Source organism: Colossoma macropomum, unplaced genomic scaffold (assembly GCF_904425465.1).
Source record: "Colossoma macropomum unplaced genomic scaffold, Colossoma_macropomum, whole genome shotgun sequence".
NCBI classification, from domain to species: Eukaryota; Metazoa; Chordata; class Actinopteri; order Characiformes; family Serrasalmidae; genus Colossoma; species Colossoma macropomum.
The window spans coordinates 193,659-265,747 of record NW_023496046.1 but is presented as its reverse complement, the minus strand read 5'-3'; the positions used below and the strand labels follow the sequence as shown (position 1 = coordinate 265,747).

At 41.0% G+C, this 72,089-nt stretch overlaps 6 protein-coding genes and 1 pseudogene across 6 annotated transcripts; 1 reads left to right on the top strand and 6 right to left on the bottom strand.

Annotated features, from left to right (window-relative positions):
• Nucleotides 1-5,916: 5,916 nt before the first annotated feature.
• On the bottom strand, nucleotides 5,917-6,897 carry LOC118804431 (putative gustatory receptor clone PTE01). Its single transcript, XM_036564939.1, has one exon. It carries the CDS (start codon nucleotides 6,895-6,897, stop codon nucleotides 5,917-5,919), a length of 981 nt encoding a protein of 326 aa, XP_036420832.1.
• A 7,432-nt stretch (nucleotides 6,898-14,329) lies between these two features.
• LOC118804430 (putative gustatory receptor clone PTE01) lies at nucleotides 14,330-15,304 on the bottom strand. The gene has a single exon (XM_036564938.1). The coding sequence runs from the start codon at nucleotides 15,302-15,304 to the stop codon at nucleotides 14,330-14,332; it is 975 nt and encodes a 324-aa protein (XP_036420831.1).
• A 7,169-nt stretch (nucleotides 15,305-22,473) lies between these two features.
• Nucleotides 22,474-23,418, bottom strand: LOC118804437 (olfactory receptor 52K2-like). Its single transcript, XM_036564946.1, has one exon. It carries the CDS (start codon nucleotides 23,416-23,418, stop codon nucleotides 22,474-22,476), a length of 945 nt encoding a protein of 314 aa, XP_036420839.1.
• Nucleotides 23,419-27,403: 3,985 nt separating this feature from the next.
• Nucleotides 27,404-28,486, bottom strand: LOC118804439 (putative gustatory receptor clone PTE01). The gene has a single exon (XM_036564949.1). It carries the CDS (start codon nucleotides 28,484-28,486, stop codon nucleotides 27,506-27,508), a length of 981 nt encoding a protein of 326 aa, XP_036420842.1. The 3' UTR covers nucleotides 27,404-27,505.
• Nucleotides 28,487-31,648: 3,162 nt separating this feature from the next.
• On the top strand, nucleotides 31,649-37,492 carry LOC118804428 (annotated as a pseudogene).
• Nucleotides 37,493-58,453: 20,961 nt separating this feature from the next.
• Nucleotides 58,454-59,434, bottom strand: LOC118804427 (olfactory receptor 52K2-like). Its single transcript, XM_036564937.1, has one exon. It carries the CDS (start codon nucleotides 59,432-59,434, stop codon nucleotides 58,454-58,456), a length of 981 nt encoding a protein of 326 aa, XP_036420830.1.
• An 8,964-nt stretch (nucleotides 59,435-68,398) lies between these two features.
• Nucleotides 68,399-69,379, bottom strand: LOC118804426 (putative gustatory receptor clone PTE01). Its single transcript, XM_036564936.1, has one exon. The coding sequence runs from the start codon at nucleotides 69,377-69,379 to the stop codon at nucleotides 68,399-68,401; it is 981 nt and encodes a 326-aa protein (XP_036420829.1).
• Between the last annotated feature and the right edge of the window lie 2,710 nt (nucleotides 69,380-72,089).

Genomic DNA, 72,089 nt, shown 5'->3' with positions numbered 1-72,089 from the left:
AATATGAAAATGTATGTCACAACACATCGTGCCTTCCAGTTGGACTGTGTGTCACATAACTGCAGTTTCTGAGTGTCCTTGCTTTTTACATCCTTGTTGATGTCACATTATATTATGACTTTCAGAGAGTGACTAATTACATGTCTTTCAGCTTTTCAGTGCACCCATCAGTGTCCCATGTGTATGTCAGAGTCAAAATCATTGATGCAGTTTTGATCAATGGTGATGCATGGTAAAGAGAGTAAATCAATGTGAGATGGTTGATGCAGTTTTGATCAATGGTGGTGCATTGTAAAGAGAGTAAATCAATGTGAGATGGTTTTTATTCCAATTGAATAAAACTGTCCCTTACATGTCTTTACAAGTGAAATGGAATAAGATCATTACACTAGATAAAATGAGTAAAATATTAGATAACAAGACTAAGAGGAAGAAACCTTGAGAGGAACCAAGACTGAAAAGGGTAACCTATCCTCCTCTGGTCGACACCGGATAGCAAACAATGTTAGTATAAAATATTAGAATACAAAACCGGGAAAAACAGGTGGAGCAATGGTTAATTAGGTAGTTTCCGTTTATGCAGCAGCAGCAGCATCAGGAGTGTCAGATCATGCAGGTGAGGTTTGCACAGCTTTGTAGAGCATGAAACTCCATGATGGTCAAAACGGTGCAGATCAGCCAACAGAGATGGAGCTCTGGTGACTCTAGCAGCTCTGGTGGCTCCCAGGTAGCGACTCAGGCAAAACGTTGCTCACGGGCTCAAATAAAGGCAGAGAGAGAGAGAGAGAGAGAGAGAGAGAGAAATCGATTAACAGGACAGGTCTGTTTATGGAGAGATGTTAGAGAGTAGTAGTGCAAACAACTGATATTAGCAAAATGCTTGTGCAAACAGGTAAGTTTGGAGTCTAATTTTAAATGTAAAGAGTGTGTCTGAGTCCTGAACAGAGGTCGGGAGATGATTCCACAATTTTGGAGCTACGTAGGAAAATGCTTGACCACCTGCTGTGGTTTTTCTAATTCTAGAAACTGTCAGCAAGCCGTTATTTTGTGAGCGGAGCTTACGTGTGGGTTCATATGACTGAATTAATTCACTAAGTTACTGCAGGGCCAGACCATTTAGTGATTCATATGTTAAGAGATCTTATACTCTACACGAAATTTAACAGGTAGCCAGTGTAAGGACAATAGGATTGGAGATATGGTCAAACTTTTTTGGTCCTTGTAAGGACTCTAGCAGCTGCATTCTGGACCTGTTGGAGCTTATTTAGTAACATATTGGAGCATCCAGCTAAAATGGTGTTACAGTAGTCCAGTGTTACGTCCCAGTCTAGGTCAGGCTGTAACAATATGAAGAGAGTGAGAATTGAATGTGATGTGGGAGAGGAAACGAAGCACCAGACGTAACTATTAAGTTCAAGACTGTATTATGTGACTTGTTAGAAGAATACAAACAACGTCAGGAATGGCCCAGGCCAAAACAACAAACAACCCCACACTAATTTTACAACACAACTACCTACCCTACATACAAATAAAAATAAATAAAAGACAGTATACTAACCTACCTCCCTGACTAACCATACACACAGACAAACCGGTTCCCAAACAAAACGGCAGCCACTCCCTACAGCCAGTTCACATTGACTATTTACAAATATAGACAAGATATATACAGTTATTAGGGTCAGGCTAAATTATAGTGAAATAAAAGAGTCAATAGCAAGCAAAACAGGCAAGAGTTACAAAGTGTACACAAAATAAGCAGCAGTACACTGAGGAAGTCTCCTTGTGACTAAGCCATCCGGGCCTTTTTTAAGCAGGTGAGAGGAGATGAAACCATGGAATGGAATGGATCAGCAGGGTCCAGAAGCGGAAAGGGTGAAGTTACGGGATGGAATCTGGAATGAATACAAAAACACACAAGACCAGGCAAACACACAAGGCATAACACCAGCCTGAAGGTTATAAAAGCATGCACCAGTTTTTCTGCATCGTTTAGGGCTCGAATATTGCATAGTTTAGTGATGTTACGCAAGTGAAAGGATGCGGTTCTAACAATGTTGCAAATGTGTATATATAGAGAGACTGGATGCCTACATTTTTTACAGTAGTGATGGACTGTGTGGCCATCTAAATTTAGTACAAATTTGGAGAGTTCAGATCTCTCTTCTTTGGGTCCAAGTAGTAGGTCTTCAGTTTTGTTAGGATTAAGAAAAAGGACATTATCGGTCATCCAGCTTTTGAGATGTTTGACACATTCTTCAAGGTCATTTAGTTTCAGAGCCTCATTTTGTTTAGCAGATGTAAAGTTGTAAAGTTGAGTGTCGTCTGCATAGCAGTGAAAACTAATGCAGAACCTGCAAATTATGTTACCAAGAGGTTGCATGTACAGAAAGAGAAGCAGCAGCCTGAGCACTGATCCTTGGGGGACACCATATTGTATTAACGTACGATCCGAGTGTTTATTGTTAACATTGACAAATAATGGTCAGTCAGATAGGATCGGAACCAGGACTAAGCCTGTCCTTTAATAGCAACCAGATTTTCCAGCCTATCAAGGAGGATCTTGTGGTCAATAGTATGAAAAGTAATTTATATGACTGAGATCTAGAAGAATTAGTATGGAAATATGGCTACTATCGAGAGACACAAGGAGATCATTTACTACTCTAGTTAATGCTGTTTCAGTACTGTAAAAGGATCTAAAGCCAGACTGAAACATCTCATGGAGAGAGTTTTCTTGTAGGTAGGTGCACAGTTCATGTGAAACCACTTTTTCCAAGATCTTGGCAATGAAGGGGAGATTGGAAATTGGTCCATAGTTGGTGAGTTAATTTGGATCAAGATCTCACTTTTTAATTAGGGGTTTAATGGCTGCAAGTTTTAATGATTTTGGTACATATCCCAGGCTGAGGGATTAACAACAAAGAAGACAATCTGTTTGAGCAGTTTTGTAGGTACTGGGTCAAGAATGCATGTTGATGATTTGGATGAGCTAATCAGAGTGACTAATTCATTTGGTTGGATAGGGCTAAAAGACAGCAATTAGGCTTTTGGGCTGGCAGGGCAGCCATCATGTTGTGATATTAGAACTATAGGCAAATTTTGGATTTGTAATCTAATGTTTTCTATTTTATCATTGAAGAATCTGATAAAATCATTGCTGCTGTATGTTGTTTGAATATCGTCTTCCAAATGTTTAATGTTACCAGTTAGTTTGGATATAGTTGTGAACAGGATCTTAGGCAGTAATAGTTCACTTATGGTGATAGTGAGATGGTACGCAAACATTATAATCCAAAATGACTTCATGCATAATTAAATAATGATCAGAAATGCATTCATTCAGAGACAGTTACTAAGTTTTTTTTTATCCAGATAAATCCCAGAGATAGCACTAAAGGTATGGTTGCAGCAGTGTGTAGGCCCTATCACATTTTGAGTCTGGCCCATAGCATCAAGAAATGCTTCAAAAGCTATTTTTAAAGGATCTTGAGTATTTTTAAAATGAATGTTAAAATCTCCTACTATGAGAGCCTTATCCGCAGCGACAGCTATACTAGTAAGAAACTCTGCAAACTCTTTAAGAAACTCAGAGTAACGGCCCGGGGGACGATAGATTGTAGATAATACAAAGTTATTCAATTTAATAACTGGCAACTCTAAGACTCAGGACTTCAAAGGAGTTTGCTTCATGGCCTGTAATTTGAGTGTTTAGGAGTGTGTTTATGGGAATTTTTGATCATTCTTCCAGAAGTGCATTTGTGAGGTCAGACTCTGATGTTGGACGAGAAGTCCTGGCCTTGCAGTGTCCGCTCTAATTCATCCCAAAGGTTTTCTGTCAGGTTGAGGTCAGGACTCAGGACTGTCAGGACTGTGCAGGGCAGTCAAGTTCTTCCACACCAAACTTGTTCATTCATGTCTTTATGGACCTTGCTTTGTGCACTGGTGTGCAGTCATGTTGGAACAGGAAGGGGCCATCCCCAAACTGTTCCCACAAAGTTGGGAGCATGAAATTGTCCAAAATCTCTTGGTCTGCTGAAGCATTAAGAGTTCCTTTCACTGGAACTAAGGGGCCAAGCCCAACTCCTGAAAAACAACCCCACACCATAACCCCCCCTCCACCAAACTTTACACTTGGCACAATGCAGTCAGACAAGTACCGTTCTCCTGGTAACCGCCAAACCCAGACTAGTCCATCGGATTGCCAGGCGGAGAAGTGTGATTGGTCACTCCAGAGAACACGCCTCCACTGCTCTAGAGTCCAGTGGCGGCCCTTTACACCACTGCATTCGGCGCTGTGCATTGCGCTTGGTGATGTAAGGCTTGGATGCAGCTGCTCGGCCATGGAAACGCATTCCATGAAGCTCTCTACGCTGTTCTTGAGCTAAGCTGAAGGCCACATGAAGTTTGGAGGTCTGTAGCGATTAACTGCAGAAAGTTGGCAATCTCCATGCACTATGCGCCTCAGCACCCGCTGACCCCGTTCTGTCATTTTACGTGGCCTACCACTTCATGGCTGAGTTGCTGTCGTTCCCAATCGGAACAAGATTGTTACACTAGATTAAATAAGTAAAACACTAGATAACAAGTAATAATGTTCAGAAACAAGTTACATTATATATTTTTAAACTAATCTTGTAACTAGAAATATTTTGTATTGACTAAATTTGTCAAGTTTTGCAATGCTGAAAGCCATTAAACCCTTTGGTTTGACTCATTTTACTGGCAGTATTTTCAGATTGCTTTTATGCTTTTTAGATTAACACTCCAATAATTAACATTTAACATTTTTTTGTTTGTTTGGCAGGGAAGCTTTGGAAATAGACTACACTATTGCATTACCATCTAAAAGTCACTGTGCTGTGATGATTTCATTTACAAGGCCATGTACAAAATCAGCTTACCATCTGATGTCCACTGTGTCATAACAGTTTGTTTCATCAATGAAAACATGGGCTAAGATTAATATATAACCTTGCATTTTCTGAAAGTGTAGAGTCGCCCACATTCAAAAATATGAAATCACACTCTTGGTGGTTATAATAACTTCTCTTTTGTTACCATTATTCAACAAATTCATGTAGCTGTGTGAAACTGATTCAGCCATGTTGTTTCAATGGAAGACAGTTGCTGGCAATGACAGAGTCAACAGTTTTACTCTGAATATAATGCAATACATGAAAGTGAAGAATCCAATTAATTTGCACAGAACCACTTCACAACATTTTAAGTGAATTTTACCTTTTTTGAGAGCAAATACTTTTCTATTCCTATCACATCAACCTCAGAGAAAAAAATCATCCAATAAATGTAATTTTGTTTTTGGTTGTATTTGAAACTTTGTTTATTCAGTAATAATGCATTATAGGTAAAGAAGAATACAAGACACTCATGAAATCAACAAAAAAAATGTTGATTACATTTTTCTTTTTTGATCATTTAAATTCCTCAAAATAATAATAGTGTCAGGTTGGACCTAGAGCAAGTTGTTGTAAAGTTCCAAAAGTTAAAATGTTATTCCTTGAGAAAACAGAAACAAAACAACACTCGTGAATTTGTCTACTGCATTTTTTATTTTACCACTGCATTTTTCCAAATAATTCCATGGCCCAGAAAAAAAAAACAAATTTTTTGAAGTTTTGCAAAAAGAACAATATCACAATCTTTAATAAAAATTAAATGCATAATTTAGATACCTTTGATTTGGCGCTGGTGTGAATTTTGAAGATTATGGGTGATATTTAAAAGAATTTGGTTTTACAAACACCAGTGAACATGAGATAAGCTGCAACATTACAAAGCGTGTAATTTCTTATTTTCATTGGTTCGAGATCATAAAATTACATTCTTGGCTAAAGACAAACTGAAGAACCAGAGACTCACTATGAATTAACAGCAGCCAATTTCAATTTCTTATTGCAGTTGTGTTTTCACTCCACTGAATTTATTTTTCTGTTTAGTTGGGGAAACCTTCTTATGGAAAAAGAAAATAGAATTCTGTCGAATTTCTTTTGTTTTCAATCCATATATTAGAGGATTAATTATAGGAGGAAATATCATCACAGAAGCACCTAAGGCCCTTCGTAAGTTTGGGGATGCTGTCTCAATTCTGTGAGCTATCAAGGCAAAGAGTGTGGTGAATTCAAAACAAAAGAAAACAATTAAATGTGTACCACAGGTCTGAATTGCCTTGCTTTTGGCATCAGACTGTCTTTTAACGACGACAGTGATTAAGATTTGGATGTATGTGAACACCACTATCAGCAGAGGCAGACCTTGGAAAAAAGCTGTTACAAACAGTCCATAGTAGTTATTTAACTTTGTGTCCTCACATACCAGCTTCATCAAAGATGGATTATTGCAGAAAATGTCCACTATTTGTGTCCTACAAATCTCTTTGCGGTAGTTCAGTGCAAGTAGTAAACCAATCAAAGTAAAATCTAATATCCAGATTATTATAATTATTTTCAGTAAGTTGTTTGGAGACATCAAGGTATTATATTTCAATGGACAACAAATGGCAACGTATCTGTCATAAGCCATAGCACTGAGAATGAGAAATGATCCAGTTCCATACAGATGAATCAGTAAAGCTTGCAAGAAACAAGCAGAGTAAGTGATTGATCTACTCTGTGATAGTAAACTAGACACCAGCTGAGGGAAAAAGGCTGAGGCACCCATCATATCATTAATTGGCAAGTTAAACAGCAGAACATACATAGGCTTATGGAGTTTCCTGTTCAGAGCAATTGTTAGCAACACAGTCATATTTAAAAACAAAATTGTGCAATAAGTGAGAGTTCCAAATATGAATGCTGGAAAAATATTAGATGGTAGTATTTCCAGTGATTCCATCATCAAAGATGTTGTATATATGGAAAAGTTAAAATCCATTATGTTTATGTTTTGTTAGATAAAATGGTGGGGAAGAAAAGAATAAGTTACTCAGAAAAAGACTGACTCCCATACAGTTTCATAGTTTGGTTGATCGCTTAAGTAGTAACAAGATTGCTTACCCAGAAAAAACCCACATGCCAAAATCTCTTAAAAATAATTAGCTAAAATGAAGAATATGTAAGATCACAAAGTTTAACAGTGTATTTGAGGAAAGTCTCACATGTCCCTCTGTTCAGCTGTGTAAGTATGCAGGAACTAAGCCTTGCATGGTATTTTTATACACTTAATGTTACACCCAAGTCCTTTCCAAATCCCAGCTGATCACTTTTCAGTTCTTTGGCTCTGTGGTAGGAGCACATCTGAGGCTGTTAAATTCCATTCCATAAAATTTTGTTGTTGAAAGACAGAATCAAGAAAAGCTTTTTTCTCTTTTCACTATGCTTGGTAGGCCTTGTGAGACACTAGCAGTGCACCTTGTATTTAACCTCAACCCAAAATCTAATCCTAATGCTCACTATGGTCCTAATCCTTAACCTAACCTTAACCTCAACCCAAAACCCAAAACCTGATCCATAACAATCACCCTGGCCCTAATCCTAAACCTAACCTTAACTTCAACCCAAATCCCAAAACCTGATCCCCTACCATCACCCTGGCCCTAATCCTAACCATAACTTTACCCAAAACCTAATCCAGTTAAGCTCCAAACCCAAGGTGGAAAACAAATCTGAGCCGAATAACACTCAGTTATTTTAAGCCTGTGTGGACAGGCTTAAAAGACATTACTGGCTTCAACCTACGGAGCCCTAATCTAGCAGATGGTAAGTGCCAATGGGCGAATAAATTAAATCAATTCTTTGTACAGTTTGACAAAGGTTACCCTCCAGCTCCATTGTCTCTGTCTCCTACACAGTTTAACATACCTGCACAACAATGCCACAGGCCGTATGTAGCCTTCCCATCCTCCACCACAACCATTCAAACCTATGACCACCAGCAATCACTGTCTGTAACATTCGCAACATAAGTGATAGTGTATTCGCTGCTGATGAGGTGAAGAAGGAATTGAAAAAACTCAAACAGAGCAAAGCAGCAGGGCCTGATGGTATTGAATCTAGGGTGCGGAGTAACTGTGTGGAATTCTTCAGCACATCTTTCATCTCTGCTGCCGCTTGAATAGAATACTTGCTATGTGGAAAACATCTTGTGTGGTTCCTGTCCCCAAGTAAAGGCAACCGATAGCACTAAATGAATATCGACCTGTTGCACTGACATCACACTCAATAAACCAGTTGTCACTTTTTGGGGTAGATCGTTAGTGGAGAGCCACACGCGCTGCCCTGGACAAAAGGAGGGGCCCACATGATGTATACTGTCCACTGCCTTCTTTGGTCATGCTGCAGCTTTTTGTAATGCAGCACAGGCCTTTTGCCATGACTGCAGACACAGCAAAAGAACCTGGAGAACCTGGGCCCTAACAAAGGACAGGATGTACAACTGTCCAGAGGGTCCACCCCCGGGTCAGGCTTGGTTTTTAATGGCCTCTTGGTTGGTGTCTTCTATTTCCCAGCATAACGGAGTGACAATTCGATTTTGAGTGGAGTAAGTCATTTGGCTTGCTGAATATAGACCAAATAGGTCCATCTAGACCAGAAAAAGAGGCACTGGGCCAACTTCATCGCCAGCAACTCATGATACCCAACAGTTGCATCAAGTGGGAGTGAGGCAGAGGGAGTAGAATGCACAGGGATGTAATTTGTGGTCATCCTCCTGAGCATGGAAGATGGATTTCTCCAGCTTGAATATAGGTGTATAGGTGATTCTCCAGCAAAAGCTGGAGTACCTGATGGACATGAACTACATGTTCATCTACAGAACAACTATAGATGAGAATATCATCTAGGTAGATGAACATATAGTGATTCAAGGTCTCTCTGAGGACCTCATTAATAAGATGCTGGAAGACCATGGGGGCATTCATGAGCCTGAACAGCATTATGAGGTACTCATAATGACCAGATGGTGTAATAAACACGGTCTTCCACTCATCTCCCTGGCATATCCTAATGAGGTCATAGGCACTGCGCAGGTCCAGTTCCTCAAAAGCTGAGGTCTTCAAAGGTAAGGGGTAGTGTTCTTTAAGGGTTATCTTATTGAGACCCCTGTAGTCAATGCAGGGACGAAGGCCCCCATTCTTCTTCCCTACAAAGACAAACCCCGCCCCAGCGGGTGACGTGGATGGTCAAATGAACCCCAGTGCTAGGGCCTCCTTGATGTACTTTTTTCATGGTGGTCTTTTTCACAGTCTTAAAAAGGGAGAACCCAGGAGAAGACTGATGGCACAGGCAAATGACTGGTGCAGTGGTAAGATCTGTGCCTTTCCCTTACTCAAAACCTCTGTCAGGTTGTAATGTGCAGCAGGGACTCTAGACAAATCAGGGCTGAGTGGAAGTGTTTCGCACTGACTGGTGGGTGCTGTTGGATTTACAATGCATGAGCCCTGGCACTGAGGTCCCCAACCTGCCACAGACCTGGTTACACAATCCAGGCGAGGATTGTTCCATTGCAGCCAGGGTAATCCCAACACCAGCTGCAACTTGGGAGCCTGGATGAGCAGTAAGGAAATCTGTTCAGTATGTACACGTATCCGCAGTGTGACAGGCCTTTACCTGCCTTGAGCCAAGCGGACAGACATCAATGGCTGAAATGGATACAGCCATATCCAGGTTGACGAAGGGCAGGTTGAGGGTCTTAGCCAGGGTGACATCAATGAGCCTCTTCCCAAATTCCCCCATGAGAGGGTGCCTGTCAGGAAGAGCCCAGGTGCATTGGAGGACTGATCTGGGGCCATCACAGGCCCCCCTCCCTGCAACGGACCCTGGCTTTTCTTTCAAGCTCAGGGCAACCTGAACTGAGCTGACCAGCCCGCCCACAGTATAGGCACCTGCCCTCCCGCATACAGGCATCACACTCCTGACGAGAGAGGTGGGTGAGCCCCAGCTGCATAGGCTGGTCAGTTGACTCGAGAGGCACCGGGGTGATCGGAGATGGAGTTGTGACCTGTGAGCATCCAGGCTCCCATTCCCTACTACGCTCCCACCATTGGTTCTCTAACTTAAGAGCCTGCTCTATGAACTTTTCCAGTGAGTCCGGTGCATCGTGGGTCACCATCTCATCCTTGATCCAGCTGTTGAGGCTCTGATGGAAGGCAGCCATTAATACATCAGCATTCCAACTGCTGTCTGCCACCAGAATGCAGAACTCGATGGAATAATCCGCCACAGAATGTTTACCCTATTTTATCCAGGAGAGACAAGAACAAACTACATCTCCGCAGACTGAGCGATTGAGGGCATAGTGCATTGCAGCCATAACCTGCACTGAAGAGGAGCATGTGGTTACATCATTCTCCCACACAGGAGCAGCCCAAGCTAAGGCTTGGCCTGTAAGTAGTGAGATGATGTATGCTACCTTAGAACGTTCTGTGGGGAACCTAGAGGGCTGCTGCTCAAATGCCAGTGTGCATTGCAGGAGGAACCCCCTACAATGCCCAGGGTACCTTTCCGGAGGGGGCTCTGCTCTGGGGGCTTTTACATTACTTGGAGGGATCTCAGGAGAAGGATCGACTGCAGGTGGGGTCAGAGGGTTCTGTAGATCAGGCTTCAATAAATGCACTTGGCAGACCCTGCAGTTGAGCTAGAATCTGCTGCAGGGCCTGTTCATGATGATCAATAGCCAAGTCCTGATTGGTTAGCGCACTTCTCAGCTGCTCAGCTTATTATTATTATTATTTTTTGTGTGTGTGGGTGTGTTTTATACTTACTCTGGGGGTTTTAACTCGAGAAGGACTTAAGTCAATAATTCGAGAAAGTAAGAGATATCCAAGGATTACTGGCTTGGCCAAGAGACACACGCATGAGTTCGAGAATGAGTACAGGACAGCATGTGAGCCCCCCCTAAATAGGGTGCCCACAGCCGTTGCCACTCAGCCCTAATTACACCTTCATGGTGCCTTGTCTCCCTCTAGCAGCTGGAGGTGGCCTAGCACAAGACTGGGACATTGCACTTGTATGCTTAATGTAAATATGCTAATAGATATACTTAAATTTCCATTCTATTATATTAAACTGTAATTTATGTTTATTTTTATTTCTGCCAATTATATATCTACTTTTATTTGTCTGTAATATATGTAAGTTTATAAGTTAATAAACAATTATGTCTTGCTACTGTAACATTAAAAGTTTTATCTATCTATCTAGCTATCTATCTAGCTATTTCTGTGTTAATGTTGTCACAATTCTGATATTTCCAACGCCGATACAACAGTTTGAAAGCTCTAAGTTTCTATACCAAAAATGGATAGGGGTTAAGAGCACTGTTTTTTTTTATTTTATTTCCATTATTAATATTATTATTATTATTAGTAGTAGTAGAAGTAGTAGCAGTAGCAGCAGTAGTATATATATATATATATATATATATATATATATATATATATATATATATTAACACAACCAAACTTGTAACAAATAAATATGCCTACAAAAATTTAAAAGTAACTTTTATTTGTTGTCTAGCATAAAAGCATCTCCCTGTAACATGATTGTGTTAAGATTTAGAAAGTTTTATAGTGTATGTCCAGCCTTAGATGTAATGATACATCTGTGCATCTGCCATGTTTGCCACATTGTCTGCTGTCCTCAGTTGTAAACATATACTGAGAGAACGTATTGAGATGAGTTCTCCTGATTCAGTCGGCCACAACTTCCTAATTACTGAACTGATTTTCACCAAATTTGTTTTGCAACAATTGTCAGTGAAGTAATATTTAGATTTATATGTACATAATTATCTGATGCTTACAGACAGTGATGGGATCTCTCTTGAGCAAATATTAGTGCGTTACAGAAAATGACTGTGAAGCTGCAAGCAGATTCCTTTATTTTGGCAATCTGCTTACACTTGTTAATGGAGTCCCAAAAATGAATGCATACGAATCTAGGTTGCCCTGACTGTTCTCGGTTTCATAGCTATGAACATGTTGGTTTGCATTTAAGATTCATGCTTTTGAAATTGTTGACATGCCTTGCTGAACCCAACATTTATGTATGTAAATCTATGCTTACTACCATTTACCAAATATTTACATTTCATTGTGGGAAGTTCAGTTCAGTTTACTAGCCATAATAATTAATCAGGTGTATGATTCCACGATGCATTCACAAGTCAAGCCAAGTTTATCAGTGTAACATCCATTCCCTCTTTCTCCTGGCCTTTGTGTGTTTGCCTTTTTCTTGGTTTCCCAGTGTTGTGCGTTTTTGTTTATCTGCCATGTGCTTTTGTTTTCTTTTGACATGTGCCTTTGTTGTCATGTTGGCTCCTCCCCTGTCCTGCCCTGCCCTGTCTTCAACTGTTCTTTGTCTCCCTGCCCCTCCCTTTTATTGGTCTCAGGTGTTTCTCGTTTTCTGTTTTTCTGTATTTATATCCCTGTGTTTGCTCAGTCCCGGGGTCTTGCATTGTGTCTATATACCCTGTTGTGGTCTCTTGTGTAGTTCTGGTTTACTTTGTTCATGGATTTATCTGTTCCACTCACCTCTGGCGTTGTGTTTTTGGACTTGCCCCAATGCCTCCTACATTACAATTATCATCTCCTCCATCCAAAAAGATTCAGAGCCAGTTTGGAGGGGCCTGTCCAGTTCCTGTTTATCCATTATTGTTGCAAAACACACGAGTGGGCTTTTAACACAAGCACAACATACATTTATGTATGTATGTATTTATTTATTTATTTATTTATTGTTGTTGCTTCGGAGTTCAGTAGAAGACAACACAAGGCAAGTTTATTTATACAGTACCTTTCAAACACTGCAGTCATTGAAAGTGCTTTAGAAATGAGAAAACACAATGATAATTCAAATTAAACTTTAAAAGATGTAAGAGAATAAAACAATGATTAAAACAATAGATTGTAACGAAAAAATTAAACATTAAAATAAAAAATTAAACTAAAAAAAAGTATTTATTTAAAAATAAAAATAAAGAGCTGTTTTAGGACAGAATTGCAGTAGAGCTAACAGTGTTTTAAACTGTGCTGAACCTCTGCTCAAATAGGGATGTTTTCAGCCCAGATTTATCTAGTGTCAGAACTCCTATAAGGGTCTTTGTCAACTGGTTGCATTTAAACACAGCAGAGTAGCTAAATGCTATTTCTCCATGTTTAGTCAGGCAGGACTAACTGACTAGTTTCTAATGAGCTGAGGGTTTGCTGTAGCATATCAGATAAATAAACTTGTCCCTCAGACCAATCTGATGACCTGAAGTAAGGTTCAAATGCTGCGCTCTGAAATTAGATACAATGGAAGGTGCAAACACCATTTGGCATCAAGTCACAACGTTCTGTTTCTTGCATCTGAGCATGGTGCTATGACTGCATTAAACCAAACCCAGAATGGACCACAAAAAAATGTAGCGGGTGATACCTTGAAGTATACACTTCAGAAAAAATCAGCAGTCAACAGACAAATGCCATGTCAGATAATGTTAATAGTCTAGTTATATCATATATAACTTATTTCACCTTTTAGCAACAATGAGTTTGTGAAGTATTCATTAACTAATACCAAACAAACAGATTATGAACGTTTTATTCCATTAAATGTATATGGGTAGAGTGTAAAATAAGCTTGAAATTGATGGTTATTGGCACTTTTCAGTGATGCTTCTATAGTAGAGCTATACTTGTGCTGTTTATTATGAGGCATAGTTCAACAAGTGTCTTGGAATTGGTAAATTATGCATTCTTAACATATAAAGAGTACGCGATTTAAAGGCCCCTCAAAACATGGCCTGTCTGCAAATGCATACTCCGTATACCCAGACTCCGTATACCCAGACTCCGTATACCCAGACTCTTTGTCAAGAAACCAAGACCTTTTCTATTAGCTGTATTGTATCTGACAATATGAAAATATAATATAGATAATCATGTAGAGATTAGTAGTTCAAGATTAAAATGACCTGTCTGGATGACATGCCTCCGAAATGCATATATGAAAATGCCTGAATAGAACACCTTCATTTGTTTCTGTTTGATGCATGTATAATGCAGAATTCAAAAGGGTTTTTTTTGGTAATTTTGGTTAGAAAAAAAAATAAATAAATATATATTTAATATGTTTGTACAACTCACAAAGCAAATCAAAAACAAAAAAACAGCCTTTAAGGCTCCTCATAAATTCATTTGCTCTTGACAAGTCCTTATAAACAGTAACCATCCACAGACAAAATAAAAAGATAAACTGCAAAATTACAAAACATGCTACTAATTATTTTTCTTGGTTCCAGGACAGAAAATCTCACTCTTGGACAAAGGCAATTTGAAGAATTAAAGGTTTCCTATGAAGTAACAGTGGCCCAAATCCATTTCTTATTGCAGCCGTCTTTTCCTGAGTTTGTTGTTCTGCTTTGTTGGCATGCACTTCTTACGGAAAAGGAAAATAAGATTCTGTCGAATTTCTTTTGTTTTCAGGCCGTATATTAATGGATTAATTATAGGAGGAAATATCAACACAGAAGCACCTAAGGCCCTTCGTAGGTTTTGGGGTGCTGACTCAAATCTATGGGCAATCAAGGTAAAAAGTGTATTGAACTCCAAGAATAAGAAAACAATTAGGTGAGTACCACAGGTCTGAATCGCTTTACTTTTGGTATCAGACTGTCTTGTAACCACAACAGTGATTAAGATTTGGATGTATGTGAACACCACTATCAGCAGAGGCAGACCTTGGATAAAAGCTATTCCAAAAAGTCCATAGTAGTTATTTAACTTTGTGTCCTCACATACCAGCTTCATCAAAGATGGATTATTGCAGAAAATGTCCACTATTTTTGTGCTACAAATCTCTTTGCGGTAGTTCAGTGCAAATGCTAAACCAATCAAAGTAAAATCTAAGGCCCACATTATTATAATTATTTTCAGTAAGTTATTTGGAGACATCAAAGCGTTATATTTCAATGGACAGCAAATGGCAACGTATCTGTCATAAGCCATAGCACTGAGAATGAGAAATGCTCCAGCTCCATACAGATGAATCAGTAAAGCTTGCACAAAACAAGCAGAGTAAGTGATGGATCTATTCTGTGACAGAATACTAGACACCAGCTGAGGGAAAAAGGCTGTGGCACCCATCATATCATTAAGTGGCAAGTTAAACAACAGAATATACATAGGCTTATGAAGTTTCCGATTCAGAGCAATTGTTAGCAATATAGTCATATTAAAAACCAAAATGGCACAATATGTGAGAGTTCCAAATATGAATGCTGGAAAAATATTAGATGGAGGTATGTCCAGTGATTCCATAAACAAAGATGTTGTATATATGGAGAAATTAGAATCCATTATGTACTTTGTTTTGTTTTAAATCTTTAACGACCTAAAATAAGGGGAAGAACAGAGTAAGTTAGGCAGAAAGAAAAACATTTCCCAAACAGTTTAATTATTTGGAGATGTTTTAAGTTGTAAGAAGATTGCTTACCCAGCAGGAAACTCTCCAATGTTCAATCGCTGTAAATATGCATCAGTTTAGGATCGTATGCCATTTTTATACACATGACACTAGAGGCAAGTCCTTTCCAAATCCCAAATGATTACTCTGTCAGTATCATGAGTTTGGGGAAATACAAAACCCATCCATACCATTCTGTACCATGAAAAAAACAAAAATAAATAAATAAAAAAATTCTCCTTCCACTGTTCATAGGAAATTAGGGCATTTGGGAAACCAGCAGTGCACCTTGTTCACGTTTCATAATTGAAGCATGTCATCTGTGCGGTCCAAACTTGGTTACCTTGGTTACTCAGAGGCTCAAGAAAAGGCGCAAGAGCGGCAAGTGGAGATGGAGCTGAAATTAGCACTGCACAAGATGGAACTAGAGGTGGAGTGAGAAATATGGCTATGGGAGCTGGATCTAGAAGCAATTAAGATCACTTCCGAGGCTGCTTTCAAACCAGCGTCCTCTCCCCCAGTTCCTCCAGTAAGGCCTGTCCCTATGCCTCGTTCTGCTCCCTCTGTTACAGCCATTACTGCTTCTGCTGCATTCGATGTAAGTAAACATATTGTGTTAGTCCCACCCTTTAGAGAGGCTGAGGTGGGCACTTATTTTGGTGTTTTTGAACGAATCGCTATTGCTTTGAACTGGCCTAAGGATGTCTGGGCTCTTCTTCTCCAGTGTAAGCTCATTGGTAAAGCACAAGAGGCTTGCTCCTCCTTGTCTTTAGTATGGTGGTTAAAGGCAAAGGTTAAAAAACCTTAAGAAAACTCCAGTCTCTGTGGAGGCGTGGGTTCGCATCCCACTGCTGCCACCATAATGTGACGATGCTTCGCCGAACCCCGTGAGGAGACACAAAGTCACCGGGTAGGTTGCGACAGAATGGTATGTGGGATGAAGTTGCAGGTTAAAGATGGGACGACTCTCAGCAGTTCTTTTCAAATGGTGAATGATTTATTTACAGACGCACAAAATATACAAAAGAAAACCTGTGCAAACCGAAACAAATAGTAGTTATAATATTAACCTGACTTGATGGCAGTACAGGTAAGTATATTTAGTCCTAGGTCGCAAGGCCACAGAACACTTCTAACTTGCTCTACTCGCATTTTCCTCAGCTGCCTCTTATAGGCCCCTGCCTCAAATGAGCTAATCCATTCCACTCCACAGCAGTGTTGCTGTCCTCTAAGAGTGGGTTAAAACAAAGGTAAATAAAACCATAATCAAATGTCATAAGGCCTTAATATATTATATTACTGGTAAAAGATGTTTCATTACAGTGCGCATTGACCTGTCTCACTTTGTTTTCTGGGACCTAGGTTGGAGACATCACCCCTCCTATGAGCTGGCCATGGGCCCTCCGGCACACTCATGAGTGAGCTCTGACTGCTCTCCCTTTTGCTGCCTCTGCTAGGGAACAGACAACAGGTGAGTATTACAGGTAGGTATTCAGGTAAGCATTACACACACACACATACACAGTCTCTAGTGATGAGCAATGCGTTTGCCTCATCACACCTGTTCAAAACCTTTTGTGATACTGGAGCTACTCAGTCCTTTATTCTAGCTGGAGTTTAACCCTTCTCAGACCAGTCATACTGTGGCACTCATACAATTTGTCAAGGAATAGCCATGTGCTTTGTTAAGGTTCCTCTACACTATGTTTCACTGTGCTCTGGTTTAGCTACTGGGTTGTTTACAGTTGTGGTTTGTGAGTGTTTGCCTGTGGAAGGCATTCAGTTCATGGGTAGCTGGAGGTAAGGTTTTACCAGTCTTAGAAGTGTTGGACAGGGTTATTAAGTCCTCTTTGCCAGATGAACTGTTCAGTGAGTACCCCACAGTTTTCCCTGCCTGTGTTGTCATACAAGCTAAAGCCTGTCTTTTGGAAGATGTGGTTGATTTATCTGACACATTTCTTGCTAGCGATAGTATACTGGCCCTTGATACTGTGAGTCCTCCCATAGCTCATTCTCCAGAACATGTCCAGGATACAAACCCTGCCAATACTGTTATTTGCAGACACCATGTACTGCAGGTACCTTATGATCACCCTAGGTCAGGGCATTTGTGCATTACTAAGACATACTCTTGTGTCTTGAAACATTTCTTTTGGCCTGCTCTTAGAAAGGATGTTTTACAGTTTTGTCTATCCTGCCATACATGCCCAATCAGGTTATTCCTCCAGCCCCTCTTCATCCTATTCCCATAACAGGAGAACGTTTTAAATGTGTGCTAGTTGACTGTGTCGATCCTCTGCCCAAAATGAAGTCTGGTAATCAGTATTTGTTGACAATGATGTGTGCAGCTACTTGCCTTCCAGAAGCTATTCCCCACATAAAATCACTCCTCCTGTTGTAGTTAAAGCTCTCATCAAATTCATTCCTAATTTTGGTTTGCCTAAGTCTATACAGGCAGATCAAGGTACTAAATTTCTGTTCAAGTATTTTTTTTGTACAAGTGATTAAAACTTTGAACATAGCTCACCAAGTTTCTAGTCTCTATCACCCAGAGTCTCAAGGAGCCTTTGAGAGATTTCACCAGTCTTTCAAGTCTTTGCTTCGAAAGTACTGCTTAGACACAGGAAAAGATTGGGCTAAAGGTGTGCCCCTTGTATTTTTTGCTGTACACAAAGCTGTGCAAGAACCCCTAGGATACAGTACTACTCAGTTAGTCTTTGGACATTCTGGTCAGGGTCCTTTAGAAATTATTAAAGATGAGTTCTTAGCTGTAGGTGATAAAGAACATTATGTTTTAGATTATGTTAGAAAGTTTTGTGAAAGTTTGCCTCAAAAGCATGTTTATGACAAGAAGGCAGTCTAGGAAATTGGAGTGTGGGGGTCCGGTAATGGTTTTACTTCCTGCTCCTGGCTCAGCTGTGTCAGCCAAATTTTCAGGTCCTTATGTTATAAAGGAAAAGCTTAGTGACACTGATTATGTCATTTGCACACCAGACTGTAAACGTAAGACACGTGTGTCACATTAACATGTTGAAGGCCTACCGTACTCGTGTAGACCCTGCAGCCTCCAAGGTGACTTCTAAGAATGACGCTGTTTCTGTATTGACTGTTTCAGATATTAGTAACCAATCTGTTAATGATCCAGTTGCAGTAGTGTTAGGAAATGTTCCACACACTTCAAGTAAGCTTACAAATTCTGACATACTTTCCAACCTGTCTCCTCTTTTAGGCCACTTACCTGACCACCAAAATATGGATATTTAAAGTGTAATTCATGAGTTTTCCTCTATTTTCCAAGATGTCCCTTCTCAGACCAATGTTTTACAGCATGACATACAAGTTACTACGTCCACTCCCATTAAACAGCATGCCTACCGTGTTAATGAAGCTAAAAGAGCAGCTATAAAAAAGAGGTTGAGTATCTCCTAGACAATGGCTTAGCCAAGCCTAGTTGTAGCCCATGGAGCTCGCCCTGTTTACTGGTTCCAAAACCTGATGGCTTTTGTCTGTGTACTGATTATAGATGTGTTAATGCTGTTACAGTCCCTGATTCATATCCTATGGCCAGGATGGGAGATTGCATAGACAATGTTGGCTCAGCTCGTTTTGTCTCTAAATTAGACTTGCTTAAGGGTTACTGGCAAGTGCTGTTGACTCCTTGTGCATCAGAGATTTCAGCTTTTGTCACTTTTCAGTATATTGTTATGGCTTTTGGGTTCAAGAATGCTCCTGCTACTTTCCAGAGACTAGTAAATACTGTGTTATCTGGCATGCCAAATTGTTCAGCTGATCTAGGCGATCTTGTCATTTATACCATGGACTGGCACATTTGAATATGTTAAGAACAGTTTTTGAAAGACTAGTTTGCTCAAGCTACAGTAACTTGGCAAACAAATGGGATATGGACAAGTGCGCCCAGTAAATGCTAAGGTTGCTGCCATTTTAGATTTTCCTACTCCTTCAACTCATTGTGAGTTGCTCAGGTTTCTTGGTATGGCTGGGTATTATTGTAGTTTTTGTAAAAACTTCTTTACTGTCATCTCATCTCTTACTACTTTGCTCAGCCCATCCAAATCCGTTATTTGGACCTCTGATTGTCAGCATGCTTTTGACAGTGTGAAAGCTGCACCTGATTTTTCTAAACCCTTTAAACTTGAGGTTGATGCTGTAAGAGCTGGTGCTGTCTTGTTACAAGAAGACAGATCTGGAATTGATCACCCTGTATGCTATTTTCCAACAAAAATTCAACAAGCAACAGATAATTTATTCTATTATAGAGCAAGAAGCTCTGGCTCTTTTGTGGGCCCTACAGTTTTTTGAAGTTGAAGTTGGCTCCAGTTCTTTGCCTGTGGTTGTATGCACGGACTATAATGTTTTGCCACTGGCTTGCTCACCTGGAGGATTTACATTTTATGTTGAAACTTTGTCCTAAATGTATTTCTGTGAAGCTGCTTTGTGACTACATCAGTTGTAAAAAGCGCTATACAAATAAATTTGACTTGACTTGACTTGACTTGACTTTTGTTGTTTTTATCTCGTATGTACAACCAAAACCAACGTCTCATGAGGTGTCCCTTCATTGTACAAAGCTACAATTTAGAAATCAGACACAAGAAAGTTTGGAAAATGGTTTTGTGCTTTCACATGCATAGAGAGAAAAGTTGTAAAATTACGCAAACAGGTTTGCTCTTTGGGGTGGGCGTGTTACGTGTCAACATGCCTGCATGTTTCTTTCTTTTCTCCCCTCTGCCTGTGTGCTCTCTCTCCCTCTCTGTCTCTCTATAGGTGGAGTGAGCTGTCAGTCATCGTCCCGCATGTTGTCAGCCAGCCAATCAAGCACTCTTGCAGCAAAAAGGGGCAGAACCTCCCATTCAAGAGTGGCATGGACAAGCTGTGTGTCAGGCTACCTGCTCACTCGTTAGCCATTCGCACTAGAGGGCGTCAGTGCCCTCTGTGCCCTGTATTTTTGAGAAGGTTAGCCTAGTGTAGTTAGTTAGTTTTGCTTCCTGCAATGGTAGTTAGGTTAGACCTCAACAACAATACAGCTTACGGTAGTGTTTGTTTTATTTTGTTCATTTATTTGTCACCGTCCATGGTGATGTACTTTCTGATGTACGATTAGCTCAGCCCAAGTACTACTGTTTATGGACAAACATAAACAAGCAGAATGTATACGTCAGATAGAGCTGTCAATGAACTCACCCATATCTGTCAATCATCTTCTTACCACACCCTTTTAAATATCGTCAAATAACTTAGGAAAAAGAAATTTATCGTAAAAATACTGGGGTATCCATCATCCAGGTTTTGAATCTGAAATTGTCATGAATCAGCCCATGATCACCCAATATGTCAATATTTTAAATAAGATTGGGCTGAATATATTTCCATGTAGAGAAATTACAAGCCATTATTAGATCATAGATAAGGAACATGATTTGTGTAGATCTGATGTTTTTAATTTTTTTGGGCCAACTGGAACTAGTGCTCATAGACAGTGGTCTTTGGAAGTGTTCCTGAGCCCATGCAGTGATTTCCACTACAGAATCTGTGTCTGTTTTTAATGCAGTGCCGCCTGAGGTCCCAAAGATCTTGGCTGGCCAATACTGGTTTTTAGTCTTGTCCCTTACATACAGAGATTTCTCCGGATTGATTAAATCTTTAATGATATTATGTACTGTAGATGATAAAATCCCCAAGTTCTTTGCTATTTTACGTTAAGAAACATTAATCTTGAATTGTTGTACTATTTGCCCACACAGTCTTTCACAGAGACTCAGCCTCTCTGTGATGCTTTTTTTTTCAAATCAGTGATGTTACTGACCTGTTGCCAAATAGCCTTGTGTTTTATTTTATTTTATTTTATTTTTTAGCGTTACACAACTTTACCAGTCTTTTGTTGCCCGACTTTTTTGAAATGTGTTGCTGCCATCAAATTCAAAACAGGCATACATTTTTCAAAAAAATAACAAAATGTCTCGATTTTAACTTCTGATGTGTTGTCCTTGTACTATTTTCAAATAAATATAGAGTTTTAATGATTTGCATATCATTGCATTTTGTTTTTGTTTTCATTTACATTTTGCATAGTGTCCCATATTTTGGGGAAATTGGGTTGTGTGTATATATATATATATATATATATATATATATATATATATATATATATATATATATAGAGAGAGAGAGAGAGAGAGAGAGAGAAACCTTTTAACTTCATACTTTGAAACTATGATACTATGAGGTGCTAATCTAGTGCAGAGGTTGGTAGAGTAGCCTAAGCCCATTTTCAAACAAAAGTATTTATACTTGGATAAATTAATGAGTAAAAGAGCCTTCTCAAAAACAACTTGAGTTGAAGTACACAAGTATCGGGTCAAAAGTACTGAATAACTTATTGAACTGCAGTGGAACATACAACGCTAAAACTGTGAAGTCAGGGATTGACCAATCTCAAGGCAATACAGATGAAACACAAGGAAATGAAACACAATAAAAGAAAACAGTAACTGAACATGATTGGCTAAATGTAACTAAGTAAAAAGAAGACTACTTTACTCACTAATATACTTGAATAGAAGGAAACGTATTAGCACTTGAAAATACTCAGAGAAGTAGAAATCAATCAAGGTTTTACTTAAGTACATGTGCTTGAGTAAATGTTCCAGTTGTTACCACCTCTGAGCTACTAGTTGCTACCACCTCTGAGCCAATGTGAATGTCTCATAACAAGTATGACAAATTAATTGATGTTAACATTTTTTTTATTCCATTAAATCTATGTGAGTAGAGTGCAAAATGAGTTGAGCTTGATGTTTATTCACACACAGCTACGATTTATGGGTGCCTCAAAACACAGACTTGTGTGCACATGTATACACTGCGTACCCAGACCCTGCACCACTGTTAATGAGCGAAGACATCTGTCTTTGGCATGAAAGCACAGGCCTTTTCCATAAGTTAATTTATACATAATCACATAATAAGTAACAGTAAGTGATTACAATTGTAAGTCACTCTGGATCAGCAGATCGTCCAAATGCATAAATAAAATATTTACATTTTATTTTACAGTTGGAAAAGCTTTCTTACAGAAAAAGAAAACAATACTCTGTCTAATTTCCTTTATTTTCAGACCATATATTAGAGGGTTAATTATAGGAGGAAATATCAACACAGAAACACCTAAGGCCCTTCTCATGTTTGGGGATGCTGTTTCAATTCTGTGAGCTATCAAGGTAAAAAGTGTATTGAACTCCAAGAATAAGAAAACAATTAGGTGTGTACCACAGGTCTGAATCGCTTTACTTTTGGCATCAGACTGTCTTTTTACCACAACTGTGATTAAGATTTGGATGTATGTGAACACCACTATCAGCAGAGACAGACCTTGGACAAAAACTATTGTAAACAGTCCATAGTAGTTATTTACCTTCGTATCTCCACATACCAGCTTCATCAAAGATGGATTATTGCAGAAAATGTCCACTATTTTTGTACTACAAATCTCTTTGTGGGAGTACAGTGCAAATACTAAACCAACCACAGTAAAATCTAAAGTCCATATGATAATAATTATTTTAAGCAAGTTGTTTGGAGACATCAAAGTGTTATATTTCAATGGACAGCAAATGGCAATGTATCTGTCATAAGCCATAGCACTAAGAATGAGAAATGAACCAGATCCATACAGATGAATCAGTAAAGCTTGTACAAAACATGCAGAGTAAGTGATGGATCTATTCTGTGACAGAATACTAGCTATCAACTGAGGGAAAAAGGCTGTGGCACCCATCATATCATTAAGTGGCAAGTTAAACAGCAGAATATACATAGGTTTATGAAGTTTCCGATTCAGAGCAATTGTTAGCCATACAGTCATATTGAAAACCAAAATGGCACAATATGTGAGAGTTCCAAATATGAATGCTGGAAAAATGTTAGATTGAGGTATTTCCAGTGGTTCCATTGTCAAAGATGTTGTATATATGGAGAAATTAGAATCCATTATGTACTTTGTTTTGTTCCAAGTCTTGGGCCTATAGACCTAAATGGTGTAAAAAAAGAATACTTTCTGCAGAAAAAATACACATTAATAAGTTGGAGAGCTCTTTAGTACTAAGAAAATTATTTACTCACGAAAGGCCTACATGCCGAAAGCTCGGATCATATTCATTAGCTATAAATGTAGAATCTTTAAGCATAACGGATTTAGCACTGTATGTGAGGAAACTCTCAGATGTCCGCTGTGTCAACATGCAGCAAATTAGCCTTGCATGACATTTTATACACTCAGCATTAGAGGCAAGTCCTTTTTAAATCCCAAATGATCACCTTCAGTACCATGGGGTACGGCAAAACCAGCCTGAGTCTGTTAAATTCCATGCCATGAAAATTGCCTTCTACTACATTCAAGGTATCGTATGGCCCGGGGGACACCAACAGTTCACCTGGTTCAGGATGCATAATTAGAGGCATGATCTTAAAGCAGATGTCCACAGTACATACTTCTATAATCTAAGAATAATAGCTTGTCTGCTCTGTAGTCGATGTAGTTACTGACTAATAAGCCTTTGTATGTCATCAGCCTAGAATTTTAAGGCATTAACATCGAATTTGATCCAATATTTTTGTAGATAATACAGCTGCACAGTGCATATTCCCAGTATAGTTGAGTTATTTAAAAAAATCCAGTTTACACAAAAAATTATTTAAATGTTTTAATTTATAAACAAAAATATATCTATATCAAACATCTGGGCTGTTTCCTTTCATAGAAAAAACTTCATATAATATATAAAATCCCAATAACTCCAGACAACAGCGAAAACCTACATTCTGTACTACAGAGTTAAGTGGTTAAGTGAATTCAATAATCCTCTCTGTAATTTTTTGTTGCCTTGAAACTATTCGTAAGTGTTTGGTCATGTTATAAGCAGCTCTGCCACCACATGAAAAACTGCCATACTGTGCAAGTGCATGAACTTCTGAAAACACACCTCACTGGCACAAGTTGTAGAAAATGTCAGTGTCAGACAGAGTGGTCAGCAACATTGGAGCCCCACAGGGAACTGTCCTCTCTCCCTTCCTCTTCACCTTCTACACCTCGGACCTCAGCTACTGCACAGAGAACTGCCACCTTCAGAAGTTTTCTGATGACTCTGCAATAGTTGGATGTGTCAGCAGGGGTGATGAGGATGAGTACAGCGCGACGGTGAAGGACTTTGTCACATGGTGCGAGCTGAACCATCTACAGCTCAACGTGACAAAGACAAAGGAACTGGTGGTGGACCTGAGGAAGGACAAGGCACCAGTGACCCCTGTGTCCATCAGTGGGGTCAGTGTGGACACTGTGGAGGACTACAAATATCTGGGAGTGCACATTGACAATAAACTGGACTGGGCTAAGAACACAGATGCCCTCTACAGGAAGGGCCAAAGTCGTCTCTATTTTCTGAGGCATGTGAGGTCCTTCAACATCTGCCAGACTATGCTCAGGATCTTCTATGAGTCTGTGGTGGCGAGTGCTATCCTCTATGCTGTTGCATGCTGGGGAAGCAGGCTGAGGGCGGCAGACGCCAACAGACGCAACAAATTGATCCGCAAGGCCGGTGATGTTGTGGGTGTGGAGCTGGACTCGCTGATGGCAGTGTCGGAGAGGAGTATGCTGTCTAAGCTGCAGGCCATTATGGACAATGGCTCCCACCCACTCTATGACACAGTGATGAGTCATAGGAGCACATTCAGTGCAAGACTCATTCTACCAAAATGCACCACAGAGCGCCACAGGAAGTCATTCTTACCTGTGGCCATCAAACTCTATAACTCCTCCCTCAATGTGTGACACTATGGTTCATCTGTGCAATATTCAATACCAAATTGTACTGTTGTGTACAATAATTCAGAGGTGCAATAATTTGCACTGCTTTTCACAGTATGTTTCACATTTATTTATTATCACAGCCACTGTCTTTTTACTGTATTTGTAAGAATTTAAAGGTGTACATATTGCAAATTTCTCTCGTTTTAAATGATTTGTTTTAAATTATTAGAGTGTTTATTCTTTTACATTAATGGTTGCAACTGTAACAACTGCAATTTCCCTCTGGGATCAATAAAGTATTCTGATTCTGATTCTGATTGATGGCACATGTGCGACAGTGGTGTAAATAGAGTGTAGTGGGATAAAATAATATTCAGAACCGGGTGCGAGTTGGGCTCAAAATACCCAATACCTGATCCATTAAAATATGCCCGGTTGGGCCCTGATACTCCAGGTCAGATGCCATGAGGCCAGTTGTGAAAACTTAAGGTTAAACCAGCATGAGCTCAAGCCTCCCAGTGGCTTATCTGTCCTTAGTTCAGATAGGCCCAACCTAAGCCTATTTGGGAAATGAGCATGTACCACTACCATTTAGCGCTTGTTAAAAAAGCTTTTTCGAAAAGTTCTTTAAACCTTCTTTGTCTTAACTGTAAAAATGCACCAGCAAAAGAAAATAACAGCAAAGACAGTACAGTGCCGGTATCATTTCTACACCTGAAAATCCCATGACCAGACACCAGAACCCCCTGTCCTGCAAATACTGAGTCAATTCTAAAATTATTGCTAGTTTCACTTCTTTTCAGTCCATCACTACTTATCCTTTAAAATAGTGCTTGGTGAAATGTTATCAGTATCTACTTATTGCAGTTGTGAGCTGTTATTCCTAATTTGCTAATTTGTACCTTTTTACCTTTTTGTTTTAAAAACAAACAAAAAACTGTTTTGATTTTGTGTTTTTGAATCCAGTATTTGGAGTATCTGGTAAAGTGTTTTTCACTGTGGGTTGCAAGTCGATGTAAGTAGAAGCATGCTGAAATAAACAGAGCCACTGTCAAACCAAAACCTGTCACAAGATGGCAGACAGCCTCATGCAGGCACAGGTTAATGTCATTATCTAAACATTTTAGAGAGAAAAAGTGATTTGTTTTTTGGATGCATGATGAATGTTTTTTATTTTTATTTTTTCACATTGTATTTCTTATGAGACAGTCAGTATTCAGAGCTTTTATTAGGCATGGAATTCTGGTCCAAACCCAAACACAGCCTAATCATTTTCTGTCCAAACTCCACCCAACTCGACTTACAGCATCAAGTTTTGAGTGCAAATCTGACCCAACCCGAACTCCATCATCCAGGATTTGAATCTGAAAATGTCCTAAAACAGCACATCATCACTGAAACCCACACAGACACAGGAAGAACATGCAAACTCAGAAGGGACCCTGGTTGCCTTGCCGGGAATTGAACTTAGGCCCTTCTTACTGAGAGTTGACAGCACTACCCACTGCACCACCATGCCACCGCCAAATGTATAATAAAACCTTTTTAATTATTCACCACAAAGTCTGGTCAGAAGAAAAATCACAGGAGTGACCTTAGCGTCACAAGTCACATTTCCTAAATAGTAACGCCTTAGTAAACTGTTTCAGTATCAATCATCAACAACAACAAAAAGACTCTAGTCTCTCAATGTTACAATAGATATATCAATAATCTAAAATATCAGTATTAAATCTTGTTGATCAGTCCTTTATGGATAGTTTTTGGACTCGGCCCCCTTTAATTTGAGTCATAAACAGTCACAAGGCAAGCCAGTGTCATTATGATATACACTGTGCTCATTAAAGTGCTGAGAGCATTTTTGAAATTGACTTCACCTAATCTGCAGGTGAAAATTAAGAACTAATACAAATGCTCACATCCATAAATATACATACATAAATGCTGCATTGTCTGTTGTTCTGTGTCAGGGATTCAAATGTAAATACAAAGACTATGTCTAAATATGAAGTTTAATATGTGTGTGCTGTAAAAAAAAAGATCATGAAGTGACAAGCAGATTCACAATATAGATACGAATATTTTATATTGCTTATAGTTTAATTATAGTTCACATCTAGTTAAGAAACACTGTATATGTTTTTAATTAAATAATTTATTTTGGATTTTTCACCGCGACCCAGAAGGATAAGCGGTTTAGATGATGGATGGATGGATTTTGGATTTTTTATAAACATCAGTTTAACTGGCAGCAAACATAATAACAATTTTCTTACTGTAGTTGTCTTTTCAATCCACTGAGTTTGTTTTTCTGTTTAGTTAGGAAGACCTTCTTACAGAAAAAGAAAATAAAATTCTGTCGAATTTCCTTTGTTTTCAATCCATATATAAGAGGATTAATTATAGGAGGAAATATCATCACAGAAGCACCAAAGGCCTTTCGTAAGTTTGGGGATGCTGTCTCAAATCTGTGAGCTATCAAAGCAAAAACTATGTTGAACTCCAAGCATAAGAAAACAATTAGGTGTGTACCACAGGTCTGAATTGCTTTACCTTTGGCATCAGACTGTCTTTTAGCAACAACTGTGATTAAGATTTGGATGTATGTGAATATCACTATCGGCAGAGACAAACCTTGCATAAAAGCTATTGTAAACAGTCCATAGTAGTTATTTAACTTTGTGTCCCCACAGATGAGCTTCATTAAAGATGGATTGTTGCAGAAAATGTCCACTATTTTTGTGCTGCAAATCTCTTTGCAGTAGTTCAGCGCAAGTGCAAATCCAATCATAGTGAAATCTAAAGTCCACATTATTATAATTATTGACATCAAGTTGTTTGGAGACATAAAAGTGTTATATTTCAATGGACAGCAAATGGCAATGTATCTGTCATAAGCCATAGCACTGAGAATGAGAAGTGACCCAGTTCCATACAGATGTGTTAGTAAGGCTTGCACAAAACAAGCAGAGTAAGTGATGGATCTATTCTGTGACAGTATACTAGACACCAGCTGAGGGAAAAAGGTTGAGGCACCCATCATATCATTAAGTGACATATTAAACAACAGAATATACATAGGCTTATGAAGTTTCTGATTCAGAACATTTGTTAACAATACAGTCATATTGAAAACCAAAATGGTGCAATAGGTGAGAGTTCCAAATATGAATGCTGGAAACATATTAGATGGAGGAATGTCCAGTGATTCCATAGTCAAAGATGTGGTATATATGGAGAAATTAGAATCCATGTTGTTCCATGTTCTTTAAAACCCTAAATGGGGAGAGGAAAAGAATAAACTCTGCAGAAAAAAGACTGGTTCCCATGCAGTTTCATAATTAGGACATCTCTTCAGTAGTAAGAATACTGCTTCCCCAGGAAAGGCTAAATGCCTAAATCAATGATCATATCAATATTATCAGCTAAAAATGGAGAATTTTGGAAAATGTGTAAACATGCAACGGTTTAGCCTTGCATGACATTTTATACACTCAGCATTGGAGGCAGGTCCTTTCCAAATTCCAACTGATCACAGCTCAGTACCATGGCTCTGGAGGTGGATCCTGCTCTGTGCACACCTACTACCACAATGAGGATTGTAGTTACATTAAGTAAAAGAACATGTCATAAGCCATGCAGAATTTAATTATTATCGAGCCAAGTGAGCATTCACAAAATTGTATGGTTTAGCCTTCTTCAGAGTTGCTGATGTCAAGCTGTCAAATAGTCTTGATCAGTTTTTCAACCCTCTATGCAAACACCTTGTTACGGTTTGTGGGGGCATTGCTATATCGGCACTACCCAACATGACTACACCCCTTTGCCTACACAGACATCAGTTCCCCACACACACACACATCTCATCTCCATACAGCGAAGGCTCAAGGAGCAGACCCCACCAGATAACCAGTCACAACCTAATGGACCCTCACAGAACCCCTTTTTGGGCACACAGTCTAAGTGCATTCCTTAGCAGTCATTAAGATTTATAAGGTCTTTCCAGAGACTAAATCTTAAAAAGTTTAATTTCTCGTGCTTTCTGGCAAATTATTGGCACACGGCAAAGTGACATGTCAATCTTTGATCAAATCAAATGAACTGACTCTCTTTTCTTAATCTACCTTTAAAAATTAAGTCTCTGTCTCTGTTAAAGTATCAGTATGTAATCTAAAACATTGTTAGGAATGTTATAGTGTAGTTGAAAACTAACTTTGGATTACTTTTTTTTCTTTTTTTCTTTTTTAGAAATCTCATTTCCTTTTCTTAGTAATCATTTCTTACTCATTTCTTTTAGAAGTAGAATTGTTAGAGGTTTCAAGTACCTTCATGTAACCAGAACACTTAGATATAGTTTTTAAGCTTAATAGCTTCTTTCCTTAGTTACTATTGAAACAGTAATGTTGTATATGAAATTGATTGCTTTTAATGTTCTTTTACTTGATGTAACTGCAGTCAGAATCTACAAATGTGAAATCGCCTTATGGAATTTGAGCAGACACACAAAGAGATTGCATATTTACCGGAAATTAAGCGCAAAAACTCTTTTTCCCCACCTTAGCTCTGCCCACATTTTTTTTCTTATAACCAGGAGAGAGAGAGAGAGAGAGAGAGAGAGAGAGAGAAGGAACAAACAAACAAACAAACATGTGTTCAAGACACATTTTTTGTCTCCTTATTTTTATATCTGCAGATTTCAACTCAAAGTTTATTTTTGTTATGTGTTTCAGTTCATTGTATCTTTGCTAAGTTTGTTTTCTCCTCACCTGTTTCGATTGACTATTGAAACTGTCCTACCAGTCCTTTTTGATGAGGTCCCATTGTCAACAGTAAGTAGTAAAATTATTAATTAGGTAAACATTTTGATGGACCATAGTCAAGTTGTTCATTATAGCAAAATGCACACACTACCATACCACTACAAAGTCTCTATTACTGTTTGCTGAGAATGGTCCACCACCGGGCGCTAACTTGCCTGCTTGTGCGGTGGTGTTAACCTCATTCCTTCACCATAGGAAGAGGCTCGAAGCTAACACGGTTTGGCTGTCTCCAAACAGCAGACCTGCTCACTACGTCGTCTCCAAACAAGTAGCGAGCTAATCAGTTTGCTAGCCAACCTTCGGCTAGCATTGTTGGCTACACCCACCTAGCTTAAAGTTTTGCAAAAAACTTCCCCCTTGGTAACTCGCAATGGCAGAAGCGCCCACGGATGCTTCTAGCTCCAAGGTGGAGGAGAAACCTCCTCCGCGAATGTGCCCATGCAGCAGTGAGATTTCAGGCATGGACACTCACACCAGATGTGCCGCGTGCCTCGGGCTGCAACATGACCAAGCGGCATTAACCTCACCCAACTTCTGTGAGCATTGTGCACGCCTCTCCCTCAAGAGTCTCCGGTGCAGGCTAGCGCGCCAAGCTAGCCTGTCTGACCGAGACCCGCTGTTGGGAACTACACCATGTTCAGTGACCGCAGGTGCGGAGGACTCCGAGGCGCCTGCCAGCGCGAGCTGGGGCGATCAGCTTGATGAAGCTGAGCCACTAATGGATGACTTCAGTGGCCTCACAGCCTTACAGTGGATCTCCGCGGTCGTGGACAGTGAGTCTGACTCTCTGGGCGAGTCTGAGGGGCTTTTTTCTGAGGAAGAGGACTGCAATGAGTCCACTTTCATCCTGTCAGCCCAGGCTACCCAACCGGATGCTGCGAGAGCAGACGGCAGCAACGCTGACTCACCGCCCCTCAGCGTGGGTCTGCAGGACATGTGCAAATGCGCAGCAGAGCAGTTGGGCATCCCGTGGCCCAGCATCCTGGCAGAGACTACCAGCTCCTGTTATGAAGGGAAATGGCTACCCAGAGCCAAGTGAACAGCGAGACAACTCCTGCCAGTGTCCCCGAATGCAAGGAGGAAGTAACTCGCTCCTGGAATAAACCATTCTCTTCCAAAAACCCCATTCAGGGAGGGTGGATATGGAAGGAAGTGGCCTCTCCCACCTGCCTTCAGTCGAGTCCATAGTGGCCTTCCACCAGCACCCAGGGCAGAAAACCATGACTGGTGCCAGCCCTACTTTCCCCTCCAAATCTGATGGCTTCCAGTCCTCCATGACTGAAAAGTCATATCAGTCGGTTGCTACAGCCGTCAGAGCCCTCAAGGCCTCATCCATGCTCATGGCATACCAGGCTGAGCTGCAGGAGGAGATGACTGCCAAACCAGACTCAAGCCGCTGGGATGAGATCTGCGTTGTGACTGACCTCTGCCTTCGACTACACAGATGTGCTGTCCAAGCCTCTGGCAGAGCAAAGGGTATCATGGTGGCACAGGAGAGGGCCCGGTAGCTCAACATTTCTAGCCACAAGGAGAAGGTTCAGCTTCTGGATGTTCCAGTGGACTCCAAGGGCCTGTTTGGCTCTGCTGTTGCTGCCATGCAACAGCGCTGCAAAGAGAAGAAAAGGGAAGGCAAAGCTTTGCAGATTTGTCTCCCCAGGAAGACACACATGACCCCATCTGCTGCTCCTCGCCAGACCTTTGTACAGGCAGTGGCCCGCCCACCTCCTGCCTTCAGGATCCCTAATCGCTCCATGACACAAACAGGACCTCCTGCACAGCCCAAGTCCCTCGATGCAAGACCTGCTTGGTCCAAGAACCCCCCTCCTCCTACCTCGTCGCAGAGGAGTCAGCCAACCCAGGCCTCCACTCAGGGTGGGAAGAAAAAGTGCCATGCTACCTAGTGCACAGCCGTGGGAAGGGAGCAACCAGGATGGCCAGACGCTGGTTTCTTCATCCCCCCAAGAGTTGCAGTTCAGGCATGCAGAGCCCCAGTTGGTGCTCAGTTCATACAGCACAGCAAAGAAAATGAGAAACAGTGTTAAGGTGGCTGTTCCTTTAATGCCACCAAGTTTTAAAAGCACACACCAGTGTTCTTTAATAAAAGTGTTCCCTACAGCGCATCCAGGCTTGCAGCCGAGGGCGCTATCACAAATGTTACAGACACATGCAGTGTTAAAACACAGTGCTCATACCATGTTGCAAAACATTCCAGACACAGTGTTAAACAAAAATATGGCTGCCCACAAAAAAGGTCACATAAGCACCTGGATGGTGCAGACCTGTCAAGTGTCTCACGCCGGGGCACAGCTCCCGCTTACACCAGCAGATGGTGCACATGCGCCCAGTGGAGCGCCCCTTAATGCCACTCGCTGTAAAGAGAGAGGCATAGCACATACGTGACCTCTAAACGGGCGTGGAGAACAATAGACAAGGGGTACAGACTCCAATTTACCATCGCTCCACAGCAATTCAGGGGAATACTGTTCTCAAAAGCTCTGGGAGAATCAGCTTGTGTTCTTCAAGAGGAAAGGAGCAATAAGAATTGTGCTTCCCGAAGAGAGCATGTGCGGCTTCTACTCGAGGTACTTTCTGGTCCCAAAAAAGGGAGGGGGTTTAAGACCAATTCTGGATCTGTGTGCTCTCAGGCACCTCAGAAAGTTCAAGTTCAGGATGCTGACACACACAGCCCTTTTGCGTTTTGAGGTGGTTGGTTCACCTCAGTCGATCTACAGGACGGCTATTTTCACATCCCTATATACCCCCCTCTGAGATTCGCTTTTCAGGGCATGACTTACGAACATCTTGTTCTTCCGTTCAGACTTTCACTGAGCCCCCGGGTGTTTGTGAAATGTACAAACAAAAAGGTTGCACCGCTCGGGAGGAAGGGCAATCGTCTGGCCACATATATAGACGACTGGCTCTTAGCTGCCCAGTCAGAGCAGGACTGCTCACGGAGCATCTGAGTGCACTGGGCTTTCGGGTGAATATGGCCAAGAGCGTTTTAACTCCCACTCAGGGCACGACTATCTTTGGAGAGGGTGAGAGTTTTTCTGACATGTCTAGCCCACTTTCAGAGGGGGAATTACATCACTTTCAGGCTATGTCTCAGATTTCTGGAATTAATGCATCGGTTTTAGTCGCTGTGCAGTTCGGCCGCCTGTACATAAGAGAGTTTCAACGTTGGGTGGCCTCCCTCGGACTGAACCAGTTATGTAAGGGCAACCGCCGAGTTTTGGTTTCAGTAGACTGCGCGTTGGCGCTGCGCCAGTGGAGACAGCCGGCCTTTCTGACAAGGGGAGTTCTGATGGGCACCATCCTGGCCAGGAAGGTGGTCACATTGGATGCATCCCTCTCGGGTTGGGGGGCCACCCATGAGGGCAGATCAGTGAATGGAGTGTGGGACCCACACTTACGGTTGGCCCACATAAATTACCTGGAGCTACTGGCAGTTTTCCTGGCTCTCAAACTATTCCTCCTTTATCTGGCCGGCCATCATGTTCTTGTCCGAATGGACAATACTACAGTGGTGCCTTACATAAACCGACAGGGAGGCCTGCGATCTTGGCAGTTGCACATGTTGGCACGTAGACTGATTGTGTGTAGTGGAGTGCACTTTCTGTCTCTGAAAGCCACTCGCGTACCCGGTGTTTTGAATCGGGGGGAGGATCTGCTGTCGAGGGGCAATCCTCACTACGGGGAATGGCAGCTACACAGAGACGTAGTGTATCAGATCTGGGACCGCTTCGGGAAAGCTTCCATGGATCTATTCGCCACAAGAGAAAATGCTCAGTGCCCGCCGTTCTTCTCTCTGAATGGAAAATGGAATAATCCACTTAATTTTATAACTGCTAGTTATTTTTATTTGAGTTTAAAAATAAATACATAAAATAAAACTTCTTCTCTTAAAAGAATCATTTCACATTTGGTCAAAGACAAATCTTATGAAAAGTAAATAGCAGTTTCCAAAAATTACAATTCTTTATTAAAGTTGTTTTTTCAACTCAGTACCTGTCATTGTTTGTTTTGTATGGGAGACTTTCTTATGGCAAAAAAAGGTTCTGTCGAATTTCTTTTGTTTTCAGTCCATATATTAGAGGATTAATTATTGGGGGAAATATCAGCGTAGAAACACCAATGGCCTTTCGTAAGTTTGGGGGTGCTGCCTCAAATCTGTAAGCTATCAAACCAAAGAGTCCGGTCAACTGAAAGCATAAGAAAACAATTAGGTGAGTACCACAGGTCTGAATTGCTTTACCTTTGGCATCAGACTGTCTTTTAACCACAACTGTGATTAAGATTTGGATGTATGTGAATATCACTATCAGCAGAGACAGACCTGAAAAAAAAACTATTGTAAAAAGCCCATAGTAGTTGTTTAACTTTGTGTCCCCACACATCAGCTTCATCAAAGATGGATTGTTGCAGGAAAAACTGGCCTAGAATATTATAATTTCATTTTAAAATGATAACTCAATATGTTGAGTCTGAATATGATTGGTTTTGCTATATATTATGACATTGGTTAAATTGGCAAAGTTGTGCAACTTGGAATTTTGTATTTACTCGGTTGTACAAAGGCCCCATTTACATATGACTTGAGTGATCTGAGCATAAGTGGACAGTGCTAAGGTCAGAGTCTACTGTGTCAGTGTGGTTACTGAAAAAGATTTTTTATCTCAACAAACGTTCTTGATTATATGATTATCAATAATTCCTAATTTTAAAATTAAAAAAGCAAAAAGGAAAACTCAGGAACAGCTTTGGCTTCACAAGACACACCTAGTAAATAGCAACACTTCAGTAAACTGTTTCAGTATCAATCATCAACAAAAAGATTAGATACTCTCAAGGTTACAATAGCTATGTTAATGATATAGAATGTCAATATTAAATATTATTGACCAGTGACATAATAAGTCATTCCAGGCCTGTATGCAAAGCCTTTGGACCAGCCCCCCTTAATCTGAGACACAAATAATCACAAGGAAACTGTAGAAATCACAGAATATTCAGAATTCGTATTTTTATTTTTTTTTGTGTTAGCCCATGAAGAAGAGTACATACTTACCAAGAAGTCCCACATCCAACACAGCCTCACTTTGCTCCCTTTAGTGCTAAGAGTCCTTTTGCAATTGACTTCAACAACTACTCAGTAGGTGGAGGCTCACCACCATCTCCTGTTAAATTACCTAAACCTTGTATCAAGATGGTGCAAACTTCACTGAAAGTATAAATACAATGAGTAAGCATAGATCCTTTTATCAGACACACAAATCCACAGCTGATGTTTTTATTTATTTTTTTTATTTGCTTTGGAGGTTTGTAGAAAACAACATTGTCTACTTTGTCAGGGTGTTGGATGTTTCTGCGACAGATGCATCAAATGCTGCTCTCATACATTCGAAACAAATGAAGGTTCACATGCTGCTATGGCATCAACACAGCTTTCTGTTTCTCACACCAGAGCATTTATTGTTCTGGTCATTTTGCTGTAATTTCATTAAATTAAACCCCAGAAAGAGAGTACAAAAACTGACATAGCTCAAAATACACTGATAAAAGCAGTCGGTCAAAATTCGAAGCGGACAAATCATCTATCCTTTAGCAACAGTGAATGTGAAGAGTTAGTTAACTGATACCAAACTGATGTCGTAAGTTTTCTTCAACTAGAGTAGAGTAGAGTGTAAAATGAGCTTAAGCTTGATGTTTATTGGTATTTTTTGTGTGTCGCTTCAGTGGTACAGCTGTTCTTTGTGCTATTTACTATGTGGCATGGTGCATCTGAACTGCAAATTATGCATTGACAATGTAAAAAGAAGAGGTGATTTACAGGCCCTTCAAAACACAGGCCTGTATGCAAGTGCATACCTTACATACCCAGACACTGTTATTCCATCTGCCAAATACTATATTATGAATGTTTAAGGTGTTAAGAAAGTCTACAGAGGCACAGCTTAGTTTAATTTCTATTGTATTATAATGGTTTGTTTTGTCAAATTTGTTCAAATTTCTATTTAAAATAATAAATCAACGTGCAGAGTCCTCAGCTTAGCTTTGCTATACACCATTACATAAAGTGCTGTTAATATAATTGAGTTGGGCCAACTTGTATGGTTTTAGTATTTAGTGAGTTGTATTAAAAGACCATGTTTCCACTTTCATATGCCTTGAGTAATCTGATTGTACGTTGGTAGTGATAAATACAGGTATATGCAGACTCCAATGTGTCTTGGAGATGCATTATGATCTGATCATTCCACTTTGTTTATTTTTCAGTTTATTTAGACATTGCATGAGCAGTCTGGGCTATCTAAAGATTTCTAACAGCCTCTACATGCACTAAGAATAAGCACTCAACAAATGTAAAGTCCTTTCTCCAGCTATGAAATCTGTTCACAAGTGGTCTAGAGATGCATTTGTGGCACATAAAAATGCCGGGTGTAAACGGTACACCGATCAGACTTAACATTATGACCACCTCCTTGTTTCTACGCTCACTGTCCATTTTATCAGCTCCAATTACTATATAGTTGCCCTTTGTAGTTCTACAATTACAGACTGTAGTCCATCTGTTTCTCTGCATATTTTATTACCCCCTTTTACCCTGTTCTTCAGTGGTCATGACCCCCGTGGACCCTCACAGAGCAGGTATTTAGGCGGTGGATCATTCTCAGCACTGCAGTAACACTGATGTGGTGGTGGTGTGTTAGTGTGTGCTGCACTGGTCTGAGTGGATCAGACACAGCAGTGCTGCTGTTGTTTTTAAACACCTCAGTGCTCTCGTTTTCCAGCACTCACAAAAACCTCACGGGCGCTCAACAGAAACACCAAAGCTATCATAATAACAGTCCTGTGCAACTCCACTGTTAAATGTAAGTTTATTTAATTCAATAGAACTTTATTATTTTAAAAATCTCAATGTCAAAATATCTATGCATTTATACTACTACTACTACTACCCCTCTACAAAAGACTACACGAAGGGCTGCTGTTTGCCACAGCCTTAAGTAGAGGAGTCCACATGTGTGTCAGGTTGGGCCTAAGCAGCCCGAGTGCTTCTAGGAATTGGAGTTCCCTGAAGTTATGGCACTTCGCTGCCCTCTGCTGGTGGCCGGCAGCGCGGGCTGGGCACCTTGCCGTTGTCGCTGTCTGCTGGTGGCCAGCTGCTCAGGCTGGACCCTTACAGTACCCCCCCTCCTAGAGACGGCCCCAGAAGTCCCCAGCTCAGCAGCATGCACCCACTGGAACTCCCTAATGAATTCCGGGTCCAAGATATGGTGTGCCAGAACCCAAGACCGCTCCTCAGACCCGTAGCCCTCCCAGTCTACCAGGTACTGGACGCTACCCCGCACACGGCGGGAGCCAGGAGGCGACAAGCAACAAGACGCGGTGCTGGGAGCCGAGTCCCACAAAGGAACGGCCTGAGGCATGACACGTGAAATGTAGGGTTGATCCGCTTAGATGGCGGAAGGCATAGCCGGTAGGTTACTGGGTTCATATGCAGGTCAACCTTAAAGGGCCCCACATATCTAAGTGCCAGCTTCTTAGACTCCACGTGGAGTGGGAGATCCTTGGCTGAGAGCCAGACCTGCTGGCCCAGCCGGAAGGTTGGGGCCCGGTGCCTCTTACGGTCTGCCACCTGCTTTCTGGCCTCAGTGGAGGGAAGCACAGGCTTTCCACCATGCCCTCTGCAACTCTGCAGCAAGGACCCCAACTTTGCGCTCCTCTTCAGTGAACATGGGTGGATGAAACTCAAACTGGAATTCAAAGGGTGACATGCCCAGAGACGAATGCTGGAGTGTGTTATGGGCATATTCTGCCCAGTGTAGATACTCCGCCAAAGACGAGGGGCTGCTGGAGGTCAAGCACCGCAGAGTCCGGACAAGGTCTTGATTGACCCTCTCAGTCTGGCCGTTGGTCTCTGGCTGGAAGCCAGAGAAGAGACTCACAGAGGCTCCCATGAGCAGGCAGAGGGCCTTCCAAAAATGGCTAGCGAACTGGGGACCCTGGTCAGATACCAGATCATTAGGCATCCTGTGAATCCTGACTATGTGCTGTAATAAAAGCTCCACTGTCTCCTTGGCAGATGGAAGCTTGGGCAGTGCCAAAACCTGTTGCCCTTGGAGGGGGGTAGGCCTGTGACAAAATCCAGAGAGACGTGAGACCATGGACACACAGGGATTGGCAGCGGGTGGAGGAGACTTTGGGGCTGTGACCTGGGTGCCTTGCAGTGTGCACATGTCTCACAAGATGCAATAAAGGCATGGATGTCTCTCTCTCTATACTAAGCCACCAAAATCACCTGCGCAAAAAGTCCAGGGTCCTAGTCATCCCTGGATGACCTGAAAATGGGGAGGCATGCCCCCATAGCAGCACCCATTGCCACACAGCTGCAGGCACGTACAGCTTACCAGGGGGACTGCCTCCAGGATCTGGCTGCCGTAGGGCCTTCCTGATGGCGGTCTCTAGCTTCCAACGGAGTGGGGTCAAGATCTGAGGAGCGGAAATAATGGGTTCTGGGAAGGGGTCAGGCCCCAGAGGCGCCCACTGTCTGGACAGGGTATCTGGCTTGATGTTCTTAGAGCCTGGCCTATAAGACAGCAGGAAATCAAAGTAGCTAAAGAACAGCACCCATCTGGCTTGGCGAGGGTTAAGCTGCTTTGCCTGTTGGATATAGGCCAGGCTCTTGTGGTCAGTCCAGACCACAAAGGGATGTTTAGACCCCTCAAGCCAGTGCCTCCATTCCTCCAAGGTGAGCTTTATGGCCAGAAGCTTCCTGTCTCTGACATCATAGTTGTGTTCACCTGGGGTAAGACGGTGGGAGAACCGGGAGGGATGTTAACCATGCCTTGATCTCCTCGAAAGCCTTTTGGGCTTTGATGGTCCATCAAAAGGGCCCTGGGGTCTTCTGGGTAAGGGCGGTGAGGGGAGCCACCATGGAACTGAAGTTCCTCACAAAGCATCGGAAGAAGTTGCCAAACCCCAGGAAATGTTGGACTAACCGGAGGGAGGTAGGACAGGGCCAGTCCACCAGTCCATCTGATCTTGGCCGGGTCCATGTGGAGGGTGCCGTTGGACACCACGAAGCCATAGAGACATGGAACACTGACTTCTCCAGCTTAACGTATAGGCTGTTCTCCAGCAATAGCTGCAGGATCCACCTGACATGCCCGACATGTTCCTCGAGGGACTGACTGTAAATGCGTATGTCGTCAAGGTAGACATACACATAATGACCCAGGGCCTCTCTGAGGACTTCATTAATGAAGCACTGGAAGACTGCCGGGGTGTTCATTAGCCTGAAGGGCATTGTCCGGTACTCATAATGCCCAGTGGGGGTGATGAACGTCGTCTTCCATTCGTCCCCCTGCCTAATGTGGATGAGGTTGTAAGCACTGCATTAGTCCAGCTTAGTGAATATTGCGGCTTGCTGCAGTGTCTCAAATTCATCCATTGCAGCACGTTCAGGGGGCAAGAGCGCAAACAACCAGCCGCGGGGTGGTGTGGTGGCTGGGAGCAGCACAGTGCTCTCACTGTGGGGGTCCACTCGTAAAACAGGGGCAGGAGCAGCAGCAGCACTGGCAGGCTGAACCCCCTCAGTCTGTGCCCTGACCAGAAGGGTCAGCTGCTGCATCATGTCCTGTAACAGCTGCTCATGCTGGCCAATAGTGGCACCCTGACTTTGCAGGGCAGTTTTGATGGGTTCCAACTCTGCTGGATCCATGGTGGTCACACCTTTCTGTTACGGGATGGCAGGGAGGTGGACCCCAGTGCAAAAATGAAAACCTGTGAGAAAGGGTGTTAAATAAATTTATTGAGATAATGGGATGTGAATTGGACAATTGTGCAGGTTGGGATAGAAGTGACCCAGAGCCAGGCTCAAACCACCGAAGCAGGTAAAAAAAATACGGCAACAAAGAAACAAAATGCTGAAAGCAGCGTGCTCAAACAAAGGCTGAACTAGAAACGTGAAATAAAAGATAATGAGAAAAACAAAAGTCTCTTCTACTGTAATTATGAAGGGAAGGCAGACTTTGTTTTTACTTGTTTGCTCTTAGAGCAAACACCTTTTGTATGGATTGGAACCGTTTGTAGCCCTCTTCTTCTTTTTTTTTAATTAATTTTGGGGCAATTACTCTCTTCTGTTTCTTCCACCCCTCTTTTCTTTTCCTTTCTTTTTCTTTTCTTTCTTTTCGTTTAAATACCCACCTGGACTGCATACCATACTGGTCACCCCTCTACAAAGGTGTGACAAAAGGCTGCTGTTTGCTATAGCCTTAAGTAGAGGAGTCCACAGGTGTGGAAGGTTGGGCCTAAGCAGCTCGAGGGCTTCTGGGAATTGGAGTTCCCTGAATTTATGGCACTTCACCGCCGTCGCCACTGGTATGCGGTACGCTCCAGCTCAATCAAGGGAGGTGGGTGGCCACGTGGGAACCCGGACCAATTTTCCGACCTCCATGTGGTGGCACTGGTCTTGGAAATGTCTGTGCTCCCCACATCGCCAACAGACCTGCCCAGGCTTCACCCCAGCTCTTGTGGGCTCAGCAGTTGCCCCCTGTGCAGAGAGAGAAGGTAGACCAAGAGCAGCTGCAGGGGGGTTGCGGGAGGTAGAAAGGGGCGGGGGTTGCGGGGAGGGTGAGAGCTGGGAAAGGGTTTGGGAGCTAGAGCTCCCTTCTTTCTACGAGCGGGAATAGGGAGAGAGAGAGAAGAAGAGAGAGATATTGGCTGGGTGGGGGTTCCTACCCCTAATACACCAACATGTGCGCCTCTCAGCTATGTGGCCTCGACAAGCGATTCCGGTTGGTGGCACTGGACCCAAGCTGCCGTCTCCTCGGGTAAGCGGGCGATGAACTGCTCCAGCACCACCAAGTCAAGCACCTCCTCGGAATTGCGTTCTTCTGACAAGAGCCACCTCCTGCAGGAATCTCGGAGTTGCTGCGCCAGCACAAAGGGCCAGTCAAACTCTCAGAGTGTCAGTGTGCAGAACCACTGACGGTGTTGCTCCGGAGTTTGACCAACCCTCTTGAGGATGGCCTTTTTCAGCTCGTCGTACTCCAGCTGCGCTCTGTGAGCAGGGGCAGCAGTCGGATGGCCCAGTCCTTTTTCGGCCACCCCCAGTCTTACACCGTTCTCTCGAGGAGCTCCACGAATGCTTCTGGGTCGTCTTGCAGAGTCATCTTCGAGATGGAGATGGTAGCTGGAGCTGGAGTACTGGTGGCTGACAACAAACTCCGGAGAAGCTTCCTGTCCGCCTCTTGGCTCTGACCCAGGGCCTCGAAGTGGGCCTGGTTTTCCTGTTGGACGTCCAGGAAAGCTTGGTGTTGTGTCTGCTGCAGGAAGGAGAGTGTTTTAACTATCTCTCCAAGCGGTGAGGACTCCATGGCAATGTTCGTCCGATACTCCTGGGTTTCGGCCTTAACAATGGGTGGAGGAAAGACGCCGGGGCAGGTGTGAAGATGGAGAGCTTTCTTTTATTATTATTTATACACAACGCAAAACACTCAGCTTTTCAGCTCACAAAGTAAGACAAGACACTTGCTGGGACTTTTCAGTCCTTTCTTTTCTTTTTTTTCTTTCTGGTTTAGTTCAGCTCAGTTCAGCTCAGTTCCGTTCAGTTCAGCTCTCACACCTTCAGTTGATTCAGCTAGACCAGCTTCTCCAATCTGCATTTGACGCTTGACCACGCCCTCTTCCCCACAGTAAGGTATGTTTTTTCCTTCTCCTGCAGACCATTTTGGAAATACAAGGTTTTGTTCCAACAGCAGCGAAAAAAAAGCCTGAATTCATTAGCCATGGACTCTTACTTCCAACACAGCCTTACCAATGTGCTACATTTCTGAAATTGACTTCAACAACTATTCATCAGGTGAAAAGATCAGAACTGGCATAGACACTCACTAACAGAAATATACAGACTAAAGCTGGGCCTACACTACATGCTTTTTTGCCCGATTTTACCGCCAATTTGCCAAATTTTCACAATCTGAAGCAATTTTCAAGGTTGAAAGCTTAATCAGAAGTGACAGCATGGATGTTATGGTAGTGTGAGAGGAGAAATGAGTGAATCTTTAGCCCTCCGATAAAGACTGTACCATAGACCAGGCAATTTGTGTGCCAGAACGGTGATTCTTATTAGTGAAGTCTGAAATCAGATAATCTGGAGCCTATGGGGATAATAAAATAATGCAAATAGCATTATAGTTTTGTGTGAATGTTTATTTATTTACTATTTTCCAACTATTTTAGTTGGGACTGTTTTAACAAGCTCTACTAGGCTCCAAGACTGACTAGGTTATTTAAAAGATTAATCAACTTCAATAATTAATAGAAGTTTAAGTGGCATTTTATTTTAAATTTGAAGTAAAAAAAAAATAAAGAGAAAGAAAAAAATGAATAAATAACTCAATGATGAATTGATTGATTTTGTTTGTTGCAAAATCCAGTGTGGCCCTACAGCATGTCACAACTTACCTGCTGATGGGGTGACTTATCACAAGTGCACATTCACTGCTTAATTGCTTTTACGTCTGTACCGAATAAGATATGAATATGCAATTATTACAAAATAAATGCCTGAGACTTTTCCTTATTTGGTATGCAGTTTATAACATGACTGACTGATCCACAATATATAAAAGAATGTGTGTGAAAATCTGCTGAAACTATAGCTGGTGACATCCTAAACCACTTCTATCTTCATGACATGAATTAATTAAGATGTGTTGCCCAGGTCTATGACTGCACCACTGTAATGACCAGGCAACCCTCCGAAAGTCACGGGGCAAAACAAATTGTTTAAAAAAATAAAAAAAAACTGGCTGGCCGAGAGATGAAATGCCATTAGGCCACTCGCTAAAATTGCCATTCATGTCATGCTAATGATGTTTGTATAAACCTATTCAGAGGTGGGTAATAACTAGTTACATTTACTCAAGTACATGTACTTAAGTACAATATTGATGGATTGTTACTCTCCTCTTTTCTCTTACTACTCTAATTTTTACCTCTCCTCGAGTATATTAGTGAGTAAAGGAATCTTTTTACCCTGTTGCATTTAGCCATTCTTATTTACATACTAATTTTTTTGTGTTTAATTTCTGTGTTTTGATGGTGGCAATATTTGTACTGATTTGTGATTGGTTACATCTCTGACTTTGGAGCTTTGTATTTTAAACCAAACGAATCCCCAAAAAATAACAGAGTTCCTTCAGTTCCTGTGCTGACAAATGCTGGATGTTGTAAGAAGTTTCACTGCAGTACTCAGTACTTAAGTAGATTTTCGACCTGCTACTTTTGTATTTATACTCAAGTTGCAGTGGAGATTCTAATTGGATCTGCTGCCTGTTTGTGCTGGTCAGCAATTCATGAAGTTTAGGGAAAGCAATGTTTTTAATTGTGCATCCTGAACTTGAAAAGTGATGGGGTGTCGGCCCAAGTACTTTGAAAAGTGGTGGGTCAAATGCCCGCTCACCACTGTAGTTCTGCTGGCCCTGTGACCAGGGTAGTGGGGAGTGCCCAAGCCTTCTTTAGTGCTAGTTATCTTGAGGCAGTGTATGTGCACTGCTATGCATGAACCTAGTTTTGTGTCAAACCTGCAAAGCAGCATTTTTTTCAAAAGAAATTCACAGAGATTCAGAGATAACTTTATATTCAGCCAAGTGTACTTATGTAGAACTCTGTGAAATGCATGAAAAATAACCGTTTTTACAAAGTCACAAAACCATAGCATGTGTCTTCACAAAATAAATCACTGAGTGCTGTGCTCAAGCCATGACAGCGTAACCTAGGCATTATAACCTTTTGTTCTACTAAGGTGGATCACTGCATTTCAGTTGTCCCCATAGAACAGCTAAGAGCTGCAGTCCCACCTCAGATAACTTTACAGTAGGGCCACCTTAAAGAGCTTATCACTACAAAATTCATCTGCAAGCTAAGGAGGTAATGGTGACCTAAAATCTTGCAATATGAAAATATATGTCACCACACATCATGCCTTCCAGTTGGATTGTGTGTCATATTTAATAACTGCAGTTTCTGAGTGTCCTAGCTTTTTCCATCCTTGTTGATGTCACATTATATTATGACTTTCAGAGAGTGACTAATTACACATGTCTTTCAGCTTTTCAGTGCACCCATCAGTGTCCCATGTGGATGTCAGAGTCAAAATCATTGATGCAGTTTTGATCAATGGTGGTGCATGGTAAAGAGAGTAAATCAATGTGAGATGGTTTTTATTCCAATTGAATAAAGCTGTCCCTTACATGTCTTTACAAGTGAAATTGAATAAGATCATTACACTAGATAAAATGAGTAAAATATTAGATAACAAGTAAAAATGTCTAGAAACAAGTTTTTGTTACTGCCAAATTCATCTCTTGAGATTGCTTGTGTTTGTGCTAAATTCAGACTCCAATAATCAACGTTTTTAACTACTTTTTGGCAGGGAAGTTCAGCATAGAGATTACATTACCATCTCAGTCACTGTGCTGTGATGATTAGGTGGAGTATCCACAAGGGCATGTACAAAGAGTCAACTTAATGTCAAGTGAAGTCAAGTCAGTCAAGTCAAAGGTCATTTAGATAGCGCTTTTTACAACAGGTGTCACAAAGCAGTTTTACAGAAAAATCCAGGTCCAAGGTCCAATTTGGAGAGTGCAGATCTCTCTTCTTTGGGTCCAAGTAATTAAGACCTCAGTTTTGTTAGGATTAACAAGAAAGAAATTGTTGGTCATCCAGCTTTTGATATTTTTAACACATTCTTCAGGATAATTTACATTCAGAGCCTCATTTGGCTTAGCAGATATGTAAAGTTCTGTGTCATCCGCGTAGCAGTGAAAACTAATGCAGAACCTGTGAAATATGTTACCAAGAGGTTGCATGTACAGAGTGAAAAGCAGTGCACCCAAGCACAGATCCTTGGGGGACACCATATATCATTAACATTTCTAGAGTCAATATTATTAGTAGCATTTGCCTTATTTTCAGTTTTAGCTCTAGCATTATTAGCATTAAAATTTCTAGTGTTGGCTATACAATGTTTCTCGGTGCTACTTACATGGCCTTCATTCTGTAGTCAGTGGATGGTCCTCTCAATGTTTCGTGAGAGGACAACTGATCCAAGATGACTAGGGTGAAGCCCATCCCTCTGGTAAAGCGCTGGCTGCTCCCAAAACGAAGACCAGTTGTCCATGTAGCCCAGGCCATTAACGGTACACCAGCCATGGAGCAAGGACTGCAGCTCGAAAAGCCTGCTGAACCGCTCAATGTCTGATGTCCATTGTGGCATAACAGTTTCATCACTACATACATGTGCTAAGTTTAGTCTATAATCTAGCATTTTCTCTAAGTTTAGAGTCTTTAACCCTCAATAATATGAAATTGTATACTCTTCATGGTTTTATTCTCTTCTCTCTTGTTCTAATCATTCAACAAATGCATGTAGCTGGGTGAAACTAATTCAGCTGTGTTGTCTCAATGAAAGAGAGTTGCTGGAAATGACAGTGCTCAATTCTATTCTAAATTGTGTTCATTCAAAAATAGTGCATTGTAGCTGAAGAAAAAGTAAAAACTCCTCATGCCATCTGAAAATTCTTGAGTACTTGTACAGATGAACAGAATTTTACTGATTATATAAGAAAAGAGAATAAGAAAAAACACAGGAACAGCTTTAGATTTGGTAGACACGCCTACTAAAAAAAGAAATACATAAGTACCACTACTGTAAAGTCTTATCAGTCCCAGTTTCAGTGTCCATCATACAGAAAAAAAAATAATATTGAGTCAACTCACTCAGCATATGTATATGCACTATATTGCCAAAAGTATTCGCTTGTCTGCCTTCACACGCATATGAACTTAAGTGACATCCCATTCTTAATCCATAGGGTTTAATATGATGTTGGCCCACCGTTTGCAGCCATAACAGCTTCAACTCTTCTGGGAAGGCTTTCCACAAGGGTTAGGAGTGTGTTTATGGGAATTTTTGACCATTCTTCCAGAAGCGCATTTGTGAGGTCAGACACTGATGTTGGACGAGAAGTCCTGGCCTTGCATTCTCCACTCTAGTTCATCCCAAATGTGTTCTGTCGGGTTGAGGTCAGGACTCTGTGCAGGCCAGTCAAGTTCTTCCACACCAAACTCGCTCATCCATGTCTTTATGGACCTTGCTTTGTGCACTGGTGTGCAGTCATGTTGGAACAGGAACGGTCCATCCCCAAACTGTTCCCACAAAGTTGGGAGCATGAAATTATTCAAATTACACTTGGCACAATGCAGTCAGACAAGTACTGTTCTCCTGGCAGCCGCCAAACCCAGACTCATCCATCGGATTGCCAGACAGAGAAGCGTGATTTACACCACTGCATTCAACGCTTTGCATTGTGCTTTGTGATGTAAGGCTTGGATGCAGCTGCTCGGCCATGGAAACCCATTCCATGAAGCTCTCTACGCTGTTCTTGAGCTAATCTGAAGGCCACATGAAGTTGGAGGTCTGTAGCGATTGACTCTGCAGATAGTTGGCGATCTCCGCGCACTATGCGCCTCAGCATCCGCTGACCCCGCTCTGTCATTTTACGTGGCCTACCACTTCATGGCTGAGTTGCTGTCGTTCCCAATCGCTTCCACTTTGTTATAATACCACTGACATTGGCTGTGGAATATTTCGTAGTGAGGAAATTTCACGACTGGACTTGTTGCACAGATGGCATCCTATCACGGTACCATGCTGGAATTCACTGAGCTCCTGAGAGCGACTCATTCTTTCACAAATGTTTGTAGAAGCAGTCTGCATGCCTAGGTGCTTGGTTTTATACATCTGTGGCCATGGAAGTGATTGCAACACCTGAATTCAATGATTTGGATGGGTGAGTGAATATATATATAGACACTCAGTGTTACAAAAGCTGCAATTCTAGAGAATATTCATCTGAAATGTTGAACAGAATACATCTTACTCGGACACATCAGGCAGCACTGTGACAATCATGTTCTTCAACATGCATCCCACACCATACAGCCAATTCTGTTAGGGAAGAAGCTTTTGCAACATATGTAGTTTGGTAAGTGTATAAGTTAATAAGCAATAATAACTTGCTACTGTAACGTTGACATTTCCTTCGGGATTAATAAAGTTTTATCTATCTATCTATCTAATAATAATAATAATAACAACATATTTTTGTTACATTTTTAACACAACCATACATGTAACAAATGAACATAATATTTTACTTGGGAATGACTTCTTGTTTGAAATCTCAAAGTTAAAATGTTATTCCTTGAGAAAACAGAAACAAAACAACACTCATAAATTTGTCTACTGCATTTTTTATTTTACCACTGCATCTCTTTCCAAATAATTCCATGGCCCAGAAAAAAACAAATTTTGTGAAGTTTTGCAAAAAAGAGCAATATCACAATCTTTAATAAAAATAAAATGCATAATTTTGAAACCTTTAATTTGGCGCTGGTGTGAATTTTGATAAGAGATTATTAGTAATATTTAAAAGAATTTGGACATGAACATGAGATAAGCTGCAACATTACAAAACATGTAATTTCCTATTTTCATTGGTTCCAATACTACTATCAGCAGAGGCAGACTTTGGAACAAATATTATAAACGGTCCATAGTAGTTATTTAACTTTGTATCTCCACATATCAGCTTCATCAAAGATGGATTATTGCAGAAAATGTCCCCTATGTTTGTACTACAAATCTCTTTTGTCCATCTTCAATGGATTCTCAACAAGCTGATAGCCATCTTGGACAATAACTCACACCCCTGCATACTATGCTAGAAAAACAGACAAGCACATTTAGTGGCAGCCTTACAAAGTTACTGCTACGCTGTGTTAAAAAGCACCATGTCTTTCTTACCCACTGCTATAAGGCAATGTAATGACACTTTCACTACGCACTTTAAACTCTTAATAGTGCTGCTACTTCTAAATACGTTCATACTTATTGTGTTTTAAACTACTTCTTACTATTTAGTGCAAAACCAGCTCTCTTGTAAATATTAGAAGTCTGTCTTATTGTAATGTCATAAGTAAATCACCCTACATGGGGATCGAAACAGCGATCTCCTGAATAGTGGAAGTGCTAAACGGTGAGCCAGTCTGACATGAGAGAGTAGGATTCAAGTAGAGAATAGTGCAGGGATACAGGAAAAAACTAAGACTTGCCAGGTGAGGATCAAACCGGTGACCTCATGTAGGTTGGGTTGAGTGCATTACCATGGAACTACTGCAGCAACCGTGGAGGGAAGCTCACAGAAAGCCAAAAAAAGAAATGCCAGGACAGCGTCTTCAAACGAAAGAGGGTTTCTACAAACTACAGGGGAAAGGAGCCAACAGAAAAGTGGGTAGAATTTTTTTGTGTGTGTTTTTTATACTTACGCTGGGAGTTTTAACTCGAGAACGACCGAGGTCCCAAGTCTCTACCTCGAGAGAGTAAGAGATACCAAAGGATTACTGGTTTGGCCTAGAGACACACACATGATAGACACTATGGTATGGGTATGGTATGGGTATGAACTCAAGACTGAGCACAGGACGACATGTGAGCACCCCTTAATTAGGGTGCCCAGAGTTGTTGCCACTCAGCTCTAATTACCCCTTCATGGTGCCTTGTCTCCCCCTAGCAGCTGAAGGTGGCCTAGCACAAGGCTGGGACATTACAGAACCCCAACTCCTGGGAACGGCACCTGACATTCCCAAACCAGCCTTGCAGTCCCTCTGGAAAGCCCACATGAGCTCAGCGTCCAGGATTTGATGAGCTGGGACCCACTAACATTCCTCAAGCTCATACCACTCCTAGTCCACCAAATACTGTGCACCCCTCTAACTCTCTGGGAGTCCAGCAAACACCAGACCATGGGGCAGCCAGAGGACTACAGAGGACCAGTTTAAGGTGGGAGACATGAAACGTTGGGTTGGTGCACATGGAGCGGGGGAGGTGAAGTCGGTTGGCCACTGGGTTGATCCATCAACCGACGCAGGGCAAGCTTCCTGGGTATCACTTTTAGGGGTAGATCCTTAGTGGAGAGCCACACATGCTTTCCTGGATGGAGGGAGGGGCCCAAATAACATCTACTGTACGCTGCCTTCTTTTGTCATGCTGTGGCTTTTTGTAGTGCAGTGTGGGACTTACTCCACGACTGGAGACACCACAAAACAAAGTCTCGGGCTTCGAGGACCTCCACTTACTACTGCTCAGGAAACATGGATGGAGGATACCCAAATTGACAATCAAAAGGTAACATGCCCAGAGAGGAGTTCCACAGAATGTTATAAGCATACTCTGCTCAGAGCAGATGCTCAGACCAGTTGGAGGGTCTAGCGGACGCCAGGCACGGGAGTGTCCTTTTGAGGTGCTGGTTTACCATCTCAGTCTGCTCATTAGACTGAGGGTAAAAGCCTGAGGACAGACTAATGGAAGCCCCCATTAGTTGGCAAAACGCCCCCGAAAAATGGCTGGTAAACTGAGGCCCTCAGTCAGAAACCACATCCATGGGAAAGCCATGGATCCTAACCATGTGGCAGTCTCTTTAGCCAAGGGGAGTTCTGGGAGGGCAACAAACCTACAGGCCTTGGAAAATGATCTAACATGACCGTAATCACTGTATTGCCTGGAGACATCATATTATTGAGCGGCAAGTTAAACAATAGAACATACATAGGCTTATGAAGTTTCTGATTCAGAGCAATTGTTGGCCATATAGTCATATTAAAAACCAAAATGGCACAGTATGTGAGATTTCCAAATATGAATGCTGGAAAAATGTTAGATGAAGGTATGTCCAGTGATTCCATAAACAAAGATGTTGTATATATGGAGAAATTAGAATCCATTATGTACTTTGTTTTGTTTTAAATCTTTAATTACCTAAAATAAAGGGAAGAACAGAGTAAGTTAGGCAATAAGAAAAACATTTCCCGAACAGTTTCATTATTTGGAGATGTTTTAAGTTGTAAGAAGATTGCTTACCCAGCAGGAAACTCTCCAATGTTCATTTGTTAGTCAGTGTAGGACTGTATGGCATTTTTATACACCTGACACTAGAGGCAAGTCCTTTCCAAATCCCAACTGATTACTCTGTCAGTATCACGAGTCTGGGGAAATACAAAACCTGTCTGAGGCTGACAAATTCCATACCATTTAAAAAATTCAGTCGAAAGATTAATTTAGCTAATGCAGTTTCTGTAAACCAGTTTCTCCTTCCACTAATCAAGGGAACTTATGGCTTTTGGGAAACAAGCAGTGCACCTTGTTCACAGTTTATAATTGTAGGCATGGCCTCTAAGCATGTACACCCAGCTGAAGCATGTGATCTATGCAGGCCAAACTTGGTTACCTCCATGTCGTCCGTTGCTTTTTACATATTTCTTGCATTATCTGTGAGAACAACATGGACCCATTGCTTGTCTGTCTCCCATGTAAAGCTGTACTATACTGCTTGTATGTCTGTTTGTGCTTGTAAGTCCTAAATCATTGTGTGTAGTCATTGTCTTGAATAAAATGTATTTTTTTACCATATTCCTCTTCTCCTGCCAGCCACTCCATGCTCACCAGTACTCCTAACATTCCTCCAAATTTACATCAACATATCTAGTTAATTTGTTAACGACGCTGCTTATTGTCCTAGACTGAAGCCCTGTAATGGGGATGTAACAAGTGGGGGCTCATCCGGGATAACTGTATCCTGTCTGTTGTGAATTTGTTTCATGCTGGTGCTGATGACTGTGCATGAGGTATGGCAAGTTTTGACTTACAAGATTTTGTTGCTTCCCCTAGTATTAAAGTTTTGGATAAATGTCAAAAGGATGATTTGCTAGAGATAGCAGCTCAGTATGGTGTGGAGATCTCTAAGGGCTTGCTTAAAAAGGAAACTAGAAGTAAAGTTTTCGATAGGTTAGTTGTGTTGGGGGTCTTAGAGTTTTCACCACCTGTTGACACCACTGTGGCTAGAATAGGACAGCTGAAACAACTCCTCCTGCAGTTGCAGCAGTAGAGCATGCTGGGTCTGAGGCTGAAGCCAAAGCTAGACTACCTCGTTTTGATCCTTTGTGGACACTTTATCTCCAGGATCAAGGGAGGGTGCCTGTGACACAGTGCATATAGCATGACTTCAAATGGAGGCACAAGAAAAGGCACAAGAGTGGCAAGTGGAGATGGAGCTGAAATTAGCACTGCACAAGATGGAACTAGAGGTGGAGTGCGAAATTTGGCTACAGGAGCTGGACCTAGCAGCGATGAAGATCACTTCCCAAACTTCCCACTTGCTTTCAAACCAGATAGTCTCCTCTCTCCTCCTCTTTCTCCAGCGTCCTCTCCCCTGGTTCCTCTGGTAAGGCCTATCCCTATGCCTTGTTCTGCTCCCTCTGCTCCCTCTGCTACAGCCATTACTGCTTCTGCTGCATTTGATGAAAGTAAACATTGTGTTAGTGCCACCCTTTAGGAGAGGCTGAGGCGGGCACTTATTTTGGTGTTTTTGAACGAATCGCTTTGAATCTTTACGTGAGCTGATCCTGCTAGAAAAAAAAAAAGAAAGAGCGTGTAGTGGTTTACCTTAAGGAGAGAAAGGTTTCCTCTGTCTCTGAAGCTGCAGTATTAGCAGATGAGTTTATGTTGACAAATAAAACTGTGTAAAAAACAGACTAGAGTAGAACTCCCTGTGCCTACAGACCGACGGCCTAATTCAACCTAATCTGGTCGGTCGAGCTCTCCTTCCTCCCTCATCCTGTTTTTATTGCCACAAACCAGACCATGTTGGCCAGCTTTGAAAAGAAAACACGAAAAGACAAAGCAAGACCCCAGTCAGAGCCAAAGCATTGCTTTAGTTAAGACAGTCACTGCTGTTCCTGTTACTTTTGCTTGTGAGGCTGTCCCCTGATCCTAGTTACCAGCCCTTTGTGATGCAAAATACTGTTTCTTTGGCTGGTGAGGAGCAGATTTCAGTCAAAATTCTTCATGATACTGGAGTTACCCAGTCCTTTATTCTAGCTGGAGTTTCACCCTTCTCAGACCAGTGATATTGTGGCACTCATGTCATTTATAAAGGAATAGCCATGTGCTTTGTTAACCCTTAGGACCTGCAATTTGCATGCAAAATGATAGGTCACTTCTAGTCTTCATAACTTCAGAAAAGTTTAAGCTACAGACATGATACACATATCAGGACATTCAGCAGACCCACCTCTAACTACTTCGTTGACATCATCAAGCTGTGATGTCAGCATCAGTGAGTAATTTGGCTTGGAAAATCACCCAAAATCATGATACTATTGCTCTGTTCTTTGCCCTTCACTAGCCAGAGTGCCTTCACTTGCCATCACTAGCCAGAGTGAGAGAAACCAGCTCTATCATCCCTCAACCCAGAAATACAGCATACAACAGACCCATAACCACTGTAAAACCTGCTATTAGCTCTCTGCTTTAGCCTTCATTTGGCAACAAAAGGGTTATGGTTCCTCTACACTATGTTTCACTGTGCTCTGGTTTAGCTACTGGGTTGTTTACAGTTGTGGTTTATGAGTGTCTGCCTGTGGAAGGCATTCAGTTCATCATGGGTAATGACATAGCTGGGGGTAAGGTTTTACTAGTCTTAGAAGTGTTGGACAGGGTTATTAAGTCCTCTTTGCCAGATGAACTGTTCAGTGAGTACCCCACCGTTTTCCCTGCCTGTGTTGTCATACATGCTAAAGCCTGTCTTTTGGAAGATGTGGTTGATTTATCTGACACATTTCTTGCTGGCGATAGTATACTGGCCCTTGATACAGTGAGTCTTTCCATAGCTCATTCTCCAGAATGTCCAGGATGCAAACCCTGCCAACACTGTTATTTGTGAGTCTAGATCAGCTTATTGAGACACAAAAAGCTGACCCTAGACTTGAGAAATGTTTTTCATCTGTTAGCAATCATGATGTCACATTAAAAACATAGGTTGCATTTTTCTTAGATGAGGATATTTTAATCCACAAGTGGTCTCCCTGTAATGGCACACATAGATAGTGTCTGTCAGTTTGTAATTCAATCTGTTTGCAGACACCATGTACTACAGGTAGCTTATGATCACCCCAGGTCAGGGCATTTGTGCATTACTAAGACATACTCTTGTGTCTTAAAACATTTCTTTTGGCCTGCTCTTAGAAAAGATGTTGTACAGTTTTGTCTATCCTGCCATACATGCCCAATCAGGTTATTCCTCCAGCCCCTCTTCATCCTATTCCCATAACAGGAGAACATTTTAAAAGTTTACTAGTTGACTGTGTCGATCCTCTGCCCAAAACAAAGTCTGGTAATCAGTATTTGTTGACAATGATGTGTGCAGCTACTTGCCTTCCAGAAGCTATTCCCCACATAAAATCACTCCTCCTGTTGTGGTTAAAGCTCTCATCAAATTCATTAATAGCTTTGGTTTGCCTAAGTCTATACAGGCAGATCAAGGTACTAAATTTCTGTTCAAGCTGTTTGTACAAGTGATTAAAACTTTGAACATAGCTCACCAAGTTTCTAGTCCCTATCACCCTGAGTCTCAAGGAGCCTTTGAGAGATTTCACCAGTCTTTCAAGTCTTTGCTTCGAAAGTACTGCTTAGACACAGGAAAAGATTGGGATGAAGGTGTGCCCCTTGTATTTTTTGTTGTACACAAAGCTGTGCAAGAAGCCCTAGGATTCAGTACTCCTCGGTTAGTCTTCGGACATTCTGGTCAGGGTCTTAAGGAGAAGTTCTTAGCTGTAGGTGATAAAGAACATTATGTTTTAGATTATGTGAGCAAGTTTCATGAGCATTTACAAAAAGCTTGTACTCTAGCCTGTGAGGCCTCGGATTGGTCTCAAAAAATGTATGAAGCACATTTATGACAACAGAGCAGTCCCTAGGAAATTGGAGTGTGGGGATCAGGTGATGGTTTTACTTCCTGCTCCTGGCTCAGCTCTGTCAGCCAAATTTTCATGTCTTCATGTTATAAAGGAAAAGCTTAGTGACACTGATTATGTCATTTGCACACCGGACTGTAAACGTAAGACACGTGTGTCACATTAACATGTTGAAGGCCTACCGTACTCGTGTAGACCCTGCAGCCTTCAAGGTGACTTCTAAGAATGACGCTGTTTCTGTATTGACTGTTTCAGATAGTAGTGACCCATCTGCTAATGTTCCAGTTTAGGAATAGTGTTAGGAAATGTTCCACACACTTCAAGTAGGCTTCCAAATTCCGACATACTTTCAAACCTGTCTTCTCTTAGGCCACTTACCCGACCACCAAAATGTAGATATTAAAAATGTAATTCATGAGTTTTCCTCTATTTTCCAAGATGTCCCGTCTCAGACCAATGTTTTACAGCATGACATACAAGTTACTATGTCTAATCCCATTAAACAGCATGCCTACCGTGTTAATGAAGCTAAAAGAGCAGCTATAAAAAAGAGGTTGAGTATCTCCTAGACAATGGCTTAGCCAAGCCTAGTTGTAGCCCATGGAGCTCGCCCTGTTTACTGGTTCCAAAACCTGATGGCCTTTGTCTGTGTACTGATTATAGATGTGTTAATGTTGTTACAGTCCCTGATTCATATCCTTTGGCCAGGATGGGAGATTGCATAGACAATGTTGGCTCAGCTCATTTTGTCTCTAAATTAGACTTGCTTAAGGGTTACTGGCAAGTGCTGTTGACTCCTTGTGCATCAGAGATTTCAGCTTTTGTCACTTTTCAGTATATTGTTATGGCTTTTGGGTTCAAGAATGCTCCTGCTACTTTCCAGAGACTAGTAAATTCTGTGTTGTCAGGCATTCCAAATTGTTCAGCTGATCTAGGCGATCTTGTCATTTATACCATGGACTGGCACATTTGAATGTGTTAAGAACAGTTTTTGAAAGACTAGAACATGCTTCTTTGATGCTTAATTTGGCAAAGTGTGAGTTTGCTCAAGCTACAGTAACCTTGGCAAACAAATGGGATATGGACAAGTGCGCCCAGTAAATGCTAAGGTTGCTGCCATTTTAGATTTTCCTACTCCTTCAACTCATTGTGAGTTGCTCAGGTTTCTTGGTATGGCTGGGTATTATTGTAGTTTTTGTAAAAACTTCTTTACTGTCATCTCATCTCTTACTACTTTGCTCAGCCCATCCAAATCCTTTATTTGGACCTCTGATTGTCAGCATGCTTTTGACAGTGTGAAACCTGCACCTGATTTTTCTAACTTGAGGTTGATGCTGTAGGAGCTCATGCGGTCTTGTTACAAGACGACAAATCTGGAATTGATCACCCTATATGCTATTTTTCAACAAAAATTCAACAAGCACCAGATCATTTATTCTATTATAGAACAAGAAGCTCTAGCTCTGTTGTGGGCCCTACAGTTTTTTGAAGTTGAAGTTCCAGTTCTTTGCCTGCTTTGGTGTTTTTATCTCATATGTACAACCAAAACCAACATCTCATGAGGTGGCCCTTCTTTGTACAAAGCTACAGTTTAGAAATCGGACACAAGAAAGGTTCAGAGAACATTGTTACTGATGCGCTTTCACATGCATAGAGAGAAAAGTTGTAAAATTACGAGAACAGGTTTGCTCTTTGGGGTGGGCATGTTATGTGTCAACATACCTACGTGTTTCTTTCTTTTCTCCTCTCTACCTGTGTGCTCTCTCTCCCTCTCTGTCTCTCTATAGGTGGAGTGAACTGTGAATCGTCGTCCCGCGTGTTGTCAGCCGGCCAATCATGCACTGTTTTGCAGCAAAAGGTGCAGAGCTTCCCAGTCAAGAGCGTGTTACATGTCCGGCCTGGTTAAGCTGTGTCTGGCCGGTGTTTTTCCTCTCTCTCTCTCTCTTGCTCGCTCGTTCTCTCTCTTTCCCTTTCTGTTCCGTATGTCTTCTTCCTCGTTTGCTCCCTATCTCTGCTACAGGTTAGTTGCGGTGTCAGTCGTCATTACAGGCTTGACGCATGCCATTTGACGGCCAATCATCATGCACAATTCTGGCCTTGAAGGAGGCACCTGAACTTTTAAAGGAGCCCGGCAAAGCTTGTGAAGAGGCTGCCGTTACCCATGTGCTCCAAGCTGTTCTGTGTGCTCCTGGTTGTAGTTACTGTCGCAGACACATAAGCTTTATATTGTCTGCTCATGCATTTTTTGTGTGTGTCTGCGCTAGCTTCGTCTTGCCAGATGAAGTTTTGTCCAGTCCATGTCATCTTGTGTTTTCGTGCCTCACATTGTTAATCACGCTAGCTTTATTGCCTTGCTGTTTTATGGCTGTTTATGCTCTTTCTCTCCCTTTCTCTCTCTCTCATATACTGCTGTGCTTTCTTGAGGTTCTGGACAGGTTAGATGGGCATGCTCATACATTTTTACATCACATAGCAGGAAAGCCCCTAGGCTTTCCAGATGGGGTCGTAACAAGCGGCATGGACAAGCTGCGTGTCAGCCTACCTGCTCACTCGTTAGCCATTCGCACTAGAGGGTGTCAGTAGTGCCTTCTGTGCTCTGTATTTTTGGGAAGGTTAGCCTAGTGTAGTTAGTAAGTTTTGCTTCGTGTGGTGGTAGTTAGGTTAGACCTCAACAACAATACAGCTTAGGGTATATTTTGTTTTTTTTTTACTTTGTTCATTTATTTGTCACCGTCCATCTCTTTCTGATGTAATATTAGCTCAGCCCCAATACTGGTGTGTTGTACTGCTTGTTTATGTCTATTTGACAGACATAAGCAAGCAGAACGTATATGTCAGATGAAGCCACGCACTGTGCTGTATCCACTGCAGTCTGTGCTGTAGAAAAACGGAGAGTGCCTGTGAGTTTACGAAGCTGTCAGTCAACTCACTCATATCTGTGAATCATCTTATTACCACACCCTTTTAAATATCATCAAAAAACAAATTTATCGTAAACATACTGGGGTATACGTCATCCAGGTTTTGAATCTGAAATTGTCCTGAATCAGCCCATGGTCACCCAATATGTCTAAGTATTTTTTTTATAATAATAGGCTGAATATATTTCCATGTAGAGACATTACAAGTCATCATTAGATCATAGATAAGGAACATGAATTGTGTAGATCTGATGATGTTTTTAATTTTTTTGAGCCAATTGGAACTAGTGTTCACAGACAGTGGTTTTTGGAAGTGTTCCTGAGCCCATGCAGTGATTTCCACTACAGAATCAGCTTTTAATGCAGTGCCGCCTGAAGGCCCAAAGATCTTAGCTAGCTAATACTAGTTTTTAGCCTTGTCCCTTACATACAGAGATTTCTTGTATTGTTGGACAGTGTTTCACAGAGTGGTGACCTCCTCCCATCTTAACTTCTGAAAGACTCAGCCTCTCTGTGATGCTTTTTTTCAACCCAGTGATGTTACTGACCTCTTGCCAATTAACCTTGTGTTTTTTTAGCATTAGACAACTTTACCAGTCTTTTGTTGCAACTGTGCCAACTTTTTTCAAATGTGTTGCTGCCATGAACTTCAAAATGGGCAAATATTTTTCAAAAAACAATAAAATTTCTCAATTTTCATCAAGTTTTGATGTGTTGTCTTTGTACTATTTTCAAATGAATATAGAGTTTTAATGATTTGCATATCATTGCATTTTATTTACATTTTGCACAGTGTGTGTGTGTGTGTATATATATATATATAATATATATATAATATATATATATATATACACACACACACACACACACACACACATATATGAAAACTATGATACTATAAGGTGTTAATCTAACTGAACTGCAGTAAGACATACAACGCTAAAGCTCTGAAGTCAGGGATCGACCAATCTCAAGACAGTACAGATGAAACACAAGGAAATGAAACACAATAAAAGAAAACAGTAACTGAACATGAATGGCTAAATGTAACTAAGTAAAAAGTAGACTACTTTACTCACTAATATACTTAAATAAAAGTAAAAGTGTTAGCACTTGAAAATTCTCAGAGAAGAACAAATCCATCAAAGATTTTACTTAAGTACATGTGTTTGAGTAAATGTAAGAAGTTGCTACCACTCTCTGAGTCAATGTGAATGTCTCATAACAAACATGACAAATTAATTGATGTTAAAAGATTTTATTTCATTGAGTCTATGTGAGTAGAGTGTTAAATGAGTTGAGCTTGATGTTTATTCACATACTTCAGTAATAAACCTTATTAATCATTATTTAAAATATATATATATATATATATATATATATATATATATATATATATATTTTATTACATTATATATATGAAAGAACTGAAAGGAAAACGGTGTTTTTGCATTTTGAGTTTGTACAACTCACAGAGCAAAAGCACAAAAACTATTTATGAAGGCTCATAATTTCTGGTTATTGTAAACCTTTTATAGTATTACACTTTTGACTAGTCCTTATGAAAAGTAACAAGCAGCAGCCGAAATAATCAGTTTGTTACTGCAGTTGTCTTTTCACTCCACTTAGTTTGCTTTTGTGATTTGTTGGGAAAGCTTTCTTACAGAAAAAGAAAACAATACTCTGTCTAATTTCCTTTATTTTCAGGCCATATATTAGAGGGTTAATTATAGGAGAAAATATCAACACAGAAACACCTAAGGTCTTTCGCATGTTTGGGGGTGCTGCCTCAAATCTGTGAGCAATCAAGGTAAAAAGTGTATTGAACTCCAATAATAAGAAAACAATTAAATGTGTACCACAGGTCTGAATCGCTTTACTTTTGGCATCAGACTGTCTTTTTACCACAACTGTGATTAAGATTTGGATGTATGTGAACACCACTATCAGCAGAGACAGACCTTGGACAAAAACTATTGTAAACAGTCCATAGTAGTTATTTACCTTTGTATCTCCACATACCAGCTTCATCAAAGATGGATTATTGCAGACAATGTCCACTATTTTTGTGCTACAAATCTCTTTGTGGGAGTTCAGTGCAAATGCTAAACCAACCACAGTAAAATCTAAAGTCCATATCATAATAATTATTTTAAGCAAGTTGTTTGGAGACATAAATGTGTTATATTTCAATGGACAGCAAATGGCAATGTATCTGTCATAAGCCATAGCACTGAGAATGAGAAATGCTCCAGCTCCATACAGATGTATCAGTAAGGCTTGCACAAAACATGCAGAGTATGTGATGGATCTACTCTGTGACAGTATGCTAGATACCAGCTGAGGAAAAAAGGCTGTGGCACCCATTATATCATTAAGTGGCAAGTTAGACAACAGAACATACATAGGTTTATGAAGTTTCCGATTCAGAGCAATTGTTAGCAATATAGTCATATTGAAAACCAAAATGGCACAATATGTGAGATTTCCAAATATGAATGCTGGAAAAATGTTAGATGGAGGTAAGTCCAGTGATTCCATTGTCAAAAATGTTGTATATATGGAGAAATTAGAATCCATTATGTACTTTGTTTTGTTACAAATCTTGGGCAGAAAAAAATACAGGTTTCCAAATAATTAAAAAATGTGGAGATCTCTTCAGTACTAAGAGTATTACTTACTCACAAAAGGCCTACATGCCGAAAGCTCTGGTCATATTCATTAGCTATAAATGTAGAATCTTTAAATCACAAAAAGTTTAGCACTGTATGTGAGGAAACTCTGAGATGTCCCAGCTGTTCTAACATGCTGCAAATTTGCCTTGCATGACATTTTATACACTCAGAATTAGAGGCAAGTCCTTTCCAAATCCCAAATGATCACCTCCAGGATCATAGTTCTGGGTTGTGACAAAACCAGTCTGAGGCAGTAAATTCCATGCCATGAAAATTTGTTGCTGTTTTGGGCCCAAAAGCAGGTCTAAATTTTGACTACACACTTATTTAACTCAAGAATAACTTCTAGTCCATGTAGTCACTGAAACAAATCTAATTCATGTAAAAAAAAAAAATCTAATTTATAAACAAAACTAGATCTTTATGAAACATCTGGGCAGTTTTTCCATAGAAAACATCATATAATGTGAGAAATACCAAAAACTCCAGACAACAGTGAAAACCTACATTCAGTACTACAGAGTTGACTGGTCATCCAAAGCAGTGAATTCAGCAGTCCTCTCTGTAATTTTTGTTGTCTTGACATTGTTCAGAGAAAACATCTATTGTTGTTTGAAAATAATCCTCAGTGTTTGGTCATGCTGAAAGCAGCTCTGCCACCACGTGAAAAAAAAATGCCATACTGTGCATGTGCCTTTGTTGTTTTTATTTTTCAGTTTGAAATAGTTCCAAACCCCAGACATTTGCCATCATGTGAACTTCTGAAAACATGCCTTGCTGGCACAAGTTTGGAAAATGTCAGTTGATGGCACATGCGCAACAGTGCTGTAAATAGAGTGCAATAGGGTAAAATAATGTTAAGGACCGGGTTTGAGTTGGGCTCAAAATACCCAATGCCTGATCCATTAAAATATGCCCAAATTGGCCCTTCAGATCAGATAAAGAAATCGCCACCAGGAGGGCAGTCATGAAAACTTAAGGTTAAACCAGCATGGGCTCAAGCCTCGCAGGGACTTATCTGTCCTTAGTTCAGATAGGCCCGACTTAAACTTAATTGGGAAATGAGCATGTACCACTACCATTTAGTGCTTGTTAAAAGTTCTTTAAACCTTCTTTGTCTTAACTGTAAAAATGCACCAGCAAAGGAGATAACAGCAAAGACAATACAGTGTTTATCTATACCTGAAAATCCCATGACCAGCCACCAGAACCCCCTGTCCAAAATTATTGTTAGTTTCACTTCTTTTCAGTCCTTCATTACTTATCCTTTAAAATAGTGCTTTGTGAAATGTCATCAGGATCTACTTATTGCAGCTGCTGTTTTGCAGAGCTGTTTTGCCTAATTCACTAATTTGTACCTCTAACAAGTCAGAATGAGCCAGACGTGTGCGGATAAAAAAAGAAAGAAGCTTTACTAGTTATATCATGATCCAGAGTCGTCGTTAAACAACAGGCACAGATCAAATCCAAAACAGACAGGAGGCACAGAAAAACAAACATAACACCAGGCAAACAAGTCAAGTCAACAAAGGGGTTCAGGCATAAGGCAAAGTCAAAGACACGGAAGAATAATCGATACCAAAATACAAACAAACCAGAACAAACACTCTAGCTCTGTGAAAGAAGCGACACCTCGCAAAGAGCTAGTCTAAAAGCCCGGGCTTTAAACTAATACTAACTAGTCATGTGATCAAATCAACAGGTTATACAGATCAGTATTCAGGTGAAGGAGAGTGGTGATTGGAGTATGTTGGAGGGTCAGGTGTCACATGATCCCCAGAGGATTCTGGGGAATGGAGTCCTTGGAGGCTTCAGAGCCAGAGAGAGGCATGACAGTATCCCCCCCAAAGAGTCCAGGGTGGCCTTGGAGCGAGGCAGGCCAGGACGCCCACCACCGGGGACCCGGACAGGAGTGTCCCCAGAGCTGCCGTAGTGCTGGACAGACAAGGTTTGTCTACGATGACCCCAAGGGTAGTTAGGGAGTAAGTAAAGGGGCACTTTCCTTGGTTGACCCCAAGTACGAGGAGCAGGTTTCTCTGGAGGCTGACTATGGAAGTCAGCGATTAGGACAGGGTCCAGAACATCACGGGCAGGCACCCAACACTGCTCCTCTGGGCCGTACCCCACCCAGTCCACCAAGTATTGGAGTTCTCCTCCATTCCGCCTGGAGTCCAGCAGCTGACAGGGAGCATATATGGGATCTACGTCTATCTCCTCCGGAGGGGGTGGTGTGACATCAGGTGTAGTGTGAGACATGGAAAGAACGAGAAACTCTAAAACGGGGGGGGTAAATCCAATTTATAAGTAACCTCATTAATTCTCTTAAGGACTTTAAAAGGACCAATATACTTAGGCTGAAGTTTTTTACATCCCTCAGTGGCTCTGAAGTCTCTAGTAGAGAGCCAGACTCATTCCCCTGGCTGATAGATGGGGGTCTCTCCACGGTGACAGTCTGCTTGTTCCTTATGTTGTAATGCAACCTTGATTCTCTGATGAGTCTCCTCTCAGACCCTCTAGCTGCACTACATCCATTTATTTACGGAGGGAACATCTGAAACCATGCCAGTCCAGGGTGCTACCAGAGGCTGATAGCAAAGTAAATTGTGGGCCTCTATCTGAAAGTATGTCTTAAGGGTAAGGTAAATTGTGGGCCTCTATCTGACAGTATGTCTTCAGGGATACCAAAGTACCAGAAAACTTGATTGACCAATGTTTCAGCAGTTTGGAATGCTGTGGGGAGAGATGCAAATGGAACAAACCTAACGCTACGTGAAAATCTGTCGACTACTGGAAGTATGGTTGTAAACCCTTGTGACTTTGGCAGATCAGTAACAAAGTCCAAAGCTATATGAGACCAAGGTCTGGTGGGCACGGGTGAAGGAACAAGTTTACCAGCTGGGGATGTCTTGGGAGTTTTACGTTGGGAACAGATAGAGCAAGAGACTATGAAAGAACGAATATCCCTGTACATAGATTCCCACCAGTACTGATTAGACAGCAATTGTTGAGTATGTGTCTCTCCTGGATGACCTGTTGTGATGGATGAATGGGCCCATGTGATAAGTCTATCTCGGTACTGACTGGGGACAGAGATCTTTCCTGGTGGGCACTGACTAGGTATTAAAGTACCTTCTAATGCCTTCTCAATCTCGTCATCAATCTCCTATTGAATCGAAGATATAGTAACATTTGGTGGAAGGATGGGTTCGGGTTGGACTCATCTACGTTATCTATCTTTTCTTGGTGCATTCTAGACAAAGTGTCTGCTTTAGTGTTAAGTGATCACAGACAGTAAGTAATACTGAAATGAATTCAAGCAAAGAAAAGAGACCAGCATGCCTGACGAGCATTCAAATGATTGGCGTTGCTTAAATATTCAAGGTTATTGTGGTCAGTCAATACTAGAAAGGGATGATTCGCTCCCTCAAACCAGTGTCTCCACTCTTCTAATGCAAGTTTAATAGCTAATAGTTCTTGATCACCAATGCCGTAGTTCCTCTCTGTAGGTGTGAGTTTGTGTGATTAGAAGGCTACTGGGTGGAGTTTTTGGGGAATGCTGGAACGTTGAGACAGAATAGCCCCTATACCAGGCTCAGATGCATCAACTACTACTACAAAAGGCTCATTAGGATCTGGGTGTTTCAGAATATGAGCCATAGTGAATGCTTCTTTAAGAGTTGGAAAAGCCCTCTCTGCATACTCTGACCAAGTTATCTTTCTGGGACTGTTCTTAAGTAATGCAGTTAGAGGTGCAGCAATGCTACTTAAGTTCCCAATAAAGCATCAGTAGAAATTTGCAAAACCTAGAAATCTTTGGAGCTCTTTAACAGAGGTTAGTGTGGGCCAGTTGACAACTGCGTCTACCTTCTGATCATTCATAACCACACCACTGGAACTGATGATATACCCTAGAAATGTGATGGACTGAATATGAAATTCACACTTTTCTCCCATAACAAACAAGTTATTCTCTAGGAGCTGTTTTAGGACAGAGTGAACATGTTTTGCATGAGTTTCTAGGTCAGGGGAGTAAATGAGTATGTCATTGATGTACTCAGTAGCAAACTTACTGATCATATCTCGAAGGACATAATTTATAAAGGCTTTAAAGACCAATGGAGCATTCAAGAGACCGAAAGGCATTACCTGGTACTCATAGTGCCCCCTAGTGGTCACGAAAGCTGTCTTCCACTCATCTTCCTCTTTAATTCTTACAAGGTTGTATGTGCTTCTAAGGTCTAGCTTGGTAAAGTACTTGGCTCATTTTAACTTTTCAAGAGCTAAAGGGATGAGGGGAAGAGGATAAAAGGGTATTTCTTAGTGATCTGGTTGAGCCCTCGATAATCTATGCAGGGACGTAACCCTCCATCTTTTTTCTTGAGAAAAGAAGAAACCAGAAGCAGCAGGTGAAGTAGATGGTCTTAATAAAACCTTGATCTGAGGCCTCCTGAATATAAATGTTCATAGCTTGTTCTGCTTCTTGTGTCAGAGGGTAAATTCTAGATTTAGGAAGAATAGGATCCTCTACTAGATCTATGGCACAATCATAGGGGTGTTGAGGAGGCAATTTAGTAGCATTGCCTTTACTGAAAACTTCCATCAGATCTGTGAACTCGGGGTAATGTCGATGAGAGTCTCAGAATTGGGGCTTTCTACAGAGGTGGATCTAATAGCTAATGAAGGTGGTGTAATGCAAGACCAATGGCAAAATTCTGACCATGTTAACACTTCATGTTCTGACCAAGAAATAGTAGGGTTATGTTTTTCTAGCCAGGGCAAGCCTAAAATGATCTGAAACTCAGAAGAATTGAGAAGCAGAAAGGGATTAAGTTCACAGTATTGTGCACTTGTCATCAGTTTCACTGGTTCTGTTTTAGAAGAGATGGTTCCAGCTCGAACAGAACCTCCATCCAATGCAATGATTCTCAGTGGCACCAGTTTCCCTCGGCACCAGAATCTAAGGCTACGTTTACACAGCAGGTAAATGTGGCCCAAATCCGATCTTTTTTCCTCAAATGCAACACAGATGTGTCATCTGTGTGGCAGTGTGAACAGCAAAAAAACGCAATGAATCTTACATTTTCAATTCCGATTTGAGACGCTTTCGTATGTGGTACTGAAATCCGATACGCATCCGATCTGCGGCAATGCGACTCAGTCTGAACAGCCAGGTTGGAATTCATGCGACTTTTACGTCAGTACAGCTCGACATTCGTCATAATTTTGCACTGCTGAGACTCAAACATTTAGGCTGATGTTTCTGTAGCAAAAAATTTGAAGAGACTCATCAAACCGCTCTGTGTTTGAAGAGATTTCGAACGAAACAGCCGAACATGGCCAGAGGAGACCGAGGCTGCAGCGTCAGAGAACAGTTTAAAGAATCCGAGGATGCGAACCAAAGAAGTGGCCGTGGCCAAATAACGTGCCCTTTTTACAGCGAACTCGAACCCACTGTGAGTGATGAGTCCAGCTGTCAACCACTGGAACTTTATACTCGCTCATGTGATGCTGACGAAGACGAAACTGAAAGCTACGGGAGTGACAGGCGTTCGCTGGCCATCATGACTGTTTACCTCTGGACAAGCCGCCATGTGAAGCACTGTTCTTTTGCGCATGCGGGTCAGTTTAGGAGCGTGAACTGTTCAGACTAATGTCGCATACAAGTCACATTTAAAAGATAATGTGAACAGCCGAACAAAAAAATCGGACTTGGTGAGAAAATCAGATTTGGGCCACTTTTACCTGCTGTGTAAACGTAACCTAAAAGAGCTGAGACCACAAGGGAGACCTGATGACAGTATATACTAACAGGTAGTAGAAAAGACTCTCCACTTATTTTGCCCTCATAAGGATGATCAAAATCAAAATACAGAATTCTTTTATAAACCGGTTATAAGACAGATTATGAACTTGGGGCCAGCTAGCTGTAGCCGATTCTAGTGCTCTATCTGATAAGTGAGAAATCAAAAAGGAAATCTTTGCCTGATCTGAACTTGAAGGGGAATTTTCAAAAAAGATAGAACATTGTAACAAAAACCCATGACACTTGTGTGGGTTGCCATCGAACCTATCCGGTTTACTCACATTAAACAATGCATTGGCAGCAGCCGCTGAGGAAGTAGAAGTGATGGGTTGTTCCTCCAGGTCAGCAGTAATCAAAGTTTGAAGCTGAGTGGCTAGTCCTTTAAAGCTCGCCACGAGTTGTACCAGCTGTGCCTGTTGCTCTGACTGTTGTTTAGCTAACGACTCGAGTGACTGAGTAACCCCTGCTAGCACTTGCTGATGACAGCCTAACAAATGGCCTTGTTCCACAAGAGCTTTCTGAAAAGCTTCAGGATCTGCCGTCTGCATTGCTGGTGAGGTATTACATAACGAGTCAGAATGAGCCAGATGCATGCGGATACTAGTTAAATCGTGATCCAGAGGCATCATCAAAAAACAGGCACAGGTCAAATCCAAAACAGACAGAAGGCACAGAAAAACAAACAGAACACCAGGCAAACAAGTCCAAAGGGAATCAGGCATAAGGCAAAGTAGAATAAACGCTCAGTAGCTCTGTCAAAGAAGCAATACCTCGCAAAGAGCTAGTCAAAAAGCCCAGGCTTTAAACTAATACTAACTAGTCATGTGATTAAATCATCAGGTGATACAGATCAGTATTCAGGTGAAGGAGAGCGGTGATTGGAGCATGTTGGAGGGTCAGGTGTCACATGATCCCCTAGAGGATTCTGGGGAATGGAGTCCTTGGAGGCTTCAGAGCCAGAGAGAGGCAGGACAGTACCTTTTTGTATTTTTCTTCACACAAAAAATAAATACATAAACTGTTTTCACCTCATGTTTTTGAGTATCTGGTAAAGGTTTTTTCACTGTGGGTTTCTGAATTTTGTCTGCCTATTAGGATACTGCTTTCACAGTGCATCTGAATTTAATGTTTAAGGTACTAATCCTTTTGCTGATAATGCAAACTGTACATAGGTTTTGCAGAATGCATTCAATCTGTGTCTGAATTACATGCAAAACTGTTAATACATCTGGTCCAGTATGTCTAAGCCGGTGTGACAGAAATAAGCCTTCTTCAGAGTGTCTGACTTGCAATTGCAAATCAAAGTAGAAGCATGCTGAAATAAACACAGCCACTTTCAAAACAAAACCTATCACAAGATGGCAGACAGCCTAATGCAGGCACAGGTTAATGCAATTATCTAAACTTTTGATAGGGAAAAAGCGATTTGTTTTTTGAATGCATGATGAATGTTTTTTATTTCCTTTTTTTTTTTGACACTGTATTTCTTATGAGACAGTCAGTGTTCAGAGCTTTCATCAGGCATGAAATTGACCTACCATGAAAAGAGAGCCATGTTTCATGAGCTGTGAAGTGAAAGGTTTCATGTTTGCAAATTCTCACATCTACATAACATGAAGGCAAAGCACTTCGAAATATATGTGTGTGAGTATATATTTGGGACCAGCCAAATATATACTCACACACATTTTCAAAGCCGCTTATCCTTCTGGGTCGCAGTAGAAGCTGGAGCCTATCCCAGCGGTCATCGGGTCAGAAGGCAGTAAACACCCAGGACAGGCCGCCAGTCCATCGCAGGGCAGACAAATACATTCATACACACACTCACACCTAGGGGCAATTTAGCATGTTCAATTGGCCTGACTGCATGTCTTTGGACTGTGGGAGTAAATCACACAGACTCAAGGAGAGCATGCAAACTCCACACGAATAGACCCTGGTTGCATCGCCAGGAATCAAACACAGGCCCATCTTACTGAAAGTTGACAATGCTACCCACTGTGCAATCATGCTGCCACCAAATGTATAATTAAACCTTTGGAATTATTAACACCACAAAGTCTGGTCAGAATAAAAATCACAGGAGTGACCTCAGTGTCACAAGTCACATCTCCTAAATAGCAACACTTCAGTAAACTGTTTCAGTATCAATCTTCAACAAAAAAGACAGGTCTCTCAATGTTACATTAGATATGTCAAAAATATCGAATATCAGTATTAAATCATATTGAACAAGCTTGTATGGAAAGTTTTTGGACTGGGCCCCCCTTAATTTGATAAACAATCACAAGACAAGCCAATATCATTATGATATAATAATAGAATTATGATATAATAGTAGAAATAGTACGTCCAATGTGGCCTCATTGTGCTCACCAAAGTGCTAAGAGCATTTTTGAGATTGACGTTTGACACCTACTCTGCAGGTGAAAATTAAAAACTAATACAAATGCTCACATCCATAAATATACATACATAAATGCTGCTTTGTCTGTTGTTCTGTGTCTGTGATTCAAATGTATATACAAGGACAACATCCAAATATAAAGTTTAATATGTGTGTGCTGTAAAAAAATGATCACAAAGTGACAAGCAGATTCACAATAGATATAAATATGGGGAGCAGTAGGAAACTGATTTGGTCTACACCTGATGTTAGAGACTGACACCACTGTGTTTAGCATGACCTCCTGTGGAAATACAGCAGTCTTTCACACATCACCAAATATGTCAATTTGTGAATCACTTCAGCTTCATACTCATGAAAATGCAATAAAAGCCCCAAAACATGGTAAGAAGGTGCTAATCTGTTGCAGTGGTGGGTAGAATAGCCTAATCCCATACTCAATTAAAAGTAAGTAGAAGCTAATCTAATATGAACATTTCATATTGCTTGAAGTATGACTGGATTTACAATGCACATTTAAAAATCAACATAAATAGAGTAGTTTAATCATAGTTCACATCAAGTTAAAAGACACTGTATAAGTTTCTTAATTAAAAAAATCTTTTGGATTTTTTTTAGAAACTTCAGTTTAACTGGCAGCAACCATAATAGCAATTTTCTTACTGTAGTTGTCTTTTTACTCCACTAAGTTTACTTTTCTGTTTAGTTGGGAAGACCTTCTTATGGAAAAAGTAAATAAAATTCTGTCGAATTTCCTTTGTCTTCAATCCATAAATTAGAGGATTAATTATAGGAGGAAATATCATCACAGAAGCACCTAAGGCCTTTCTTAAGTTTGGGGATGCGGTCTCAAATCTGTGAGCCATCAAAGCAAAAATTATGTTGAACTCCAAGCATAAGAAAACAATTAAATGTGTACCACAGGTCTGAATTGCTTTACCTTTGGCATCAGACTGTCTTTTAGCAACAACTGTGATTAAGATTTGGATGTATGTAAACACCACTATCAGCAGAGACAAACCTTGGATAAAAGCTATTGTAAACAGTCCATAGTAGTTATTTACCTTGGTGTCCCCACAGATGAGCTTCATTAAAGATGGATTATTGCAGAAAATGTCCACTATTTTTGTGCTACAAATTTCTTTGTGGTAGTTCAGCGCAAGTGCAAATCCAATCATAGTAAAATCTAAAGTCCACATTATTATAATTATTGTTAGCAAGTTGTTTGGAGACATCAAGGTGTTATATTTCAATGGACAACAAATGGCAATGTATCTGTCATAAGCCATAGCACTGAGAATGAGAAGTGACCCAGCTCCATACAGATGTGTCAGCAAGGCTTGCACAAAACAAGCAGAGTAATTGATGGATCTATTCTGTGAGAGTATACTAGCTATCAACTGAGGGAAAAAGGCTGAGGCACCCACCATATCATTAAGTGGCATGTTAAATAACAGAATATACATAGGTTTATGGAGTTTCTGATTCAGAACAATTGTTAACAATACAGTCATATTGAAAACCAAAATGGCACAATATGTGAGAGTTCCAAATATGAATGCTGGAAAAATGTTTGATGGAGGTAAGTCCAGTGATTCCATAGTCAAGGATGTGATATAAATGGAGAAATTAGAATCCATGTTATGTTTTGTTTGATTTAACTCTGTTTCGAACCCTAAATAGGGAGAAGAAAAGAATAAACTTTGCAAAAAGAAGACTGGTTCCCACACAGTTTCATAATTAGGACATCTCTTCAGTAGTAAGAAGACTGCTTAACCAGGGAAGGCATGCATGCCAAAATCAGATCATATCTATTATTTAATCTAATATTATTATTTAAAAATGGAGAATTTTGGAAAACACAGTGTTTAACAGCGTGTGAGAAAGGTTTCAGATGTCCATCAGTTCAGGTGTGTAAACATGCAACAGCCTTGCATGACATTTTATACACTAAGCATTAGAGGCAAGTCCTTTCCAAATCCCAACTGATCACCTCTCAGTACCATGGCTCTGGAGGTGGATCCTGCTGGATGCACACCTGCTACCACAGCGAGGACCTGGTCTTAGCCATGCAGAATTTAATCATTATCAAGCCACAAGAGCATTCACAAAATTTTATGGTTAAACTAGCAGAAGCTCAAAACCTCAAGTTGTTTATCTGTCCACAGGCCCAATTAGGATACTAGCATATACCACTACCTTTTCCAGATGTCTTCAACCCAATATCTTGTCTAAATTGTATAAGTGCATCAGCAAAAAATATTCAGTAGCACATCTCAGAAAATGTGCCAAGACAGACAAATGCTCATGTCACACAACCATCTACCAGAGACCCCTGTCCTCTGAGCACTGAATAATAATTATTGCTATTGTCTCATGTTTTCTTCATTACTTACCCTTTAAAAACTGCTCTATGAACTCTTGCCAGTATCTAGCAATTGCAGTTGCGTTTTTTTTTTCCTGATTTGTACCTTCTTCTATTTATATTTAGTAAGGTGTTTTCACACTGTGGGCTTCTGACTTTTGCCTGCATTTTGGGCTGCTGAACATTTAATTTACTAAGCCTATCACCAGTCACCCCGTACTGTGCATATGGTTGGGCAGAATGCATTTTGTTTATGCCTGTTTAATTTCTTCTGCGCTCTGGCAAAATATTGGCACAAGGCCAAGTGACATGTCAATCTTTAATCAAATGCTAAATCGTTGTGAATTTATGTTGAAGATTTGTTGTATAACAATTCGGCATAAGCTTGATTAATTTTAAAACTGGCCTCATAATTTAGCCCAGATATTTCAAAAGTTAAAATATGCAGATAACCAGGTAGCTAACATTAGCTAACCTAGCTAGCTCGCTAGGTTAACCTTTCTTTCATTCGTTTTGTTCTCTCTGTTTCAGTGTTTGCTCAGCAGACATAGTCTGTATGGACATGCTTGATAAAAAGAGATTTTAGGGTAACTTGTTCTCCTTCTGTCAGTGATAACTTAGAGCATGCAATTTATTGGTAGCTCCCTTTTTTGCTTTTTTGCTAGTTTTAGAAATTAAGGTAAAGGTAGTTTTGTTTGTCTGCGTCCGTTTTATTTATACAGAGGGGAAATGGCTGTGGGGCGTTTACTGTGACTGTAAGTTATACATTTAAGGTATTTTTTTAGCAGACGTGTAGTTAGAAAATATTTTAGACTTAAGCCCTTCTCGAGCTGGAGTGATTTTGCCAGAGGAGGTCCCGTAGTATGATTTATAAGGGATTTCACTGGCCAGTTCATTGGTGAATAAAGTTATCTGTCATTTCCCCACATTAGCTCTGATAGCCCGGATCAAAACCTCATAGTTTGGGCTTTCACTTCAGCATTTCGGCCTTTACACACTGAAGTCGGTTTATAGAGAAATCAAGCATGTGTGTAAATGATCTTTTTCACACCATGTGGGCTCATTTAACTTGACAGATGTGTCCCAACAGGACAGAAATATTGTTGTTTTAGGAGAGGATCTTTCAGATATCTAATTCCATTCTCTTTCTACACAGCCCTTTCCAAAAAGTGTTGTGGATCACAGTAGTCCTGTTTGAACTTGAGGATAAAGGAACTGTGCCAAGAGCTCCATTTTAGTGGTTAGCATCGTCTCCCAGTCACCTAAAAACAGAGGTGCTGATTCTATTACATCATTGTAAGTGATTAACAAAGGAGCTGGAATTATAGAATGTAATTCACTTTTATAGAATTATACAGTGTAATTCACAATTATTATTTCACATTTGTAAAAGCTACGGACATGGATTAGCTCGTACTGCATTAAAATCACACGCCTTATCGTAATCACTCAAATTACAGCACCTCCTCTGGTAAAAGTAATCTAACTTGAATATGGTTTTAAACAGGATTAGTTTGACAGGGGGAGGTTGGGGTAATGCAATTATTACCAGTGTTTCTCAGGGATTTTAAATTTCCAATCTAATGATAATGCTAATAACACGCTGTACTCACTTAAACAGCTAGGTACTTGTGAGTAACTGAATGTTCTGTCTTTTTGGTGGGAACGCAGTGCATAAATCGAGTAGCACTTTCACCTTTTGCAATTTGCTGGCAGAATGGTAGGTCACTTCTAGTCTTCATAACTTCAGAACGGATTCAGCTACAGACATGATACACATTTCAGAACATTCAGCAGACCCGCCTCTAACATCATCGAGCTGTAACGTGAGCATCAGTGAATAATTTGGCTTGGGAAATCACCCAAAATCCTGATATTATTGCTCTGCTTTTTGCCCTTCATATTCCAACAAAGGGTTAAAACAGCGACATGATTCACACATCAGATCACTCAACAGATTCTGCCCTCACCATTCACATCCACCT

Bases quoted from the DNA above. Each gene is read 5' to 3' on its own strand.
- LOC118804431 (XM_036564939.1), bottom strand. From the start codon at position 6,897: ATGGATTTTAACTTTTCCATATATACAACATCTTTGATGATGGAATCA.
- LOC118804430 (XM_036564938.1), bottom strand. From the start codon at position 15,304: ATGGATTCTAATTTCTCCATATATACAACATCTTTGTTTATGGAATCA.
- LOC118804437 (XM_036564946.1), bottom strand. From the start codon at position 23,418: ATGGATTCTAATTTCTCCATATATACAACATCTTTGACAATGGAACCA.
- LOC118804439 (XM_036564949.1), bottom strand. From the start codon at position 28,486: ATGGATTCTAATTTCTCCATATATACCACATCTTTGACTATGGAATCA.
- LOC118804427 (XM_036564937.1), bottom strand. From the start codon at position 59,434: ATGGATTCTAATTTCTCCATATATACAACATTTTTGACAATGGAATCA.
- LOC118804426 (XM_036564936.1), bottom strand. From the start codon at position 69,379: ATGGATTCTAATTTCTCCATTTATATCACATCCTTGACTATGGAATCA.